This window comes from Aphidius gifuensis, linkage group LG5, assembly GCF_014905175.1.
Source record: "Aphidius gifuensis isolate YNYX2018 linkage group LG5, ASM1490517v1, whole genome shotgun sequence".
NCBI lineage: Eukaryota > Metazoa > Arthropoda > Insecta > Hymenoptera > Braconidae > Aphidius > Aphidius gifuensis.
In genome coordinates, this window is record NC_057792.1 from 6,890,674 (window position 1) to 6,943,562 (window position 52,889).

General features: G+C 26.0%; 9 protein-coding genes across 10 annotated transcripts; 3 read left to right on the forward strand and 6 right to left on the reverse strand.

Moving 5' to 3' along the window:
* Positions 1–2,939: 2,939 nt before the first annotated feature.
* Positions 2,940–9,898, reverse strand: LOC122856308 (fatty acid synthase-like). The gene is made up of 10 exons (XM_044158002.1): positions 9,763–9,898; positions 9,435–9,685; positions 9,126–9,360; positions 8,331–9,043; positions 7,988–8,267; positions 7,673–7,924; positions 6,647–7,576; positions 6,175–6,573; positions 4,073–6,084; positions 2,940–3,995 (listed from the first exon to the last, which is right to left on the reverse strand). The coding sequence occupies exons 1-10, from the start codon at positions 9,896–9,898 to the stop codon at positions 2,940–2,942; spliced, it is 6,264 nt and encodes a 2,087-aa protein (XP_044013937.1).
* A 3,881-nt stretch (positions 9,899–13,779) lies between these two features.
* On the reverse strand, positions 13,780–26,284 carry LOC122857408 (odorant receptor 47a-like). The gene is made up of 5 exons (XM_044159562.1): positions 26,021–26,284; positions 25,329–25,928; positions 14,409–14,516; positions 14,102–14,254; positions 13,780–13,839 (listed from the first exon to the last, which is right to left on the reverse strand). The coding sequence occupies exons 1-5, from the start codon at positions 26,282–26,284 to the stop codon at positions 13,780–13,782; spliced, it is 1,185 nt and encodes a 394-aa protein (XP_044015497.1).
* LOC122857399 lies at positions 16,859–21,514 on the reverse strand. Its single transcript, XM_044159552.1, has 10 exons — positions 21,253–21,514; positions 21,006–21,094; positions 20,057–20,922; positions 19,791–19,986; positions 19,292–19,673; positions 18,764–19,224; positions 18,546–18,699; positions 18,301–18,468; positions 17,985–18,220; positions 16,859–17,902 (listed from the first exon to the last, which is right to left on the reverse strand). The coding sequence occupies exons 2-7, from the start codon at positions 21,084–21,086 to the stop codon at positions 18,583–18,585; spliced, it is 2,103 nt and encodes a 700-aa protein (XP_044015487.1). The 5' UTR covers positions 21,087–21,094; positions 21,253–21,514; the 3' UTR covers positions 16,859–17,902; positions 17,985–18,220; positions 18,301–18,468; positions 18,546–18,582.
* A 2,922-nt stretch (positions 26,285–29,206) lies between the features above and the next one.
* On the forward strand, positions 29,207–31,268 carry LOC122857414 (derlin-2). The gene is made up of 6 exons (XM_044159570.1): positions 29,207–29,647; positions 29,736–29,801; positions 30,044–30,211; positions 30,327–30,449; positions 30,574–30,737; positions 30,805–31,268. The coding sequence occupies exons 1-6, from the start codon at positions 29,555–29,557 to the stop codon at positions 30,905–30,907; spliced, it is 717 nt and encodes a 238-aa protein (XP_044015505.1). The 5' UTR covers positions 29,207–29,554; the 3' UTR covers positions 30,908–31,268.
* A 1-nt stretch (position 31,269) lies between these two features.
* Positions 31,270–34,591, reverse strand: LOC122857411 (protein phosphatase PTC7 homolog). The gene is made up of 5 exons (XM_044159566.1): positions 33,854–34,591; positions 32,920–33,099; positions 32,544–32,742; positions 32,217–32,473; positions 31,270–32,091 (listed from the first exon to the last, which is right to left on the reverse strand). Exons 1-5 carry the CDS (start codon positions 34,077–34,079, stop codon positions 32,042–32,044), a joined length of 912 nt encoding a protein of 303 aa, XP_044015501.1. The 5' UTR covers positions 34,080–34,591; the 3' UTR covers positions 31,270–32,041.
* A 276-nt stretch (positions 34,592–34,867) lies between these two features.
* LOC122857413 (INO80 complex subunit E) lies at positions 34,868–36,181 on the forward strand. Its single transcript, XM_044159569.1, has 3 exons — positions 34,868–34,999; positions 35,158–35,379; positions 35,468–36,181. Exons 2-3 carry the CDS (start codon positions 35,236–35,238, stop codon positions 36,155–36,157), a joined length of 834 nt encoding a protein of 277 aa, XP_044015504.1. The 5' UTR covers positions 34,868–34,999; positions 35,158–35,235; the 3' UTR covers positions 36,158–36,181.
* A 221-nt stretch (positions 36,182–36,402) lies between these two features.
* Positions 36,403–39,025, forward strand: LOC122857401. 2 transcript variants are annotated; one of them, XM_044159553.1, is made up of 3 exons: positions 36,403–36,836; positions 37,070–37,760; positions 37,832–39,025. In XM_044159553.1, exons 1-3 carry the CDS (start codon positions 36,831–36,833, stop codon positions 38,974–38,976), a joined length of 1,842 nt encoding a protein of 613 aa, XP_044015488.1. In that variant the 5' UTR covers positions 36,403–36,830; the 3' UTR covers positions 38,977–39,025. The 2 variants fall into 2 exon arrangements, with proteins under 2 accessions (XP_044015488.1, XP_044015489.1); XM_044159554.1 differs by having other exon boundaries at positions 36,403–37,760.
* Positions 39,026–40,240: 1,215 nt separating this feature from the next.
* Positions 40,241–42,024, reverse strand: LOC122856309 (odorant receptor 9a-like; the record flags this gene model as incomplete). The annotated part of the gene is made up of 5 exons (XM_044158003.1): positions 40,241–40,568; positions 40,659–40,811; positions 40,920–41,027; positions 41,095–41,706; positions 41,779–42,024. Coding segments are annotated over 5 exons (1,188 nt in total), but the record flags the coding sequence as incomplete, so codon positions are not given.
* An 887-nt stretch (positions 42,025–42,911) lies between these two features.
* On the reverse strand, positions 42,912–45,179 carry LOC122857407 (odorant receptor 4-like). The gene is made up of 5 exons (XM_044159561.1): positions 44,919–45,179; positions 43,856–44,458; positions 43,677–43,784; positions 43,399–43,551; positions 42,912–42,979 (listed from the first exon to the last, which is right to left on the reverse strand). Exons 1-5 carry the CDS (start codon positions 45,177–45,179, stop codon positions 42,920–42,922), a joined length of 1,185 nt encoding a protein of 394 aa, XP_044015496.1. The 3' UTR covers positions 42,912–42,919.
* Positions 45,180–52,889: the final 7,710 nt, after the last annotated feature.

Below are 52,889 nucleotides of genomic sequence, written 5' to 3' on the forward strand. Positions count from 1 at the left end.
CTAGGGGTTTTTTTTTCTTTATTCCGTAAAAAAAAATAATAGGCAGAATTTTGAAGCTTTATCTCAACTCTAACCCGTGCCGCTGGAATATTGATTTTTGCATTTGAAATAACATTGCATTCTTGGGATTTTCAATTTTTTTTTTCTGGAGGTCGTAAAAAAAATCGGAAAAATATGAAATTTGCGGTGTTGAATTTGAGAATGAATGCACTTTAAACTAGAAATTCTCAAACTGCTGGATCGTATATTTTGTGCTTGCCCATAGACGTTATCCAGTGATATTTTCTGATTTCACACAAAATGACGGTTTTTTTCCATTAAAATGGTTTATACGAACAGTAATCACGTTTTTTCTATTAATTTAAAATAAACTACTCCTAATTATGGTAAAAGTAATATTCCGTAAAACATTCTACAGAAAAAATTTTTCCGTATTATTGAATGAATAAAATACATGTAATTTCAATTTTAAGAAATATAAATGGGCAAGGAATAGCAGTAGCTAAGAAAAAGATGTTGCTAAGAAATCGATGTTGCTGAAAACACAATTTTTTGGCTACAATAATTCTTTAGCTCCATCTTTTCCTTAGCTACTGCTTGTCCTTGGTATTTTTATTCATTTAATAAATAAAATACATGTGATTCATTATTTTAACAACAAAAATATCAAAAGAATAGCAGTAGCTAAGAAAAACATGTGTCTAAGAAATTAATGTTGCAACAAACATAATTATTTTGGCTACATTAATTCCTTAGCTCCATTTTTTCCCTAGCTCCTGCTTGTCCTTGAGATTTTCATATATTGAATAAATAAAATACATGTAATTTCATTTTTAAAAAATACAAATGTCAAAAGACAAGCAGTAGCTAAGGAAAAGATGTAGCTAAGGAATTACTTAAGCCAAGAAAAGTATGTTTGTACCATTATTAATTCCTTGGCCACAGTTTTTCCGTAGCTACCGCTTTTCTTTGGACATTTTTGTTTTTGAAATAATGAATTAAATGTTTTTTATTTATTGTATAAATGAAAAATCCGAGAACAAGTAAGTCCTTCCTTTCCTCAGCTTCTGCTTGTCCTTGAGATTTTTATTTATTTAATAAATAAAATACATGTGATTGATTATTTCAAAAACAAAAATGTCCGAAGAAAAGCGGTAGCTACAGAAAAGCTGTGGCCAAGGAATTAATAATGCTACAAACATACTTTTCTTGGCTTAAGTAATTCCTTAGCTACATCTTTTCCTTAGCTACTGCTTGTCTTTTGACATTTGTATTTTTTAAAAATACAATTACATGTATTTTATTTATTTAATATATGAAAATCTCAAGGACAAGTTTTAAGAAAAAATGAGCTAAGAAATAATGTAGCCAAAATAATTATATTTGTTGCAACATTAATTTCTTAGATTATGTTTTTCTTAGCTACTATTTCTGATATTTCCCTGGTGAAAATATTTCTCCGATTTTTCCGAATTTCTCCGTGATTACTCGAATTTCTCATGATTTGCTCCGAATTTTTCCGTGATTTCTCCGAATTTCTCCCAAATTGACCCATGCGGAGAAATGAGTGGAAAAATTTTCTCCTCGTCGTTGATTTCGGAAGAATTTGCCCGCGGTAAAATTATTTTTTCACATGTTTCTCCGCGTGTATTTTTTCGCGTAGAAATATTTCCGAATGTTCTCTTACCCAAGTTGATTCGGAGAAACGAAAGAAAAATTTCTCTTCTTCGTTGATTTTAGAAAAATTTCTCAGCAGTAAAATTTTCACGAGGAGAAATGGCGGACAAACTCTCCACCCTTTCTCTAACTTTCTCCACCATTTGTTTAATTTTTTTTTTAACTTTTTCAATTTTCAATTTTTCCAAAAAAAAATGACTAATTATTAATATTGTTACATAACGCAAAGCATAATGATGTTAATTTTTTTTGATAAAAATAAAAATTCGAAGACACTTTTTTCCAAAAAAGTTGATATACCTGAGGTACTTGGTCTACAAAACTCCCGTGATGGTTTCATCAAATTGATGAATGTGGGGAAATGAGTGGAAAAATTTCTCCTCGTTGCTGATTTTGAAAGAATTTCTCTGTGATAATTTTTTCCACGTTTCTCCGCGTACTTTTATCGCGGAAAAATATTTCGAACGTTTCTCCGCCCAATCGATTCGGAGAAAATTCGTAAAATTTCTCCGCGGTAAATTTTCTTTTTCACATGTTTCTCCGCGTATTCTCATCGTGGAAAATATTTCCGACGTTTCTTCACCCAAGTCATTTTGGAGAAAATTCGGAACAATATTTTCATACCATTCTTCGCTCATTTCTCCGCATGGGTCAATTTGGGAGAAATTCGGGTAATCACGGACAAATTCAGGTAAATGAGGAGAAATTCGGAGTAATCGCGGAAATTGAGGAGAAATCGTGGAGAAATATTTTCACCAGGGTTTTGCTGTTAAAATAATGGATCCAATTTTCTGTAGAATGTTTTACGGAATATTACTTTTACCATAATTTCAGTAGTTTATTTCAAATTAATAGAAAAACGTGATTACAGTTCGTATAAACCATTAATGAAAAAAACCGTCATTTTGTGTGAAATCAAAAAATCACTGGATAACGTCTATGGGCAGCGCAAAATCCAGCAGTTTGAAATTCTAGTTTAAAGTGCATTAATTCAAATTCAACGCAAATTTCACCGATTTTTTACGACCTCGAAAAAATTAAAAATCACAAGAATGCAATGTTATTTCAAATGCAAAAATCAATATTCCCGGCGGGAGAGTTGAGATAAATTTTGCGTTATATTTTTTCACGGATTGAAAAACCCACGGGCAAAATTTTTCGAAAAAATAACATATATATATATATATATATATATAAGTATATCATATAAACTTTGATATAAATGGAATTTTATCTCATCTTCCAAAACTCAATTATATCATTCATTCGAGTGTCATTTTCTTCTGATCATCTTGGAGCTTTTGCATATTTTCCAATTTTTCAAAATTGAGAGTCCAAATATCACGGGTATTAAGAATAATATTAAACTCTTGTTCAAGAGTTTTTTGAATTTCAAATACCAAAATTGAGTCCATTCCAAGCTGACTAAGTGGCACATGTTTATTAATCATTTTTAGATCTTTAAGACCAATTATTTTCATAACAGCATCAACTATATTTGATATAATATCTGATTTTTTGCTTCGTTTTTCCGGAATTATCATACTCAATACAACTGGTTGTGATTGCATTAAAAATTTATCAAGTGCATCTATACATGATGAAATTTTTTGTCTCAAAGTACCAGCAAATATAAAGTTATCATTATTTTTTTGTATATTTCCAAGTATACCAACATTATCAATAGCTCCCCATTGTATTGACAATGCTGGTAATCCATCGGTAATTCGTTTTTCGCAAATTTTTTCCATGATAGAATTTGTCATTCCATAACTTGTCATTCCTTGACGACCATAACTGGATGTTATTGAGGAAAAAACAACAAAATTTTCAAGATTTTGACACATTTTTCTTGATAATTTATCAAAATTTTTAGTACTCCAAGCTTTTGATTTAAAAGAATAATCAAAAGTTTCAGCTGTGTGATCACAAAAAAGCTTGTCATCAAGTTCTACAGCAAGATTAAAAATTCCACCAACTGGTGCAATGTTTAAAGAAATTGTTAAAATATCAACACAATCTGCTTCAATGTGAGCCAACTTTCCTGAAATTATTTCAACTTTTACACCATTTTTTTTCCAATAATTAATTTTCATTTGTTGATATCCATTTTTGATACCACTTCGTGAAGTTAGTATCAAATATTTTGCTCCACGAATGAATAACCAATCTGCAAGCTCAAGACCAAAACCACCAAGTCCACCATAAATAATATAACTGTAATTTGGATTACAGTAAAAACGTGGAATTACTGGTAAAGATATCAGTTGCTTGCTGTTTGATTCATCATTATTTTCATCTTGAATTTGAATAACAACCTGAAACAAAATAAAAAAGATAATAAATATAATGTAAAATAAGGATTTGTTTGGTTTTTTTTTTTTTTTTTCATTACCTTTTCAGTAACTTCATTATTATTCATCAAATGTTTAAATGCGAACTTCAATTGATCTCTGTTAAATAATATACTACTCAATGGTTTGACAATTCCTTCATTAACACCATTTTGTAATAAATCTCTCAATTTTAATAATATTTCATCATCATTATTATTTGTTTTGAGTACATCAATCAATGAAATAACTTGAAAGTGTATACTTTTTAATAAATCAAACTCAATAGTATTATTTATTTCATTATCAACGTCTTTGAGTTCCAAAAATTTACCTCCTTCTTTTAAACATTCGATTGAGATATTTTTATGATTATTATCAGAAACAAAATTTAAAACAACATTTACACCTTGTCCTTTGGTTATTTCAATAATCGTATTTTGAAAATTCATATCAATTAAATTTCCAATATGATCTTCTTTTATTTGTGGAAATTTATTGATAATAAAGTTTTTCATTTCTGATGATTTTACAGTTACAAATACTTCACATCCTTCATTGAGAGCCAATGTTATTGCTGCCTGACTAATAACATTAGTTGCTTGATGAATTAATACTTTATCACCTTTTTTTATTTTACCATAAATATATAAAGCAAGATATGATGTCACATAAGCAAATGGAACTGTTGCTGCATCTTGTAATGACCAATTATCAGGAATATTCCAAGTTAATATTGAATTATTACTTTCAATTAAATTTGTTAATGCATTTGTTTTAACAAGTCCCATTATACGTTTATTTTTCATTAAATCAATACCACTATATTCACATCCAAATATATAATCTTCATCAAGTCTTGAGCTTGTAATTGATTCTGGTTTAAGTTTTCCATTTGCCAGCATCACATCACGTTCATTAATTGAGCTAAAAATAACTTTAATCATGCTTGATGGTGATGTTAATGAATTTAATGTTTTTGGTCCTTGATGCCATTCGAAGCTATTCATGTCACCTTTTATTAATTGTCTAACATATGCATGATCATATTGATCATACGATTTTTGTGTATCAGGCAACATAAAATAACGATATGTGCCCCATACAGGTAAAGTTGAATTTGAATCAATGCGTAATACATTTAAAAATAAATCCAAACTCAATTGTTCTTGATAAAATGGATTATCAATATTAAAATCAGGTGCATTATCATCTTGTAAAATAAATCCACGTATAGCATGAGTTCCTGATTCACTTTGAAGGCATCTCATCAATCCAGATAAACCATTTTCAAACTGTTTGTCAGTAATTAATAAAATTCTTGAATTTATAGTACTCAATTTTAGGGCATTTTGTAATTTTTCAATCCATAAATATGTATTATCATTATTAACATGAATTATTGAATAATTTTTTTCACTCTCTATGCATTTTCTCAATAATAAAATTGTCAAATTTCCAATTGTTTTTTTGATAATTATCTTGAGACAATGTTTTTCAAGAGACTCTTTTAGTAGCTCTGGTTTTTGTAAATTAATTGTTTTTTCAATTGTAAGTAAAAAATTATTATCTTCAATTGATAAAATAAATTGTGAAACTGTAAAATCTATCATTGATGATAAAATATTTTGTCCAGCTGATATCAGTGCATTTGTTTTCAATGAAAATTGATTTGGTTCAATAACCGTAACTGGAATCGCAGAAGTATTATTATTGTCATAAGGATTCATCTTGGATACAGTCACAAATTCAACTTCAATTGTTGGAATTTCGCTAATAGCTTTCCAAATAATTGGAGTCAATAAATTTTCAATATCATCATTTGTTTGTACGAGTTCTAATATTTTACATTTCATTGTTGAATAATTTTCTACTGACAATTGTACTGACATTCTAATTGCATCCTCAAGATTAAGCTCATCTTTGTCATCTTGATGACAAACAAACTTATAACTTTGAATAATTGGTTTACATGTTATTCTTTTTCTTGCAATTGAATTTAATTTGATACCTTTAATTTCAATACCTCCAGACACTATAATGTCTAAGATATCATCATAAAATACTTGAAATTCTGTAAAATGAAAATTATTATTTTATTTAAACCTATAATGCCTCACCGTATTGAGTATTGATTAAAAATAAATATTTTATAATAATTTACCTTTTTTGTCATCATTTGGCATTGAATTTATTTGATCTAAATGCATCTTGGTATCAATAGTCAACTTTTTAATTGAAATTGGAACAAATAAATTTCTTGTTTCAAGACTTAATAGTTTAACTTGTATCATGTTTGCCAAAAATGTATCCCAATTATTGACCCATTCAATTGTACCACACAAGTTTTCAAACGAATAATTTTCAAGTCCCTGATAAAGGCCACTCAAGTTGTAACCCCTTAATCGTAATTCTTTATTAATTTCTTCCCTTGTTAAAGTATCAAATTTTTTATCATTTAAAGTAACAATTTTATTGTTTGATGAAACAATGGTGGTAGAGTAAACTTTACCAGTAGCAACTATTTCATCTTCTTCTTTAATAATTTTAAATTTTCCACTATCTGAAAAAAAAAAAAAAAAATGATACTTATATACACTATTATTTATTGAAAAAGAATCACCATTCTCTCTCACCTTTGTCGATGAAAATTGTAATTTTTATAGGTCTACTTTCAGGCAATATAATTGTTTTTAAAAATTTAATATCTTTAAATACAATAGACGTATCAAAAAATGATTTTCCTTGCATCATACACAAAGTTTGCCAAATAAAAACAAAATAAAAAGTTGTAGGCATGGAATTAATACCATCAACAACATGTCCAGTCATATATTTAAACTCTTGATCTTTCAAAGAAACTTCAATTGTTCGTTCTTGTGACATGATACTTTTTTCATTGTCAAATGAAACAACAAAATGATCATCAGCGTGTTGCCATTTTATTAATGGTGATAACATTGGTGTACCTCTTGATACTGGTAAAGAAACACTTGGATATAAATTTGATATTTTTGATTGTATACCAGCACAATATAGTTTTCCAATACAATCAAGAAATACTTGAATATTATCTTGACCTCGTTGAGCAAGTGACATGTTAATTACACTCGAATGAAGAGACGTACGTAAAACTGTCTGAAGAATACCATGTGGAGATATTTCAATGGTAATTGCATCATCAGGAATTAAAGCACATGTTTCTTCAAATAAAACTGGACTCGTAAAATTTTTAGTAAAATATTCAGCAGATGCTAGTTGTGCTGTTGGTGTAGACCATTCATTTTGATGAAAACAAGTACTTAGCCATTTGGAACTTCTTTGTTTTGGCTCAGGAATAATTTTTTTAAGATATTGTAATAATTTTAATGATGCTTCAGTAACATAACTACTATGATAAGCAATTTTACCACATTCAACTTCTCTGGCAAAAATATTCAAATCATTTAGCTCAGTAACAATTTTATTAATTGAAATTGCTGGACCTGATATTGTTGTACTTTTAGCTCCATTATGACAAGCAATTTCAACATCATTTGAACAATATTTTTTAGCATCTTGATGACCTAATTATTAACATCAAAAATAAATTAATATTACGCAAGTAAAAATTGTCTTTTCAAATGATTAATTATAATATTAATAATAATAATAATAATTACCTAATCCAATTACAGCCATTGAACCTTCAATTATCCTATTGTTAATTGATGCAATACCTCGATAATAAATTGCTAAAATCATTTGTTCAGCTGTTATTGTATTATCTGCATATGCACAACCCACCTCACCCATTGAATGACCAATAATTTTATCTGGTAAAATTTCCAATGATTTAAGTAAATCAACTAAACCAAGTTGAACAGCACCAATTCCAATAAATGCATTTAATATATTATTAAATTTTGATTTATCTGGATTATTGATAATATCATAAATATCAATATTCATTGGTTTTAAAATAGCATCACATTTACGTATTGCTTCAGCAAATATTGGAAAACAAAGGAATGCTTTTCCCATTGTTGGCCATTGAGATCCCATGCCCGAGAAAACAAACCAAACAGAACGTTTTTTTTGTGGTAAAATGTCAACTTTTCTTTTAATAACTTTTTCACAATTTGACTGGAGTGTTTTTTCTACTGAATTTATTGTATTCAAGATAGTATAGCCACCGTATAAATGACCATCAATACGATTAGCATGAATGTCATGAAGAAGTTTAATAAATTCAACATCAATTGGACGATTTTCAATCTAAAACAAACGAAAATGTAAGTATATTAATGGCATCTCAGTCGATGAAGGTATATAACTTACATCATCAAGTATATATTTAACAGCATATTCAGTTCTTCCAGATACCATAACAAGTCTTGGAAGATTATCATTTGGTAAAGCATTATTAATTTTTTCTTTATTATTTGATTTAATAAGACAATGAGCATTTGATCCACCAAATCCTAGACCACTTACACCTGCATAACCACCATTCCAATTTTCTGGTTCAGTAATAATTCTAATACGACCTTCTTCAATAGCTTTTAAGCCTTTTTTTGCTTTATTAAAATGTAAATTTGGTGGTATTTTAAGAGTCTCATTGGCAATTATAATTTTAACAATTGATACAATTCCACTTGCAGCTTCAGCATGTCCTAGATTTGTTTTTATTGAACCAACAATAAGTGGTTCTTTTCTATTACTACATAATCCAATATCAATAGCCATAATTTCTTCAGGATCACCAATTTTAGTGCCTGTTCCATGTGCTTCCATATATCCAACATCATTTGGTGATACTTTACATTCATCATACAATTCACGAATAAGATTACTGTGCATTAAACTTGAAGGTAATGTTATACCTTGTTCTTTATATCCATCACAATTTGTTTTGCAATTAACAACAGTGCCATAAACACGTTTTGCATTTTTTAATTTTTGTAAATAAATAATGCCAACTGCTTCAGCTCGAACAAAGCCATTTGCATCAGCATCATAAGTTCTACAATAACCATCAGGACTAAGAGCACCTAAAAAATAAAATCAATATATAATTATTACTATAAATATTTCTATTTGTATATCATTATTTTACCCAAATAAATAATTTACCTAAATTAGCATATTGAAATGATAAATTTGGATGAAGACATAAATTAGCAGCACCAACTAATGCTGCATCACACTGACCACTTTGAATTGATCTATATGCATTTTCAATAGCAACAATACTTGAACTACATGCTGAATCAATTGTATAACTTGGACCAGTTAGTCCAAGCCAATATGATAAACGATTTGCATACATAGCCTTGCTACAACCAGTTATTCCATATCCATTGTTAGCCTGTAATTTATAAAATAAATTATTATTACTATTTAATTATTATTTAATTATATTCTTATAATAATATTACAAACCCATTTTTTCTCATAGACACATATTTTTTCAGTTTCTGAAAAACATGCTCCAATAAAAACACCAGTTTTACTGCCTTTTATTGTAGATGGATTAATACCAGCATCAATAATTGCTTCGTATGCATGTTCCATCAACATTCTGCATATTGGATCCATTGCATTAGCCTGATTTGGATTTATGCCAAAAAATAATGCATCAAATTTATTGATGTTATTTATTTTTCCCATTCTTTTTGGCAGCCCAGGAATATCTAAATATAAATTTACAAATAATTATTTTTTTTTTCTTTATAAAATTAATTAACACAATATTTATTTAATAAATTACCATTTTTAAAGCGACGTGTATCTTCAGTCACCATGTCAATTTTATTGAAAAGATTTTTTTCAAGTTCTTTGACATTATCTGACTCTGGAAATCTTCCAGCAACTCCAGAGATGACAATATTTTCTTTAGAATTCATTGTTGGCTTGTTGAGTAATTGTGCAAACACTGACAATTAAACGGTTATATTTTTTTTTTGTGATACTAGACAGTCGGGCTTGTCTATTTATCTAACATTCAAAGCTCATAGACATTCATAAATTCTAATCATTGTTTTAGTTAAAAAATTAAAAAAACACATAAAATTGTTTTTCACAAAACTCATATTGATAAAAATAAAACAATTAAATTTTAATTATTTAACGACTTTTTTTTATTTCTTTGCCATACATATTTATAGCCTAAATGAATTTTATATTATTTAAGATTTTTTATTTTTTGAATCAATTATCATTTGAATAACCTTAATTAATTAATGTATTATATTTGAAAAAATATATTTCAGGGATATATCTCAATATTTTGAAAAATAAATTCAATGACAAATTACAGTGGTAATTTTTTTTTAATTTTTATTTATCGATTTATTTATTTTTTCAATAAAAAAGGTATTTTAAAAATAAATTTATAATTCATTAAGTGATGATTTTTAAAAAACAATAAAACTATTTTTATTGACTTGATAAAAAATTACGTGATGAACGTAAAAGAAAAAATAATTAAAGACGTCATAAATTTGAGAAAAATAAAACTTTTGTATTATTTAAATTTATGTAACGATTGCTCTCTCATTTTTCATTTATGCATTAAAAATTTTATTGTATACTTTTTTTAATTGAAATAATTATTTCTTTTTTCATTAATTATAATAATGATATATATTATCAATTTCATAAAATTCATTATCAAATAATTATTACAAACAAAATTTATTTTAAATCATGTTAATTTAAAATTGATTGAAATTTTTAGATAAATTTTACCGTTTATTTTTAATTTCATCAGTAAAAAGTGGCATGAAATTCCACATATAGTTAAAATCTAATTGTTTGTACAAATTTTGTGTACAAAGATAAAAAAAAAATTATTAATTCACTCTAATGTAATTAATTTTTGGATATAATAAATCCTTTTTTTTTTTTTTTTTTTTTTATTAAAAACATCATATGTATATGAATATATATTTTCTTCTACACCTTGTGCTTCTGTTTATTATCATGCGTATACTTTTACCACATTGTTTGCACTCAAAATTTTACATACACAACTAAGAGCTCAATACATTCGTTATAACCCTGACAATTACTGTCTCCCTCGGTCAATGTTATCGAGTCTCATTATTTTGCTATTTCTCAACATATATGATAATAGAATTCTTTATTTTATTTTATTTACATAATATACATTTGAGTTATTTACAATGTTTTTATGATGTTTTTTTTAAGCATATTACATTCATATTTTCTTCAAATTTTAAATATTTGTTAATCTAATTTTGTTCGTCTAATTAATTAGTTTAAAAAAAAAAACCACTATTTGATCAATAAAACAAAAAATATGTGACATACAAAAAATATGTGACATACAATTATTTTAAGACGGTTTGAATAATAAATTGACGGGAATACTCCATAATTTGAGGTATAGGAAAACGATTAATTTTTTCAATCTTTTTAATTTGAATATATCACCCAAAGTAAATAAGGATGATACAATTAATTAATTTCATCTTCAATTAATATATTGAAAATGTCATTCATTAAAAAAGTTCTGGTAATGTTTGTTGGGGCCAGGGCCCAGGGGCCAGCGTCTGACTATAAGGCCGTGTTGCATTTCATCAATATTGAATTAAAATAAATAGTTTATAATAGCAATGGAATTATTAGAAAACAATGTGATTTTGTTTTCAAATTCAATACATAACAAAAAATACCAAGAGGATATCGATATTTAGCATTGAGATTTTAATTTATAATTTAAAAATTCATATACTTACTATTTTAAAAACAATAAATATTCAAAGAAAAGTAGATAAAGATTTATAATTTTATTGGTATTATCTTTTTCGTTGACTTTATTATATATATTTTATATTTATAATATTTCAAAGAAAGGAAAAATAAATATGCTTATTTGTTTCTTCTTATAGTTTATTTATTTTGGCTAACTAAAATAATTCAGAATGAAAAATCAATACAAATATTATTTCATTGTTTTCAAAAATACATATAAGATTTATATTAAAATATAGTGTTTCACACTACGTATCCAAAGATACCACGATAATTTTACAAGGTTTGTAAGGCCTCATGTTTGATACAGGGCTATCAATATTATTGATAGCATCAAAGGTTATACTAATTAACTACTTTTTCAGTTTGTTGAAAATTGTCAAGTCCTAAAAAATGGGTGTATACCTAGTAAAAAATTAGTTTTAAATATGGTCAAAAATTAGTTCAAGAGAGGGTAGAAAGTATGTGTATATAGGTGGAGAGAATTTTAGACAGAAAATTGGGCCTTTTCCATACGCATAAAAGTACTATTAAATCGAAATAAACACATATATAAATGATTGTAGCCAATATATGATATACTTGGCAAAGATTATTATTGTGTTGCATCAGTCTTGTATTTATTTATTCAATTATATAAATTCATGGTAAATATTATTTTGGCTATTCATAAAATTCATGGCAAATCTGGTATTTTGGTAGTTCATCGAATTCATAAATTATACTGGCATATACTACTGTTCATAATTCATAAATTCATTGATTTAATGGCTTTATCGTAATTACAAATTCTATTGTGGCTAGTTATTAATTCGATGTTTGATTAATGCTAGTATCAATTCATGGCAAATTCATGGCTATTTCTACTGTTCATAAATTAATTCATGGCTGATTTAATGGCTGGTTCATCGATTATTTATTAATGCTACGTTCATGAATTAAAATTCATTGGTCATTATGGCTAGTTATAATTCATAAAATTCATGTTTTTATTATCATAAAATTCATTATTAATGTTTCATCAATTTTGGCAAATTCATGGCTGTAATAGTTCATCGAATTAATGGCAATTCATGTGATTTAATGTATGTTCATCAGCTTCATGGCAAATTAGTATTATGGCTAACTATCAGTAATTTTTGACAAAAAACAAGACATAGAAAATTGTATGGAGCTTTAAAATTAAATGATAAATAAATATATTTGTATTTGAATAATCATCTTAAAAGTCTACCAAGTTTAGAGTGAATAATTACTACAAGTGAACAAACTTCGAAATATATATATCAGTATGGCTCAGTTAGTTAAACTAGGTTTATGTAGGTTTAGTTTTCTCAGAGTTGAAGCAGGAAAATTTATTATAAAGAGTGTATAATCTATATATGAATTGAAAAAAATATTTTTTTATTATTATTTATAAAAAATTGATTTCAAGTAATGGGCCAATCTTGAAATGTTAATGAATCTAATTTTAATAGAATTTAAATGTTAATGGGACAATTTAAATTTAATAGAATAATGGCAGAATATTAGAATGTGTAACGAGGTTATGTGGCCCATAATGGCAGATTAATGGATGATGCATGTTGCATGTGTTAAGTCTCCTACACGGGTATGTGTAAACAAAAAATATAGATTTCATGACCGGAAAGTCCAAGACGTTTTCATGAATTTATTAAATATTTGTAAAATATTTGTTCGATTGTCGACAGATGTGAGATTTTCTATAATTCTTGACAAAAATAATTAAGAGAAGAAAATAAGAGAAACTTTAATTTATAGATGTCGTCTTGGTCTAGTTTTATAGTTTTTTGCCAGATGAAAAAATACGTGACATTTATTTATAAACTTTGAGGGTTCATTTTTTGAAGGAATAAAAAAAATATAAGTAAATTGTAGGCCCAGAAAAGACTCGACCGACCGCTGTGTGACGACTCGCAGAACATATAGTATTTTTATCAACGTCAATTTTTTAATGAGCACTTTAGTTAATTATTTATCACATAATTTAATCTTTTTCACTGATAGTCTGCATGAGAAAAAAATATGACACTGCCGTATTTGCAACCTGACAAAAAAATAAGAAAATATATAAATTTTAAATATTATATAGATGTTATAAAAATACATAATTTTATATATTTTTTTATTTTTTATAAATTAATTTCAATATGTATATAAAGAAATACAATATTATTCATTTTTTTACTTTTGAAATTTTATGTTTAAAAATAAATTGTAATTACAAATTTTTGTCATAAAACAAATCAAAATAATAACATGTTTGAATAATTATATGATTAATATAATAAATAGTCAAAATAAATTACCCCAGAAAATAAATCTGCTGTTACAGGTTTGACTCCACAAGCATTTAATAATATTGGTTTTTGATTCATCATCATTCTCACACAATATGCAACTTTTTTATTATCATGTTTATGCCATCTTGAAGCATAAACTGCTTCTCGAAATTCTTCACTCTAAAAGAATAAAATACAAATAAATTAAATAAGAAAAATATATAAGGGGAAATATAATACATGAGCTAAGGAAAAATATAAAAAAAATATTGAATTCAATTGCTCCATTTTGTTTTACTCTCTATTATTATATAATTATTTAATTTAAACTAACTGTTTCCTTCAGAAGTTCACCACACCATGCAAATATAAATACTTGTAACAATTTATAAGCAGTATATACAGCAGGCCAAGCAGCTTGTGATAATGTTATAGTTTCCATCTAAATATAATATTAAAAATTAGTAACGAACGCGTTCCTTGTTAAAAATTAAAAATTTTCTAAACTCTGGCGAACCGGATGACACACTAATATTTTGATTTTTACTTTTTTTATTTATAAACTGACAACACTTTTACCTCACTTTTAAATAATATCATTTACTATACTTATCAATTGTGCACGGAGAGAATTTTTTTGTGAAATTTACAGGGTAACCACGACAGTTGGGATCGAAGTGACATGCCTGGTAATTATTATTTGGTTTTTGTATAAAAAATACAAATTTGTTATTTTTATAAGAAAAACAATATCGTAATTTTTACAGGGGTTTCCTTATTTATTTACAGTGTGTCTAAATATAAATCTCTGGTGAATTGAGATTTTTTACATGGTCATTAGGAATATTTATCTAAATTGTAGTAATTTCTCTATAGTATGGATAATAAATATTAAGCGTATTTATTTCCAGCAGGTGATTGACAATTTATATCCGAAGAACCCGTATATTTCTACAAGGAACCATGTAAATTTTGTGTGTTTACTTGTTTATATGAAGTTCGATGAATAACATTTTTATTTTTACAGTGTTACCATGTAAAATTAAAACGATATAATTTTTTTTTTTTCAATAAATCTTACTCAGGTTCAATTCAATGATAACATATTTATTTTTACAGTGTTACCATGTAAATTAAAAAACTATGAGTTAATGTCTACAAAAAGAATAGAACTTGATGAATTAATTAGTGATCTGCTACTAATCCTTGGTATTTTACTTTATAAAACAAATAAAAAATATGCAATTTATTTTAATAAATAAAAATGTCCAAGGAAAAGCAGTAGCTAAGGAAAAGATGTAGCTAAGGAATTAATGTTGCCAAAGATATATGTTTTAAGGAAATATATTTGCTATATAAATATAATGGAAATATAATGTTGCTAATTTTTTGGCAACATTAATTCCTTAGCTACATCTTTTCCTTAGCTACTGCTTTTCCTTTGACATTTTTTATTTATTTTATAAATAAAATACATGTAAATTTATTTTTTAAAAATACGAATGTCCAAGGAAAAGCAGTAGCTAAGGAATTAATGTTGCCAAAAAATTATGTTTCAAGGGAATAATTCCTTAGTCACATTAATTCCTTAGCTACTGCTTTTCCTTGGACATTTGTATTTTTAAAAAATAAATTTACATGTATTTTATCTATTTAATAAATTAAAATGACCAAGGAAAAGCAGTAGCTAAGGAAAAGATGTAGCTAAGGAATTAATGTGACTAAGGAATTATTTCTTTGAAACATAATTTTTTGGCAACATTAATTCCTTAGCCACATTAATTCCTTAGCTACATCTTTTCCTTAGCTACTGCTTTTCCTTAGACATTTTTTATTTATTTTATAAATAAGATACATGTAAATTTATTTTTTAAAAATACAAATGTCCAAGGAAAAGCAGTAGCTAAGGAAAAGATGTAGCTAAGGAATTAATGTGACTAAGGAATTATTTCCTTGAAACATAATTTTTTGGCAACATTAATTCCTTAGCCACATTAATTCCTTAGCTACATCTTTTCCTTAGCTACTGCTTTTCCTTGGACATTTTTTATTTATTTTATAAATAAAATACATGTAAATTTATTTTTCAAAAATACAAATGTCCAAGGAAAAGCAGTAGCTAAGGAATTAATGTGACTAAGGAATTATTTCCTTGAAACATAATTTTTTGGCAACATTAATTCCTTAGCTACTGCTATTCCTTGGACATTTGTATTTTCGAAAAATAAATTTACATGTAATTTATTTATGGAGTAAATAAAAAATGTCCAAGGAAAAGCAGTAGCTAAGGAAAAGATGTAGCTAAGGAATTAATGTGACTAAGGATTTATTTCCTCAAAACATAATTTTTTAGCAACATTAATTCCTGGTTTACTGATTATTGCAAATACAAATTTTTTTAGTTAAAATATTTAAATCATATACCGTGTGCGGTGTACGCCGCATTAAAGATAAAACCGTGTGCGGTATGAACTGTATACAGATATTTAACTACGAATCGTAGCCTGGGCGGTGTACGTCATTGGATAATAAACCGTGTGCGACATGAACTGTATACGGTTTGATAAACAGAAAATACAAAATTTTTTAGTTTAAATATTTGACTGCATACGAATCATACCGTGTGCGGTGTACGTCATTGGATAGCAAGCCGTGTGCGGTATGAATGTACTACGCACACGGTATGATTCGTATGCGGTCAAATATTCAAACTAAAAAATCATACCATGTGCGGTGTATGTTCATACCGCACACGGCTTATTATCCAATGATCATGGAGGTGTATAAGGAGGGTAATCTCCTATGTTAAAGCATAGGCTGTTGGTGAAGCTCACGGAATGGAGCAAGTCAGTACCTTTTTTTGCCGATGGTGGCGCTTTTACTACAACAGTTCTATGGTCACATGGTATTTTTGTTTACATTTTTGGCACTCTCATAATACATGACAATGTGACACATCAAAGTATATGATCATTAAAAAATTAAAATTACCGGTGCTTACATTTAATTTTTTTTTATTTAGTTTGAATGAATCATTACATTATTTTTGCTGTCTAAAAATATTAACACCTACTATAATTTTGCTATTTTCGTATACATTTGAGTTTTGTCTCTATTTGATGATAAATAAATATCGTTGTAACGATGACGAAGTGTATTCATACGAAAAATTATAAAAAAGCTTAAAATTTGAGATCTCAGGTCATGTTTATCACAGCCAATTTTAGGAAATTTAGTATCTTCTATGGCATTAAAAATATGAGACAACAAATCAGTAGTTAAATTTTCTTCATACACAGTATGAATTATTAAGTTTTCAGCTGTAGCTATTATTTTATACAAATTATCACTTGGTTTTAGCAACTTTCCTCTGCTTTTCAATTCTATTAATTTATCTCTATCTGATGATATATCAGTGGTTAAATTTGAAATACAACTCTCACATTTTGTGAATTTTTTTATTCTCCTTGCAATATACCCAGAAACGTAAGATTTTACTTCATCGTTCGTATATGGTCGAGCATAATCATGATCAAATGGTTCAACGATCAAATTTTGTACATCATCGTCATCACCAATATATGTTGTTTGATTTTGTAAAATAGATTCAAGTTGTGAGATTACTTTTTGTTTTCCACTTGCTTCAGTCTTGGATTCAATATCTTCAGATTTAAGTAGAGTAATAAGCATTTTATCTGCATTAACATTTGATCCTTTAGGTGGTTTAATCAAGGAGTAAACACTCAACAACCTGAATGCTTGAGCAAAAGCAACAGGAGTAGGGTGACTATTATTTCCACATGCAGTACGAATAATTGAAAAAAATCTCTGGAAAATTAATAATATTTTATAGTGAAATTAAATCAAGTTTGATTTCTAACTACAAATTAAAATTTGTCAATTTTTATACCTCTAAAGCATCCTGGTTTAATCTACATGTCATTATGTATGATAAATTATCGCCTTCTAGATCAAATAAATATTTATGCAAGTCCAATGTTGCCCTGATCGTGACTTTAAGTCCTGTTAGAGTATAGAATTAGTAATGGACTTAAAAGTTTTTACATTATTCTTTTTATTATCAGTAATATCCTCAAGTACAATTTTTTCCCAAACATCCAAATAATTTAAAAAATTTTCAAGCTCCTGAAAACAAAAATTATCAAATGAAAAATTCTTAGTCAAATAAAATTAATTAAAATATATATTTTCCAAATTCTATTTACCTTGCGATCATCGGAATCCCATTTCAGACTTTCTCCTGGGGATTTCGAGTTCATAATCCTTATAACATTATTTATAATTTTAATAATTTCTATCGATGGATCTGCATCTTGTAAACCAGGTACTCCTTCAGTTTTAAATAACTCCATTCCTGCAGCAATACTAAAGAACTGTAAAAATTTGATATAAATAATTATTTTTTATCATTTCAAATTTCAGCAGATGATAAAAAACAAAATATACTCACTCTAAATGCTCTTCTAACATTCATTTTTCGGAATGGTTTAGGATGAATAACATTGTGTGTAAGACCTGGGCAAACTTTTTAAATTATATCCATCTGGATTATCTGCTTTTAGAACTTCATCCCAGTGTGTTAACTTGATAACTCCACTTGGACTCTAAAAAAAATTAAAACATCATTCACGACTGACAAATCATGTATAACCAACTTTGTTTACTTACTTTAAATATTTTTTTCTCAACAATTCTGTTTCTCAAATTTTTTATTAAATGAGGAAAATCAGAAATGAACCATAATTTTCTGTTCTCATCACATGGGTGTGAACAACAAACGTTTTCTTCATCAACATTGAATTTTGTCCACATAGCTCGATTCCAGGATGCTCCATCAGTTGTTACACCATCAACGAGAAGGCCAGCATCCTCAAGCTTTGTTATACATTCTAATGTTAATTCTTTTAAGGTATCAGATGGAGTTGCACCTTTCGAAAGAAAACATCCGAGTGTTTGCACCCAAGTACCACGAAAAGGCTGGAACATGAAAACCAGTGCATGATCACCTATTTGTCCTTTTTGGCTGGCTGGGGTATGATCTCCTAAACCAACAAATCCTAAGACATCTAGTGTTTTTTGATCAAATGTCACCATTTTACTCAAAGCAATTTCATCAACCAACAAAACACCTGGAATAAAATAATTTCAGTTATTAAAATAATTATTATTGATTGACATTTATTTTATAAAAATTACCTCTTCGTTCATATCTTGGTTTTGATAAATTTTTTTCTTTTAACCCATCAAAAATACTTTTTTTAAAACCAAATGAACTATCAAATGAACTGATATATTTATGAAGTGTTTGTCTCGAAGGTAAAGGTAATGTTTCATTGTTCCTTAAGCTATCATACAGGCCAGGTCCTTTTATTCTTAACAGCAAGCACTGATAAATCCATTTTATATCATACCTAATACCTTTTTTACCTTCACCAACTTTTTTAGCTGCCTGAAGACATGCCTTTATAAGTGTTTTTTGAGAATCTTTTACATTATGGATAGCATCTTCTAATTTTTGTTCTTCAACACTTGCACACTTTTTTCGTAGTTCATTAACATGCGTTTCAAGTGATTCAATCTAAACGGAAAATAATAACGTAAGGATGTTAATGAAAATAATTATAAATAATACTGAATAATTTTCATAATTCATGATAATAATATTAGCAACAATAATAATTTAATGGTACTTTACCTTTTGCTTAAATCGCTTCACCTTCTGTTGCAAGATCTTTTTTTTTAAGACTTTTTTTACTGTAGTAGTTGGTGGAGGTTTTCGCCATTTCTGTGATTCCATCTTTATATTGCATTTCATGCATCTCAAAGTTGGTCGACCTATACTCTGTCTGTTACATGAAGCAATGGCTTCACAAACTGTATCAGAAATAAATCTAAAACATAAAAAAAAATTTTATTCGTATACGGTAAAAAATTAATTATATTTAAATTAAATTTATTTACCTTGGAGAATTTTTTAAAGTGACACAAAGATTCCAATTATAAACTGTTGTTAAATAATCAACAACTTCTTTTATATTTTCAAAATTATGATGCAAATAATCTTCATGTACTTGAATAAACTCCATTAAAACTCGAGAACTTAAATTATTATATATTTCCACTCGACGCAATATATTGTCAATTGAAATCGATACAAAAATTACTTTTTTTTTATCAGGGGCTACAGTATGAGCCCAGTTGCAATTTCCAGGATATTTTATATTATTCAGGTTATTGAGTAGAGTATCAAAAGTAAATGGCACTTTACAAAAATTGTGTTCAGTTGGTAGTTCTTTAATTTCCATGTCTTCATGGTCTACAGTCTGAGTTGACGCATGTATCATATGTAATGATGATTTAGTTGGTACATGAACATTACATTGCATTGGTACATATAATTCATACTCATCTGATACATGAACATCAGAGTCATTTTGTTCATGAACATTACATTGCATTGGTACATAAAATTCATGCTCATCTGGTACATTAACACCAGGTTTAATTGATGCATGAACATAAGGATTAATTGGTGCATCAACGATAGATTCATTTGGTACTTCATCATTTGCTTTTATTGCCTCGTTATCACCCTTAAATATTGTATTATCTGAAGTTGAACAGACGTCTGAAGATATAGGGACAGCCTTAGGTTTCAATCGTTTTTTACTACGAGGATATATCCACGTTTCTGAAGGTAATTTTTGAGTAAACTGTGACATTATATCACTTGGATGAAAATGTTTTTCACAAACCAAACTTGATACACTCAGGGAATTCCTTAGCTTTGGGAGATTTGATTTCCAAGCATCAAAAAGTTTAGGATCCTTAAATTGTTAAGAAAATACAAATTAGTATGAAAAATAATATATATATAGGTATATAAATATATATTTCATTAAAATATTACCTTTGGTACAGAAAAAATAGAAATACCATTTTTATTTCCCTTTAATGTTTGACATTCGGAAACAATACATTTTTGTACCATTTTTCGTGCTAAAAAAAGGACACCAGTGATAATAAAATAATTTTAAATATCAGTTATAACTGTAATTAATAATATTCGAATATTTTTAAGATTAAAGCTACATAAACAAAAGGATTGACATATCCATACTTATATCTTATTATAAAAAAAATAAGAACTAACTTACTTTTAAATGCAGACTTATTGATAGTTTTATCAATTTATTATATTATGATCATAGTTTAAATCGTCACATTAATTAATAACAATTAATAAATAATTATCTTTTGACTTGTCACATTATCATGAAAAAATATAAACAAAAATACCATGTGACCATAGAACTGTTGTAGCAAAAGCGTCATCACCGGCAAAAAAACGTACTGACTTGCTCGTTTCTGTGAGCTTCAGTAAATTTCGAGAGATTACCCTCCTTATACACCTCCATGCCAATGATGTACACCGCACACGGTATGGGTTTGTGTTTCAAGCAAATTATGTTTCAAGCAAATATATTTCCTTAAAACATATTTCTTACAAAAAAACATAATTTATAATTATCGGAGAAAAAAAAAATTATCTCAGAATAAAAAAAAATAAAATAGAAATTAATTAATAAAAAATAAATAAATAAAATAAAAAAATAGAATTTTATTTTTTTCTTTAATTCAAATTTGGTTTATAATCATCAGGGTCGCAAAGTTCGGTCAATTTTCGGGGCGCTTTCATTTTGTGAGTATACCGGTGTAAATAAAACAAATGATATAGTACCAATACGTCAAATGGGTATGTTTGTACGTACGGGTACTGTACTCGTTTGTTTATTTTGAAAATATGGAGGTTGTTGTTGTTAGGTTAAAAATCAGACCGTACACAGTCTACTAAAATTGTAGATACAAATTTTAAAAATTTAAATAATTAACCACATAAAAATTGCATCGTATACGGTGTACGTCATTGGAAATTAAACCGTGTGCGGTATATGAACTGTATACGGTTTACTGATTATTGCAAATACAAATTTTTTTAGTTTAAATATTTGACTGCATACGAATCATACCGTGTGCGGTGTACATCATTGGATTATAAACCGTGTGCGGTATGAACGTACACCGCACACGGTATAATTTTTTAGTTTGAATATTTGACCGCATACGAATTAATGTTGCCAAAAAATCTGTTTCAAGGAAATAATTCCTTAGTCACATTAATTCCTTAGCTACTGCTTTTCCTTGGACATTTGTATTTTTAAAAAATAAATTTACATGTATTTTATTTATAAAATAAATAAAAAATGTCCAAGGAAAAGCAGTAGCTAAGGAAAAGATGTAGCTAAGGAATTAATGTGGCTAAGGAATTAAATTATGTTTCAAAGAAATAATTCCTTAGTCACATTAATTCCTTAGCTACATCTTTTCCTTAGCTACTGCTTTTCCTTGGTCATTTTAATTTATTAAATAGATAAAATACATGTAAATTTATTTTTCAAAAATACAAATGTCAAGCAATAAAAAATAATGCTAAGAAATAATATATTACAAAAATATTATATATTATTTTCTATTTTTTTTTGAGGTTAGATTTTTATAGTAATCATAGGTTACCAAAAAATTATGTTTCAAGCAAATAATTCCTTAGTCACATTAATTCCTTAGCTACTGCTTTTCCTTAGCTACTGCTTTTCCTTAGACATTTTTTATTTATTTTATAAATAAGATACATGTAAATTTATTTTTTAAAAATACAAATGTCCAAGGAAAGCAGTAGCTAGAAAAGCAACTAAGGAATTAATGTGACTAAGGTATTTGCTAACACATTACAAAATAACATAAAATAGAAAATAATATAAAAACTATCGATAAAAATATATTTAATCACTCTTTATATTAAGAAAAAATAATTATTTTATTTTATTTGGGAAACGGTAAATTCAGATTCTTGGCACCCAGCGGTGAGGGACCTAGGGGAATTCAGTTCCGTGGTACCCCATGGTTACCCCCTGGGCCATTGTTTTCCGACCGTTTATATACATTAGAATGTGTACCTGGTCACATCTGGTGGAACTGAATTCACCGTTTCCCGCGGTGAGGGTCACGGCTTATCTCAGTTTATGCTATTCTACTGTTCTCAGGTAGATTCAGTTTTAACTTTCTAGTGGTCATGGAGACCAGTATGGACGATAAAATACGATTTACCAAAGTTATTAGGTGCGTTCTTTCGCTAGCGGGAGCCTGCGGGTATCCCCACCTCTAACGATCCCTCTCTACTTTTTTTCCCTTTTTTTTTCTGATTTGCGTGGAATTGGAAGCGCAATAACGAAATTTCACGCAAGTTAGAAAAAGAAAGGGAAAAAGAGAAAGGATCGCTAGAGTGAGGATACCAGGCACAATCGAACACGCACCTATAAATATTTTCATCGCGGATTTTCTGACGGATTTCCACCTCCACTAAATGTCCCTTCTTTTTTCACCCCTTCTTTGAGCCTTCGAGCATAACTAGTTAAGAAGAGGAGCTCAAACACTTAAAGAAGGGGTAAAAAAAAGAAGGGACATCTAGTGGAGGTGGAAATCCGCCAGAAAATCCGCCATGAAAGAATACACCTAGTATTTAGCCAAGGGAATAAGCTTTCCCCCACTCTTCCTTAAAAACATTTGATGCCGTGTCCCCTTCTCTAAAACTAACTTTGGTAAATTTCACTCTAAGTCACGTCCCTCACCGCGGGGGCCGCGGCACTGAATTCGGATATTCCCTTCCTAGTTTTGGCTAGTTTTGCCAAGTCAAATAAAAGTAAAAAAAGGGACTTAGAATAATTTTTACTTTTTAATTAATAATAAGCTAGATTTTTTCCCTAGCTAGATTTTTTACTTAGCCACATCTTTTTCTTATCTAGATTTTTTTACTTATAGCTATAGCTACATCTTTTACTTAGCTTTAATTATAGCCAAACACACAATATCTACATAATTTTACCAGCTTAATTTTTTCTTTAGCCACATCTTTTTCTTAGCTAGATTTTTTACTTAGCTACATCTTTTACTTAGCTTTAATTATAGCCAAACTCACAATATCTACATAATTTTACCAGCTCAATTTTTCCTTCAGTCGCATCTTTTCCTTAGCTAGATTTTTTACTTAGCTACATCTTTTTCTTAGCTTTAATTATAGCCAAACACATAACATCTACATAATTTTACCAGCCTAATTTCCTACTTAGCTAGATTGTTTACTTATAGCTGTAATTGTAGCCAAACAATCAATATCTAGCTCATTTTTAAAAAATAATGGACTTAGAAAAAAAAATTAAATTTTACAAAAAAAAACTAAGTCCCTTTAAAAAAAAAAAACTTAAATATATCTACATTATTTTACTTAGCGGTAATTTATTGTAGCCACACAATCACTACATTATTTCACTAATGGAGTTAAAAAAAAGAAACTCAGTTTAGCCTTAGATGTAGCAAAGTAAAAAATCTAGCTAAGTAAAATAATGCAGCTATTGATTGTTCGGCTACAATTACAGTGAAGTAAAAAATTTTGCTGGTAAAATAATGTAGATATTGATTGTGTGGCTATAAGTACAGCTAAGTAAAAATTCAGCTTAGTAAAATAATGTAGATATCTAAGTTTTTTTTTTTCAAAGGGACTTAGCTTTTTTAGTAAAATTTATTTTTTTTTCTAAGGCCATTATTTTGAACTTGGCAAAACTAGACGTAACTAGTCGAAAAATAAAAATGACAACGGACGGTCATGGAGACCAGTATGGACGATAAGTCACGTCCCTCACCGCGGCACTGCATTCGAATATTCCCCGTAAAAGCTATTATACAAAATATATCATATAGGATAAATAAATAAATATATCATTTAACAATTAATTTATTGTTTTCACATATTTATACTTTTATCACAAATGTTGGATAAATTTAAAATAAATTAATTAGTCATCGTATTATAATGACTCAATAATAGTTATTCAAATTTAATTTTTTTTAATATATATTGTCTTTCAAATATTGTTTATCAAATCAAATTTAATAAACAATATTTAATAATTATTAAATTTAATATTAAATCAAATTTAAATTAAATTAAAATATTGTTTATTATTTCAATTAATTATTAAATATTATTATTAATAAATTTTAGACAAATTTTTAGATATTTTATCTACAAGTTTTTTTTTCATTTCCGTTTATAATATCATATTCAAATATCATATAATATTTAGTTATGTTATTTAAATATATAAGTAAGGTAGCTTACCTTACTGAATGTAAAGATATTTGAACAGAGTATAAGTGAAGTTGATACAGCTATAATTAATATTACTGGTCCATTCAATACACCCAAATATTGACAAACATCATTTAATTCTTGATGTCTACAAACAAATTCTTTCATTTTTTCAATATCTATACCATTAAATTGACGAATTTCATAATTAAGAGCACGATAATGTGCCATTATTATTGCTGTTGAATATGCAAATAAATTATCAACACTAATACCAATTGATACAACATACCAACTACATGCTGTATCAATAAAATAATGCATCATATAAATTGGTCCTCCTGGTGGTATTTTCCAAAAATATATTGTTGGATATGGACGTATATATGTTATATTATGTCCCCGTATAACTTGTGATAACATAATTAATGCTGGCTTTGAAAACATAACCAGTACAAGTGCAAAACCTAAAGTATATATAAACAAATATATTCTTGATACGTAATACAGCATTGGTTGTATCATTGTATCCCATATTTCCTGTGATGCTGACATATTTCTATCCATCATTCCAGATAAATGTTTTTTTATTAATGCCATTTCTTTGTCATACCATATACAACATGTTCCCTATATTATTATTAAATAATTTCAATTTTTTGACATCTCAAAAACACCATGGGTCGCATGTATAGAATAATATATGAAAAATTAAAATTTACCTTTGTTATAACAGTCATTAAACTTAGAGCAACACCAGCACCACCCAACACGATAGATAAATTCTTACGATGATGTATTATTAAAATAATCATACCCATAAAATTAAATGTAAATACAAATATAACAAACCACCATAAACATCGATATAATTTATGTGGATTTTCAACCGGATAAACACCAGCATATAACAATATTTGTCTTATTTGTAATTCACATTTCTCAACTTTTCTTCTTTGTTCAAGACGTATTTGTTTTAACGACATTTTTAAAAAAATATAATTTGATTTTTTTAAATGATGAAATAAATTTTATAGACAAGTGACTTAAACAAGTATATTTTATCAAGTGAATGATGGAAAAAAAAAAATATTCTTATTTATGTAATTTTAAATTTATCATTTATTTTACTTTTTTATTATGAATTTTCTTTTTATGAAAAATAAAGTTTGTAAAGTTAAATGATATATTGCATTTTTCAGTAGGAGGAGTTACATTGAAAGAGGGCGGAATTAATAAAAAGGATGATACGTTAAAAAATATTAACTTTTACGTTAACAATAATCAATATCCAACTGATAACATGTTTTGTTTATGTAATTTTATATTCATCGTTTATTTTATTTTTTTTATTATGAATTTTCTTTTTATGAAAAATAAAGTTTGTAAAGTTTAATGATATAAAATTTGTCAGTAGGAGGAGTTACATTAAACAGGGCAAAATTAATAATAGGAGGATATTTTAAAAAATATTTAATTTAATTTTACCTTTTTTTTGTTTCTAACTTTTAGATTAACAATAATCAATATTCAACTGATAACATATTATTAATTCCACCTTTGTTAAATGTAACTCCTCCTATACTGACCAGTGCAAACTTTATTTTCCATAAAAAGAAAATTTATGATAAAAAATTTAAAATAAACGATGAATTTAAAATTACATAAATGAAATGTAAATTTTCTTGTCAATAATATAAAACAAGAATATTTTTTTTATTTCATAATTCAATATATAATTTTAAAAGTATACGTAAATTATTTTTTTTTTTTACCAAATCCAAATTTATCATTCACTTGATAAAATATTTTTTTTTTTCAAGACACTTGTGTATAAAATTTATTTGTGGTTGTTTGTTACATTTAATTTTATTGGTATGATTATTTAAATAATACATCATCGTAAGAATTCAAGTATGGTGTTCAGTGGTGCTAGTGTTCTGTGTTACTCTGAGTTTATAATGACTTTATTCGCAGCTTCTTCTTTAACGACGATAATAATTATTAGTTTTTTTGGTCTTTTTTTTTGTGTTTTGTATTGGTACTTCAAAAGGTTTATTGCAAGTAATATTATGTTTTTAAATTATGTTCATTACAGGCAGATGATGATAATAACTGAGTATACATGATAGTGGTGATAATACTGCAGTTGAATTATGATAGTAAGTATCTGACATTTGTTGAATATTATAGTTTTTAAGTTTTAGCTAGATTAATTTGTTTGTTTGTTAAATTAGTGGGTAAGTTTGCCCTGGTGAAAATAATCTGGCAGATTTTGCCTCGTGAATTTATAAATTTTAAGTTTTTTTTAATAAATTGATTTTTTTAAATTATTGCATTTGATTATAAAAAATCCGGAGATGAAATTTTTCAGTCATTTTAGCATCGTAAAAAACGCTTTACCAATATAGCTGACAGTATTAAAACGAGTTATTCTCCACACAAAATGACTTCGAAAAAAAATCAACAAGCATCGAAAAAAACGCTTCAGTCATTTTTTTTAAGCCTCAAAATGACTATCTATCAGTCAAATATCTGAACAGTGATTTTATTATTCATCAGATGAATAATCTAAAAACTCGTAGAATGTTCAAAAGTATTTTAATTATTAAATTATATTTTTCAAATGCACTGTTGTATTATGAATCAACTGAATGTTAAAAAATATTATTTTGAAAAATTCGTTTTTCCGCGTGTCTCTTATTTCTACGTGGTAAATGGTAATTGGTATCGAACAGTGATGGGTAAATGGTCGATTTTTGAGGTTTCATACACTTACAGTAAGATACTGTAAGATACTGTAAGAAACTGTAAGATACCTCTGACGCCATTTTGAACATTCTTGATGACTGTCGACTGCTGTCGACTCGACAATTAGTTCTTATTGCTCGATATATATTGGTACATGTAATTTATTTGTTATATAAATATATATATAATATCAAGGAAAACCAGTTTGAAGGAATTAATGTTGCTTGAAACATAATTTTTTGGCAACATTAATTTCTTAGCTCCATCCTTTCCTTAGCTACTGCTTTTCCTCGGACATTTTCTATTCATTAAATAAATAATATACATGTCATTTTATTTTTAAAAATGGAAATGTCAAGAAAAGCAGTAGCTAAGGGAAAGATGTAGCTAAGGAATTAATGTTGCTTAAAAAAGATTTCTGGCACAATTCCTTAGCTCCATCTTTTATCGCTTACTACTATTTTTCCTTGGGATTTTTATTTATTTATATTTATATTTAAAAAATAAAATGCATGTAATTTTATTTATTAAATAAATTAAAATGTCCAAGGAAAAGCAGTAGCTAAGAAAAAGATGTAGCTAAGAAATTAATGTTGCCAAAAAATTATGTTTTAAGGAATTAATGTTGCTTTAATTTTAAATAACTAATTTTATAAATAAATAGAAATCCCAAGGAAAAATAGTAGCTAAGGAAAAGATGGAGCTAAGGAATTACAGTTGCCAAAGAAATTCTTTTTTAAGCAACATTAATTCCTTAGCTACATCTTTCATAACTATATTTTGGAATTTTTATTTATTTAATAAATGAATTACATGTATTTATCGAATAAAAAAAAATTGTAGCACGAAAGTTCCACTTTTATTCGTAGAAGGCGCTGGGAACGCAATGTAAGATACCTCGATGTATGAAACCGATGATGTAAGATACGGTATCTTACATGGTATCTTACACATGTAAGATACCGAGGTATCTTACCTACCCAACACTGACTGGTATCGAACAAGATGTGCTTTTTTAAAAAAAAAAAAATTTGCCTATAGGGATATTTTAATAACAAATATATATCTAGGGATATTTCGTGTTTGGTTTTGTCCTTCTCTCCCTTCTCTCTGCTTCTCTCTCTCTGTTTTGTCGCTATCGAAAAAAAAAAAAATCACTAAGTTATCACAAAATAAAAAAAAAAACAATTATAGTAAATAAGTATAAATAAATAAGTACTTATTGAAATTTTTATTTAGTGACAAATTTCAGATCCTACGTGTTAACGTGGCATAAAAATAAAATAGATAAATTATTTTTTAAATGATGTGGACAAAAGTACAAATAAGATAACGCATTAACGCGTGGCTAAATGTGTGAAGTTGTGTGATAGTATATTGACACTAATTGTTTATAAAAACAATTGAAATAATTAATATACAATCCATTTGATTTTTTTTTTTTCTCTTTATAATTAATTTTGTTGTTATTGTTGTTTATCTTATTGAAAATACAAAGTACTACAATGGCATTTAGACCACTTAGACAAGAATATTTGCAAATGCCTGTTGTCACACGAGCTTATACAACTGCTTGTGTATTAACAACAATTGCTGTGGTATGTTTTTATTATCTCAATTTATAATCATTTGTTTTGATATATAATCATTGTGATTTATATTTTATTTTTTGTATTTTTATTACAGCAATTGGATCTTGTTTCGCCTTTTCAACTCTATTTCAATCCAATTGTCATTGTTCAACAATACCAGGTGAGAAAAAACAAAACAACTTATGACATGGCAATATTGATAAAATAAAAAAAAAATAAACATATGTTAATGAATATGGTAAAAAAAAATTTTAACAGTTTTTATTTATTGAAAATAAGTTGTTTATATTTTGGAGTAATTTTTTTTTTCGTTAGAATTAAATAAATATAATTAAATTAGTAAAAAAAGAGTTAGATAAATAAAATTAATAATAATAATTTTTATTTTTTACCAATAAACAGATATGGAGACTCGTAACAACATTTTTATATTTTGGAACATTTGGTTTCAACTTTTTTTTCAACATAATTTTTACATACAAATATTGTAGAATGTTGGAAGAAGGAAGTTTCCGTGGTAAAACTGCTGATTTTGTTATGATGTTTATATTTGGAGCAGTATGTATGGTTGTATCCTTTTTGTTGCTGTACAAAAAAAAATTAATATATATTTAAATTTTAACTATAAGATATTTTAATTAAAAAAAATAATCATGATTTTTCTTGACATAAATTTTTATAATAGTTTTTTGCATTTTTTGTAAATTTATTATTTTTGGGTCATGCACTGACTCTCATGTTGGTTTATGTTTGGTCAAGAAGAACACCATTTGTCAGAATGAATTTCTTTGGTTTATTAAATTTCAACGTGAGTATCAATTAACTATTAATTAATGATTGATATTTTTATTGTGGCATATTTCTGATGCCAATGATTCTATTTTTCTTGTTAATATTTATTTATTATTATGTTACTTTTTTTATTTTTCTAGGCACCATTATTACCATGGGTTCTTCTTGGTTTTTCTGTACTTATTGGCAATGTAATATGGGTAGATTTAATTGGAATGGCTGTTGGTCATATGTATTATTTTGCTGAAGATGTTTTTCCAAATCAAAGAGGAGGTTTTCGTATCATCAAAACACCAAATATCCTGTAAATATAATTTAAAACAATAATTTCTATTGTATATATTTTCAATTTTTATTTTTTCGTTTTTCAGTAAAAAACTTTTTGATGAGCATCCTGAGGATCCAAATTATGCTCCATTGCCAGAAGATAGACCTGGTGGCTTTGCTTGGGGTCGAGGTGCTGATGCACAATAATTTAATATTACAGCCAAAAAATTATTTAAAAATTTATATATATAAAATAAATGTCGAGTAATTCATTTTCGTTAAAAAAAAAAATATATAGAAATACTGTGATTTTAATTAAACTCACTTGATTGTCTTCGAAACTTTTTTTTTTTGTTTTTTATATCTTTAAATTATTATTTTGGCTCTTGCCAGTATCAAATCAATCTCAACGTGAATAATTTATATAAATTTTTTGTGTCGTTTATTTGTAAGAAAAAAAAAAAAAAACGTGCTTGTACATATTTATAAATAGTTAAAATGTATGATGAGTAAATGGTACAATGTTTTTATGATAATAAAAAAAAATAATAACGGGAGAAAAAAAATAGTATTTTTTATTTTTTTTTTTAAATAATTATTTTATTTAAATTTCATTTATTCGTCTGGTACAAATATTGCAATCAGACATTGTCAACAATTTTTTTTTTTATTCTTAATTATTTTTCAGAATAACATTTGTGGTTTTTTATTTTTCTTTAATAATTTAATTTACATTATTAATGAATTTTGGTATTTACTTTGATTTTTAAATTTAATAATTATTCATAGTCCATTTAACTTTTACCGTTATGTGAACTTTTTAATTTTCTCTTCTTTACTTTTTCATTTTATTATCTGAGTCTCATTAGAACGAACAAGTCTATCTTTATCTTCTAATTTTGTTAAATTTTCTATAATTTATATATAGAAAAATGAAAGTCTAACATTTTTTAAATCTGTGTAGTTAAAAAAAAATTTTATACACAAATTTTTTCTTTCTTTCATAAACTTGGATATTGCTTTTTTTTTTGTTATAGAAAAAAAAAAAAAAATCAAATAAAAGTTAAATACAGAAGAAAGAAAAACATTTCATTTCTAAAAAAAAAAAAATAATAATTTCTATCTAAATAATTGAGTAATTTTTCAAAGCTAAATAAAGTAATTGTTTGAATTTTTAATTGACTAATTTTTTTAATCAAAAGTAAACAAACAATTAAAAAATTTAAATATGGAAAATACATGAAATGAACTATAATACAATGACTGAAATAATTGTTGTGACGAGGAAAAAAGATAAAAAAAAAAATATTTATATATAAATAATTTACAGATGAAAATTATTTAAATTGCCACAGTCGCTAATAGCACCGTAATATCATCTGGCTTCCCACCTAGAATTTAAAAAAAAACTACATGAATGACTATTAAATTATAGTTTTATTAGTTAACTAACGATAGAAATAATTTGTGAATTAATTAAGTAATTAAAAGTATTTCTATTAACATATAAACTTACCAATGGCATCAATACCATTTTGTCTAGCACTTTGTGCAAATGGTGACATAAAAGCTTCATCAAATGCTAAACTACGTGCCATCCATGCAATTGTATTAGCAACACCTTGTATTTTTTTTGGATCTTTTTCACCTTCAACTTTTTGCATTTCTGTGACTAGTAATTGATCTGGTACATTATCAAATACACCATCTGTTGCAAGAAGAATAACATCACCATCTTCAACACCAAAACTTGATGTATCAGCAGATTCTGGACTATAAAAATAAATAAATAAATAATTATTAACTAATCAATATTATAATAATAATTTTACTTGATACATACCTATCACTTAAAACTAAACCAGAGTGTCCTGGTGGTGGTAATGACAATTGAAATGGTGTATTAAAATAATGCTGTTGTTCTGATGAACGATGAACAACTTCACCTTTTCTAACAATTACAAAACCACTATCACCAATATTTGCAGCATAAATACTACTTGTTTCTTTATTTAAAATAATAACACATGCAGTACTGCTACCTAAAATAAATAACAACAACATTTTTTAGTTAAATATAATATTTTTTTTCGATTTTAAATATTTTTGTTATGTAATAATAATAACATAAATGCTGACAGTTAATTTGGATAAATGCCAATTTAATCACAAGACTGACATAGTAAAATTAAGTTGAAAAAAATAAATGTTATATTTACCTAAAATTGGTTGTTTATTTTCTAATAATTCATAATAACTTTTAGCTAATAGACCAGCTGGTTCTGATGGTACAAATCTGCCCATTGTGACTAGACGTTCACATGTTCTCATAAGAAAACTTGAAAATTCACCAGGATCAATTCCATAATGTCGCCAGCCACCTACACCATCAGCAACACCTGAAAAATAAAATACATAACAATATGAAATATTATTGAACCAAAGAAACAATAAAATCAAAATGTATTATTTTAATTTTTAAATAAATCAAAGTTAAAAATAAAATGTTGAAAAATTTTGGCATGTGATTTTTTTTATATTACATAATAAAAATTACTATGAGAGAAATCTTCATGACAAAAATTATATATTGATATTTTTGTCTGGTTAATTTATTGCTCAATATGAGACCCATGACCTTTGAAAATTGTAAACCATAAAATATATCTAAAAATAATTATTTATTATTTTTTAAATGTTGTTTTTCTCTTAGGGTTTTGTATGAACGAAAGACAAAAAAAAAATTATGGCATTAATCCAACAACTGTTACTCCCACTCTGAATGAACAATAATAAAAAAAAAAAAAAACTCTGTCTCAAGTGTATCAAAGTTCATTTTGCAAAATAAATATACATACTAACATGCAATAGTTAAATAAATAAATAAAAAAAATTTCTAAATTATACTTATTTAAATAACAATAACAATTTTTCTTTGAAAATATGATAAATATTTACATTGAAATGTTAATCAAAGTTCATGTATCAAGTTGATTAACAAATGTAATTTTTTGTTTTTTGTCTTTTAATTGTAATAAAATATAAATAAATTGACATGATAAAATTATTTATAATAATATAAATTGACATGATTTTTTATTGTTAAAAAATATAAAAAAATTAATAAGATAAATAATTATTTAATTAACAAACCAATGACTTCAACAGATTTAAATTTTGCATTGAACCATGCATCATCACCAAATTGTCCTTTTTTTATTTTTTCATGACCAAAATTTTTTGGAAAACCACAAACAGCTGATACAAGTGATGCTTCACGTGATTTAACAAAACCAGGATCAGCACAAGCTGAATAATTTGCTATTCCATTCCAAATAGTACGTGTTAGTAATCTACCAGTCCAATAAATTGACTGCATCCTTTATTTATTATTTAATTTTTAACAATTAAATAGATAATTTATATTTTTAAAAAAATTAAATAACCAGTTTGATTAATATCATTTTACAACAAATAACTTGTTATTAACAGCAAAAAAAAAAATTTTTTATTATTTAATAATAAAGAATTTAGTAAATAATTTATTTTATTTTTTTTTTAACACAATTAAATTTCACAAATTATAATTAATCATCACTTTCTGGACCATCATTTTTTATTTTTCAATTGTCGTAGATTATTGTATTTTTTTTTTTTTTTTTATCAAGTTCTCATGTTGTAAAATGCTAATGCGTAAATTTTATATAAAATAATTTTTTAATTTTCATGTGACACTTTTATTAAACTGTTTTTATTTTTTTGTCAAAAACCAGCTACAACTAATATTAATTGTCTAAAAAATTATCTAAACTCATGACATACATCAGAAAAACACACTGGAATATTTAATAACTTCTCTCTCAGTCTCTCCCTTCTTTTTTCATTAATTTTGATTAGAAAAAAAGAGAGGGAGTCATCACATGTGGAAATTTTTTTTTTTTTTTCTACACTACTAGTAGCGCCACTATCGAAATTATATAACATGTTTCTAATAATTAAATATTTAATAAACAATTAAAGTAAATAAATTAAAAACAGTCATTAATTTATTATAAATTAATAAATTATCTAATTATTGGAATAATAGTTATTAAATTATAAATAATTTACGTGCTTTTCTTTTTAAACTATGGCGGCCATTTTGTTGATATTAATTGTGTAAAGTTAACTGTATTATCGATAAGAAGAAACAAACAATATGGAAGCCACTCGCAAAATAAAATTTATTTATTCTAAAAATAATCAATCAAACATAATACAATTATTTTTGACATACGATTTATAACAATTATTTAATAAGTAAGTTATAAAATTAAAAATAACAATAAATAAATTAAAATTAAAACTTAATTTAATACAATAATTAATGTGACAGTTATTTTTGTTTATGTTGTCACTGTCTTCTACTTAAAAATATAACCTTAAAATTTTTTTTTTTACAATTGTTTTTATTGTAGGTTTATGGCAGTATACAGTATATTTTGTTTATAATAAAAACACAATAAATAATTGATTATTTCAAAGATACATGATCAATGTTAGACGAATGGTATTGTCGTTCAATAGCAAATAACAATGCAGATATGGAAGACGATGAGGATGACAGCCCTGATGAAGAAATGCCAAATTACAAAGATCAATATCGTAATTTAAAAAGAAAGCTTAAATTTTTAATTTATGTAAGTTATAAAAATAAATAAATAAATTTAGTTAAGTGTCAAATATTTTTAACAATGAAAGTATATTTAAAATTCATTTTTTTTTTAGGAAAATGAATGTTTTCAAGAAGCATTACGTTCAACACAACGAAAATTATTAAAAGTAAATCGTGATAAAAGTTTTTTACTTGATCGTTTATTACAATATGAAAAAGTTGATAATTCATTTAGTGAAAGTGATGTTACTGAATCATCAGAGGATGAAAATCCACGTATTGAACCAGTGAAAAAGAAAAAATTAGATAATACATTAAATCATAATAATATGAATAATAGTACATCACAAATTGTATCAACAATGCCAATAACTCCAACAACAACAGCAATAACATCAACACCACAATTACCACCACCACCAACAACAACAACAACGACAGCAATAACAACTGCAATAATACCAACAATAAAACCAATAAGTACAAGTAAAAAGAAAAAAATAACAACACCAAAACAACCAAAAGTACAAAATATTAATCCACCAATACAAACAAATAATATTAGTTCAATGGTAACAATGATGTCTGATGGTCATATGACACCTGAAGAAGTTGAAAGACATTTAGAATCACGACAAACATATCTGGAACTTGTACCAGAAAAAGCACCACCAACAGTACCAACTGAAATGTTTAGTAATGATCCATCTCTTGATAGTGAATCAAATGATATTGGAGAACTTGAAGCATCACCAAGTCATTTAGGTGATGATTGTTTGAGTGTTGACATGATGGCTGAATAATAAGAAATTCATATATTTTTTTTTTTTTTTTTTTTTTTTTTATGTAACCAATGATCAAATCATCATAATTTAGATTTAAAAAAAAAAAAAAAAAAGAATTATTAGTTTATCGAATTTTTTGAAAAAAATTAAGTAAATTCCTTCAGATATTTAATTAATTGTATGTAATAATAAATTGTAAGTAATACGAATAAATTTATAATTATAGGTAATATTGAATATATATATACAAAAAAAAAAAAAAAGCTTTTACTATATTTTTAATTTTTTTATTATTAGACAAAAATATTGAAATGTGTTTATGGAAAAACCTACAAATTGCATTCGACATGTGGAGAGAAAAAAAAAAAAAAAAATGATAAATTGCAAAAAACATTAGCAAAAGTTAATTAGAAGGAATTTAAAAAATGTCAATTTAATAATTTTTTTAACAATGAAAATTTATTTTTATTAACAGTAGAAATAAAAAATATGCTATTTTCATATTTATATAAAGAGATTTTGTTTTTTTTTTAATTTAGAACAGTCAGTTGTCAATGAAGGGGTGTTGTTGAATAATTACCACAGGTTTCTTTATTGGTGTAATCTAGAAAATGGAGATTTTTGTAAATGTATGCATCATAAAGTTCCTTTGTAATTTCGCTGATTTACACAAGCAGAGGACATATCATAGATGCAGGTATTTATACCTTCTTTTTTAGTTTTGTTTTAACATTGAAGTACTATATATTATTGCGTGTACTTGAAGAATATCAATATTTATATAATAACTGTATACTGTGATTACACAAATACCAAGTTTACTGGGTCATCCTTTATGTTAACTAATAAAAAAAAACTAGAACAAAGGTGTACACTGCATTTATATCCTTAGCATGTGAGTAAAGGACATAAATGGCCTCATCGTTATAGGTGACATATCACTATGAGAACAACGTCAGTTGTCTGTCGAAGCTGAAAAGGAAAATACACTTTATCGACATGTCATTGAAATTACAAATACTGCAGATACTTGTGCCCATAATTTTTGTATCATTGATTTCTGCAAATTTAATTTTTGACAATGTACAAGAGTCAATTGATTTACAAGTGCGTTTTCATGCTACCATTGATACAATTAATTTCTGTTTTTTTGATGAGCCAAAATATGGAATAGTTTTGGTTGGTGATTCCAAGGATATTGACATTCAGTTGCTGATGGATTATGGGCCAGTGATTGAACTTGACAAGTCAGTAGTTGACGAATCAGATAATAATTACAAATTGCAAATTTTCATCGTGACAATTGACCTTGATCTTGAAGCTAATATTAAACGTTTGAAGAAATCATCATGGTGGAATCATGATGGGTTTTATATAATTATCGATAATGGTCTCTCAAAAAGTCAAAAGTGCAAAGATGCTGGAGATGTTTTGCAGATAGCTTGGAAGATGGATATTTTGCGGGTAATATTTATTTGTACTGATGGCACAAATGGTCAAGTGATGTTTTACACATTTAATCCATTTACAAGTCGTTCACTCATTTCTTGGGAAAGAGTCAAACACATCAACAATGAATCTACTGACCCATGGACACTCTACCGTCAACGGTACATTCCAAGTAAGTAACAAATCTTGAACTCAAAAATGTAAAATCTGTATTTAAATAATCATGTGGATACCTTCTTTTAGACTCATTAAAATGTACAACCATTGATCATGATAAAACTCTGCATTTGGATGGTTATGGAGGAGTATCAGCAGCTTTTAGTGGCGTTTATAACGACAGAAATCATGAAAAATTAATTAGATTCTTGTATGAACAGCTAAATGTTACATTGTCATATTTAACAATGAACGATTCTTTAGGTCTCGAGGTTGAAGGAACATCGACTACTCTTCTTGGCAACCTGTTAGCGAATAAATCGCTAGACATGAGACTACGATTCAAAGGAATGGTTTACACAAAGGAAATTGTCTTTTCAAGCATAGCTTTTCAGAGCTCGTATACGTTAATTAGTAAAAATCACGGTAAAAAAAGCATGTTTGATCAAATTTACGAATTGTTTGGTTGGCGATTGATTTTAATTATGGCATTTTTTTCCATAACGACTATTATAATGTTTAAAATATCAATGAGTATGGACATTGATCTTGCAATTTTAGAAATTATTAGAATGTGGGGAAATGCTAGTTTCTTAAAAAAACCAACAGATTTACCATCAAGAATTTATTTATTTGGTATCCTTTTATTAGCGCTCATTTTGTGCTCAGTTTTTCAAGGTAAAATTCTTGGTTTTCAATTGAATCCAAATCCAGAAAAAAACATAGACACCGTAAATGATTTACTTGTGGAATTTAAAAATTACAAAATTTATGGATCCAAAATTGTTATTAATTTTTTGGATGAAGAGTTAATTAAACGGTCTATTTCTGTGAAAAGTATCAAATCTTGTGTAAAATATGTTGTCAATGATTCATCAAGTGTTTGTGCTGGTGGTTGGTTAAAATTGCAGAATGAGGCATTAAAGTATTCAGACTTGTATGTAGCAAAAGCACCATTTGTAAAATTGTATGGAGCTTTACCAATGCGAAAAAACTGGCCACTTGCAAATCGTGTCAATACAATTTTAACTCAATATTTTGAACATCAACCATTCAAATTTAGCTTTTTATACCTCAGAAAAGATCACGATGGATTCTCCGATGATCCAAAACCACTCAAGCGTCAGCATTTTGATTTTGCGTTTAAGTTTTTGATATTAGGATTGGGCATTGCTTTTGTTATTTTTATTATTGAATTGTTTCAATATAAAAATACAAGATTATTTATTTAAAAAAGAATCTGAAATTTAAATTAAAAGTATGAAACTATAAGAGACATACAAGTACAATACAATATTAATTGAATATATATATATTCAAAAATAATTATGTTTAAATAGTAAAAATTATTTTTACAGTTTAGAAATTTTTTAAAATTTAAATATAATATTTTTGGAACATTGCTCGTCACAGCATCAATTAAAGCATCATTAATAAACAATTTAAATATTAATTACAAAATATATTTTATGAATATCCTGATAATTGAATTTTAATTTGTAATTTTATCTGATGGTTGGAATTTTATTTACTACCATTTGTCTGCAAAATATTTATACTATATATAACATTAAATGTATGATAATAATAATGAAGAAACATTTATCTTCTCCAATAATATACTATGATTTTATATAACATAAACTTTTTACTTATAAGTTATTACTAACTTAATAACTTCTTACTATTTATATTTATTTGAATATTGATAATTTATAACAAACAAAATGCAGCTGAACATTCAAATAAATAATTTATATCCAATAAATTAATTGTCCATTATCTGTTGAATTCCATGGATATTTTACTGACATTGCAGGCGTCAATACTATTTTGTATTATTATCATTATGTACTAGTTGTATATTAACATTAAAATTATTGGTTTAAATGCATAGAGAGATTTATTTCCAACGGACATGATAATAGAAATAATAACAGATAGAATTTATAAATGAAAAAAAAAAATTCTACAAAAAAATATTTATCATTTTATTTATGTCGATGCAATGGAAAAACTTTATCAACTTATTTACGATAATTATTTCGATTATTTTTTTTTATCATAATTACAATAAGTTTTTTTTATTTTTTTTATTTCATTTATAATATTATATTTATGTTTTCTTATTAATAATCATTCCATTTAATTTTTTATTACAAATAATAATCATAAGTTAAGTGTATAATATTTATTTATACCCAAGGTTTAAAATATATTTGGAAGCAACGAAAGTCGCAAAATTATTTACAGTCAACTTGCATATTTATATTTAAAATTTTTTAAATCTAATACTGTACAAAAGATCAATACACTTATTTGATGATACTATGAAAAGTGTTAATAATGAGAATCATTTTATTAACTGTAGTTTTTGTTGAATATATCAATCGTACTTGGTTTGTTGATGATGTGATTACAAACAATAGGAAAAAAAAAAAAAAAAAATAGAGACTAAATGATGATAAACAAACAGGTAATTTACAAATATTATTATATTATCTCGTATTTTTTTAAAACTGCAGTTTTATCAATGTAGGGGTTAAATTGTTATCAAACATTGTGTAACAGTAATGTGATTGTTTTACTTTTAATCCAATGAAGTTATGCAAGGCTTAAATTGATACCATCAATAAAAAAAAAATTGCCTTAATTGACAATAAAGTTTTATATTTTTACGGCAGTTGAAATTAGGTATGGAAAACATTAATTTTCTACATATAATAGTCTCATAGAGTTTCATATGATATAGGTATTATTTTTTTTCCAGTTTCTCAGTGATTTTTTGTAATATCAAAAAATAAGACAGAGTTTTATTGAGAACCTGTAGTTATAAAAATACATAAATTAATTTAATTTTAGTTGATATTTTTGATTATATAATAATATTATAAATATTTAATTTTAATATTACCATGACAAACATGTCGATTGATACAGAAAAATATTTACATGCAATTATTACTATTGGTTTTTGTGTTAAAAGTATGAGAATTGATGTCTGAAAACTTTTACGATTTTTTCCAACCCAATTCGATTGATAAACGGCGTCCAAGAAATTTTCACTCTGCAAAAAAATGTTAAACAATATTAAATTATTGTATAAAAAAAAATAATTTATGCTTATGTTATTCTACAGAATTGATAATTATTCCCAGGAAAAAAAAAAACTTACTTCTGAAGTTAACGCAGAACCAGACGATGCGTACATATAAGTTTGCAATAACTTTGATCCACTGTAACCTGTAAACAGTAAGACTTCTCCAACAGTTACTTTTTCCAACTGAAACCCAATATTATCATTAATTAAAAAATCATAAAATTAAAATAAATAAATATAGTTAATTTACCTCAGCCATTTGAAATATCAAAGCACAAATAACTAGCGCACTTGATATTATCATCCACAATATAATTGGTCCATAAATTTTTTGTAAAATATCACGACATTTAATTAAATCTCCATATTTAATAACACACTCACGTATAATTTTATTATTTTGATTAATATTTTCCTCATGAAAATTTAATTGACATGACATGACACGAAGATGTCCAGACATTTGAAAAACATAAAATAAAAATAATGAATCAACACTACATGTTACAACAAACAAACAAACTGCAGCTGAACATTCGAATAAATAGGTAATCCAATAAATTAATTGTCCATTATCTGTTGAATTCCATGGATATTTTGCTGGCATTGCAGGCGTTAATAGTATTGTATCATTATCATTATGTACTAGTTGTATCAATATTGAAATTATTGGTCTGAATGCACATGTTAGTATACTTAAAAAAACAAGAATTGAAAATGTTATCGACAAACGACGAACATCACTTAATCCAGTGAGTACTATGTTTTTTAAATTTTTATTATTAAGATAATCATTATAATAATTAGCAAGAGTTTTATGTAATACCATTGCATCTTTACGATTCCAAGCAAAACAAATTATCTGTAATAAAAAAATTATTATTTAACAATATCATTGGATAATTAATAATATATAGTATAATTTTTTTTTTACCTTTAATGATGTTGTGTAAAAACTTGTTGCCAAACTTAATCCTTTTGTCATGACAGCAATATTTTTTATATTAACTATTGTAAAATTTGTAATAACTATGGCTGAACATAGTGCTATTGAAAGTGCAATGAGTGGTTTAATACTGTAAAATAAAGTTGGATTTTTAACTGGCCATAGTCCAGCTAGGAGCATTAATTTTTTTATCATTCCAGAAAAAGCTACGTAAGCTTTTAATTTTTTTTTTTCATCCATAATGATATTTTTGATGGTAGAAGAAATAAAAAGTTGTATATTACTACCTTTAAAGAATTATTTTACATGTACAATATTAATTATGTTTACAAATATTTTATCTGTTGAATAGCTAGAAAAAAAAAAAAAACAACGTAACAAATAAAATTAACAAATAAATAATTAGAAAATTTTTTAATATTTCTAGTGAATTAATAAAAATAAAATATTTTGTCTGTAGAAATATTTTAAATTAATCTGATTAATTATTTGTTGAGTATCTTCATTTTTTAAAAAAAAACAAAAAGCATTTAAAAATTAAAATCATAAAAAAAATAAAAACTGTCATTATTGTCAAATTTTTTTTTTTTGTATTTTGTCACAAACCTTTAGATCTAGAAATATAATACTCTTTCTGAGCAACTGCTTAATTAATTTAAATATTATTTCATTTTTAGATGAAATAATTATTTCTTATTTTTGTGTGACAAATTGCTTCAAGATCAATCAATTTTGTGACTTGACTTGATTAACTTTTAACTTGTGATAAACACGTTTATATTCAATCTATTATTTAATCCTTCAATAATCACAAAAATTTCTTTCTTCACGTTAAAACATTATTTGTTTATGTTATAGTATTTTTTTCTCAATCAAAACAGCCCATCGTCAAGCAACGATTTTTTATAATACAGAAATGAATTTCTTGTTTTCAAAAAAAAATTTTTCTCAGTACAGATAATTGACTCTTGAACATCAATTGATATGCGTATAATGAATTGCAGTATATATTTTTTATTAATGAAATGATATTTAATAGGTCATATAATACTCATCAATTCATTTTTCTTTAAATTTATTGGATATTTATTTATTAAATTGACATTTGAATAAATTTGATTCGCGTGTCCTAAGATTTTTCATTGATCGTTTGTAATAAGAAAAAATATGAAAGTGTTGTATTAACGAGCTAGTAAAATAAAAAAGTAAATTATTATTATTATTATGATTTGAATTAATATTTTAACAAGTAAAAATTAATTTTAATTAATTTCCCTGGTAGAAATAATATCTCCGGATTTCCTACGCGATTGAGACTTTCGGAGATATTAATCCAGAGTTTTTTCGGATTTTCTCCGGATTTTTTTGGAAAAAAATTCCTTTTTTATTTTTCGTATGTAAACTCTTATTTCTGGTTTTTTTGAACTTGATTTTTCTATTTTTTTTTTGTTGGTTTGTTCAAGCGAAAATTCCGGAGATAATATGAAAATAGTCTGGAGATTACTCCGTAAATATCTTCGGAAGTCTCAATTTCGTAGAAATCCGGAGAGATTTTTTCCACCAGCGTTATAATATATTTTTAAAAAAATAATAAATATTAATACATACACCAGAAAAGAGTTCAGCTGTTATTGGTTTTATTTGACAAGCTGTTAAAACAATTGGCCTTTGAAACATCATCATTCTAATTGAATGCGATACAAGTTTATTTTTTGCATCTGTCCATGCTGAGGAATAAACTGCTTCACGAAATGCTTCACTCTATTAACAATAATGTATAAAATTAATAATAAAAAAAAAAAATTTATTATTTCAAAAATTATTAAAGCTGTATTAATAATTTTTTATATTTGAAAAAAAAATAAATAAATAATTAAACAACTAACTTCCATTTTTATTAATTCACCACCCCATGCATAAATAAATATTTGTACTAATTTATAAGATGTGTAAACTAAAGGCCAACTTATTTTACCAATTGTTATAACATCCATCTAAAAATTAATATTATTTTATAACTTATCAATGAATGAAATTTTTTTATCGTACAAATATATAATAATACCTGACTTATTTGAAATATTGTTGTACAAAGCATCACAGCAGTTGACAAAGTAACGACAAATATAAATGGTCCAGCTAATTCACCAAGTAATTCAGCAAGAACATTTAAATCTTGATGTCTTTTATGAAAATGTTTAATTTTTGATAATGTAAATTCTTCAAAAGGTAAATTTCTAATTTCATAATTAAGTATACGAAAATGTCCACAAATTTTTGATATTGTAAAAGAATACCAATTGTCTCCCATGACACCAATAGATACGACAAACCAACTGGCAAGTAATTCAACAAAAAAATGTGCAAGCCATATCCAACTACCAGGTGTTACTGTCCAAAAATAACGAGTTGGATAAAATCTTGCATATGTCATATTGCCTTTTAAATAAGATATTAGCATTGCAAGTGTTGGTCTTGTCCACATTACAACAACCAGTGAAAATCCACTACAAGATATTTTTGGATACAGTACTCCAGTAAAATATGACATTGGTTGAACTAATATCTTCCAAATTTCATCTTTTACATTCATTTGATCATTCGTCATGTCTAATAACATCTTGTTAATTATAACCATATTATTACCATAGTACTTGAAGCACATTACCTTTTTTTAAAAAATATTAAAACTATTTTTATTGTCAAAATTACTGTACAAGTAATCATCTTAAACAATAAATTTTTCAATATATATTGCAATCTAATTTAAAAACCAAAATATCTACTAGCAATTAAAAAATAAATTATAATTAAAAATTTATACCAAAGATGTATTATCAATTATCTCGTTAATAATATACAATAATAAATTGAATAAATAAATGAAATATTAATAAATATTTAATATAAATAAATATTTTATCAATATTTGGTTATTACTCATTACAATATGATAATTAATTAGTTAATTTTTAAATATAAATTGATGTTAAATTTATCAAAAATATATGATAAAAGTAAATTTAAAAAATTAATTTAATTTTAAATTTTTTTTTCGAATACTTTTGATGAAAAATTTATGTTCAAGATAGTTTTGCTGTAATATTAATTTATTTATTAAAAAATACCTTTAATGCAACACAAAATAGACTCAATCCAATACCAAAACCAGTCAGCATTACAGTGAGATTATGACGATGATGAATAATAAATCCAATTATTCCAATAATATTAAAGATAAATAATATTACAACCATGTACCAACGACAATATTTAAATTTTCTTTCTGATTTTTCATAAGGCCATATGCCTGCCAAGCTAAGAACTATTCTTACGTGAACACCACATCTATCAATTTTTTTAATTAATTTTTTTCTTTCTTGTTCCATATCTTTGATTCTACAAGGGGTACATAAGTACTTCTTAGTTTACAGAATATTACAATGATTTTCAAATGTTTTCACACAGTTTAAATTTCATAAAACTTATCATGAATGTGTTCATTGCTTTCTCAAATGGATTGATTGAAATAAGATAAATGTATGACATTTTGATGATTCCATGAACCATAATTTTGTCATAAGTTTTTCTTCAAGTTTTAATTTTCATATCCATGTACAATAATGACAATGGTTTTTAAATGTTTTCAAACAGTTTAAATTTCATAAAACTTCATAAAATCTGTTTATTGCTTTGTCAAATGGACTGATTGAAATGAGACAAATGTATGACACTTTGATTATTTGATAAACCATAATTTTGTCATAAGTTTTTCTTCGAGTATTAATTTTCATACACATGTGCATTTTTTTTTTTACCTCTGTACTGGTAAAAAAAAAAATATTGCAGTCGTAGTTGCTTGTCGTCATTGATGAATAGTATAGTAAAATCAGTAAAAAAAAATACATATTTTCACTTATTAATCTATCTACGATCATAGTATATTTTTATCTTATGTAATATCAAACTCAAACCCAAACTCAAACTCAATTGACGATATTTAATTAAGTTATTATATTAATTAACTTTTATATATACTCGAAAAAAATATAAAAAAAATTGAGTATAATTTAATTAATGTCGTACGTCTATTTTGAGAAATGGAGAAATAGATTTTTTTTGAACAATGACCATGTTGGTGAAAAAAAAAATTATTTAAAAAACAAAAAATTAATCTATTTGCAGTTGAATTATTATTATTATTATTATTTATTATCTTTTGTCAGTGAAAAAAGTTTAAGAAAAAATCAAACTTAAATGCACATAAATAAAAAATAAAAACTATATATCCAATGATGTATTTAAAAAAAGTATAATTACTTTTAACTAAAATTAATTGAATATAATAAATTAAAAATAATTTTCTAATTGTAAAAATACTTGTTAGGAAAGATGTCAAAAACTCAACGACAATAAAGTGACAAGGAATATTTTAAAATATTATATTCACTTGTTATTTTAATATGCACGAAAATTTTAAAATCGATCAAATATAAATTTAGCCAATTATTATAATGCTTTTTAAGTATTCTCAAATAATGACATGTATAAAGCTCTAAAAAATTTTTCAGGGTAATTTCATCCATAAACGTCGTACGACTCATAAATACATAAGTAGTTAAATATATAAATACATAAATACTTATGTAAACTGTTTGAAATTTTTTTTTTTTTGAGTATATTATTATATTAAATTATTGTAAATTTACAATAATTGAATTGTATTTCAGTTGTTCGAAAAAAAAAAAGAATAAAACACTTTTAAATCGTGATTGTGCATGATTATATTCGTACGATTTGTGCTGTAGATAGTAAAAATTTTTCGACATTCATAATTATTACCTATTTATCACTTAAATTGAAAAAAAAATAATAATAAATCACACTGGCTATCAAATACATTTATTAATATATTTAAAAAAATTAATATTAATAATACACCAGAAAATAGTTGAACCATTTGAGAAATAACTTTTTATGTGAACATTACTTTTAAAATTAAATATCAAGTTATAATTTATAAATAAATTTATTTAAAATGTTATTGAAGATTTTTTAGCTTATTCACTTGGTGATGGTTATTATCAAAATTGGATTTGTGTAGAAATAAGTCTTAGTTTTTCTTATTCCGATGGATTGGGAATAAAAATTGAACGAATAAATAAGTTTCAGGTTAATTTTAATATTAATAAAATCATCTTGACAATAATAAATTTGATCAGGATGTTTTTTTGCATTCAAATTTAAACTAACTTAAATTTAATGAGAATAGCATAAAGTAACCTTAACTGCACATCCTGAAGAAAGGCAACCTGATCAATTTTTGATAAAAAAATTATCAAGTTGAATGTTCTAAAATTTATCATTTTTAATTTACAAAAATATATATTTTTTGTGGTTTTGAATAAAAAAACAAATTGTAAATTACAATATTAAATTATTTATTTTGTACTGGAATATTTAACTTTTATAAAAAAAATTTTTTTCAAAAAAGAACAGATTTTTTTATATGAATTTAGTTGACGTAAATTCATTAATAAATATAATCAAACTAAATAATTTGTCTATAGTTGATATAATATTTATTTAAAAATAAGCATTTTTTTTTTTTTTCATTTTTAGATTATGTACAAGCTCGCCACAAGCTCGTATCCAGTTGGTCTATGCTATCATGATGTGGTCACATAACATGCCTTTGTATATCTTCAAGTAATCCCAGCCTAAAAAAAAAAAAAACGAAAAATGTGAAAATGATCTTCGTTAGTTTAGAGTATAGAAAAAATTTTGAACATGGAAAAACAAAAAAATGACAACCTGTAATGGTAAGGTCATAAGACTCATAACAAAGCATTGATTGAAATTATTTTGATTCATTGCATTTTTTCTTTCACTTTTATTAGTGTAAAAAAAAAGAAATCACGAAAAAAAAAAAATACGTATTTCTAAAAGATACTAAAGTTTACCCTTAACCGCCAGCTCAACCCCTTTGTTTCCAGCAAATTGTCGAGCAATTGAGGGTTTGGATGTAATAACACGTTGAACGCTATAACAATCTTCGAGTGCTCAACGTCGCTCAGTGCATCCAAACCCTCAATTATCTTATATGGTGAATAAAAATTCTGGAAACCAAATTATTTTTTTGTTTGAAGCTTGTAACCAAGGAAAATACAAACGATAAATCAATTTTAAGTATAAAATCATCAGTTCGTCTCCAACTTTCATAAGCTTCACTTCGTATTTTTTTTTTTATTTCTTCCAACAAAACAAAATAAAGTGTTGAATGATGTCTTTTGTATATATACTGTATTAAAATAATTTAGTTGCTTTAAACAACTAGAAATAGTTAGTCGAAAGCTTGGCAATTAGTCATTTATTTTAGCTAAAATTCACACAGTTGAAAGTACAATGAACTAGTGAAATAGTATACTGTTTTTTAATAGAATCCAAGGTATATACATATATGCATGTCAATTAAATTTTTATTCAATCAAATATCTAAGAATGAAAAAAAAAATCAAAAAGATTAAAAATTACTTTTTATTTTTATAAAAATTTAATTGTTTATTAAATAAAATTTTTTTCAAATTTTGTTTCAGAATTGACGTAAAATGACTTTTCTCCACCATTTTTTCAAAATTTCTCCAACATCGCCGCCATTTCTCTACCTAAAAATAATTTCTTTATTTTTCAACAATTACTTTTTCGTTGTAGCTTTTTAAGTACCTTAGGTATATCAACTTTTTGGAAAAAAAGTGTCTTTAAATTTTTATTTTTTTCAAAAGAAATAAACATCAATATGCTTTGCGTTATGTAACAATTAATAATTAGTAGACTTTTTAAAGGAAAAATTGAAAATTGAAATAGTTGGAAAAAAGTCAGATAAACGGTGGAGAAAAGTTGGAGAAATGGGGGAAAATAGTTGGAAAAAGCTGGATAAAGGGTGGAGAAAAGTTGGAAAAAAGTTGGAGAAATGGTACAGAAGAGTTGGAAAAGTTTGGATAAAGGTTGGAGAAAAGTTGGAAAAAAGATGGAGTAAATTTTAGGTTGGAAAAATTTGTCCGCCATTTCTCCAACCGCGGGTCATTTTCGTAAAAAAGTGGAAAAAGTTGGAGAAATATTTCTACCAGAGATGAAGGTAGGAATTTTTTGAATTACATCTTTATCTTTTTGTTTTTTACTATTTCCCAAGTGGAAAAAATATATTTATTGGAATATGAAATATATTTATTTTATATTTAGAAAAAATTTAGAAAAGATTTAGAAAAAATATAAACTAAATTTAAAATATATACAGTTTTGAACATACGAAAATTAAATTTGAAAAAAGTTTACAAAAAATAAAAAAAAAATTTAGAAAAAGTTTAATTTTAGTATGTCCAAACTTGAACATATTCTAAATTTAATTTATATTTGTTCTAAATCTTTTCTAAATTTTTTCTAAATTTACTTTTAGTATGTCCAAAACTGTATATCCATTAAATTTAATTTATATTTCCATTAAATATAAATTAAATATATTTTTTCCACTTGGGTTATTCATTCCCTTGACTATACGCGTCAATCAATAATCTGTTCAAATATTAAAAAAATGAAGAGGAGGTTGTGATATAGATTGAATTAATTAATACAGATAAGCATTAATTCTATTTTGATGAAATTATTTTAATCTTGTTGTTTTATCGAGTACAAAAAAAGTATTTATAAGGTGGTATGATAATTCAATGATATTTTTTGTTTAAGCATTAGAACAACAATTAGACTAATGATGAATAAATTTACTTTCTCATAGTCAATAAAACACCAATAAATATATCAAATTTAACAACAGGTACACCAGTCATTACAGTATATAAGAGTGATGATCCACTTGATCGTGCTGATATAGCCAAGTCGAATGTTGCAAATGCTTATATTGGTAAATACATTGATTTTGGTAAACAAGGTGTTGTTTAAAAAAATCAACTATTTAAAGTTGATGATAAATTTATGATATAACCAAGATAAGCTGTTGAATGTTGTTTAGATATAATACCATTACAAACTGATAATATATGGTCTAAACAATCGATTAAAAAACTGAAAAAATACTTGATTTTTAAAATTAGAGTGTTCATTTGTTAAAGAAAATTCTAACAACATATTTGTTGTGTCAATGGTTAATTGTAAATTATTTCATAAGATCAAATAATAACACCAGCAATAACATCAACAAATGATTATGCTTTACTTGATGATAAATGACTACAACGAAAAGTTGTTTTATACAGTACAGAAAAACTGTTTGAGATTAATTATATTTGTTTGATGTACACTGCCAGGTAGAAATTCAGCCTCGAATCGACATCGATCGAGGCTAATTTCCGAGCTATACGCTTGGATCGACGTCGGCAGCGAGCTCTATTCGATGTCGGAATGTTACGCTATTCGACGTCGAAACGAGGCTAAAACGAGATTAAAACGGGGTAAAAAAAAAAGACAGAAAAACCTAAAAATTGTCATTATTTTATTAATTTAAAATAGTCTTATTATAAGTTATGAAAAAATCGATAATTATTATTAATTTAATAACAAAATAAATAGATTTCAAGATATTTTCCTATTCAGTCTCAGCGTAACCACTTTTTAGCCTTTTTAAGCTCGATTCGACGTCGAAACGAGACTAAAACGAGACTAGAACAAGGTAGAGAAAAAAAAAAATTTAACAACACCTAAAATTGTAATTATTTTTTAAATTTATTATTACTCGGCGTAACCGCTTTTTAGCCTTGATTCGACGTCGAAACGAGACTGAAACGTCGCTTAAGGTGGGGCCACAAACTTGCGCTAATTCATACTGCGCATCTTATATATGTTAACTTTTTAACTCATTTATTACACCAATCTTATTTCTTAATAAATTAAAGTACCAAGGAAAAGCAGAACCTAAAAAAATAATGTTGCATATCACATAATTCTTTTGGCTACATTAATTTCTTAGCTACATCTTTTCTTCAGCAACTGCTTTATCTTGGACATTTTATTTTTTCAAAGTAAATTACATGTAATATATTTATAAAATAAATAATGTCAAAAAAAAAGCAGTATAGCTAAGGAATTAATGTTGCCAAAGAATTATGTTTTAGAGAATTGATGTTGCTTGAAACATAATTTTTTAGCAACCTTAATTCCTTAGCTACATATTTTTCTTGAGATTTTCATTTATCTTATAAATAAAATGCAGGTAAATTTATTTTTATGAACAATAAAAATGTCCAAGGAAAAGCAGTAGCTGAGGAAAAGATGTTGCTAAGGAATTGAAATTGTCAAAATATTATGCCTTGAGAAATAGATGTTGCTTAAAACATAATATTTTGGCTAACTTAATTCCTTAGCTACATCTTTTCCGTAACCACTGCTTTTCCTTACATATTCATTGTTGAAAAATTAATTTACATGCAGTTTATTTATAAAATAAATGAAAATCCCAAGGAAAAGCAGTAGCTAAGGAATTAAGGTTGCCAAAAAATTATGTTTTAAAGGAATGATGCGCTTAAAACATAATTTTTTGGCAACCTTAATTCCTTAGCTACATCTTTCCCTTAGCTAATCTATTCCTTGGGATTTTTATTTATTTTATAAATAAAATACATGTTAATTCATTTTTAAACGATAAATATGTTCAAGGAAAAGCAGTAGCTAAGGAAGTAAGGTTGCCAAAAAATTATGTTTTAAGCAACAATAACTCTTTAAAATATAAATTTTTCGGCAACCTAATTCCTTAGCTACATCTTTACCTTAGCTACTGCTTTTTCGTGAACATAATATTATTTATTGTTAAAAAATAAAATTACATGTATTTTATTTATTTTATCAATTAAATACAGGTAAATTTTTATTTGAACAATAAAAATGTCCAGGGAAAAGCAGTGGCTAAGGAAAAGATGTAGCTAAGGAATTAAGGTTGCCAAAAAATTATGTTTTAAAGAATTAATGTTGTTTTTTGGCAACCCTAATTGATTAGCTACTACTTTTCTTGAGGATTTTCATTCATTTTATAAATAAAATACAAGTAAATTTATTTTTTAACAATAAATATGTTCAAGGAAAAGCAGTAGCTGAGGAAAAGATGTAGCTAAAGAATTGAGGTTGCCCAAATATTATGTCGGAAGGAATTAATGTTGCTTAAAACATAATTTTTTGGCAGCCTTAATTGCTTACCTACACTTTTTTCTTAGCTACTGCTTTTCCTTAGGATTTTCATTTATTTTATAAATAAAATACAGGTAAATTTATTTTTCAACAATGAAAATGTCCGAGGAAAAGCAGACTTTTCCTTAACCACTGCTTTTCCCTAGACATTTTTATTGTTCAAATATAAATTTACCTGTATTTAATTTATAAAAAAAATAAAAATCCCAAGGAATAGAGTAGCTATGAGAAAGATGTAGCTGAGGAATTAAGGTTGCCAAAAAAGTTTAAGCAACATTAATTCCTTGAGACATAATATTTTGGCAAGTACCTCAATTCCTTAGCTACATCTTTTCCTTAGCTACTGCTTTTTTTGGACATTATTATTAATTTTATAAATATATTACGTCATTTACTTTACTTTGAAAAATAAAAATGTCCAAGATAAAGCAGTTGCTGAAGAAATGATGTAGCTAAGAAATTAATGTAGCCAAAAGAATTATGGGATATGCAACATTATTTTTTTAGGTACTGCCCTGGTGAAAATATTTCTCCGCATTTACTTCGAATTTCTCTGCGATTAATCCGAATTTCTCCCAAATTGACCCATAATGTAAAGAAAAATATCAAATTTTTTTTCCGAATTTTCTCCGAATCAACTTGGGTGGAGAAACGTTCGGAAATATTTTTCCACGATGACAATACGCGGAGAAACATGCGAAAAAATAATTTCACCGTGGAGAAATTTTTTACGAATTTTCTCCGAATCGACTTGGGTGGAGAAACGTTCGAAAATATTTCTTCGCGATAAAAAGACGCGGAAAAGCGGAAAGTACCTCGGTATATCAACTTTTTTGGAAGAAAGTGTCTTCAAATTTCGTTTTTTTTCAAAAAAAATAAACATCATTATGCTTTGCGTTATGTAACAATTA

Coding starts and splice junctions, on each gene's coding strand:
- LOC122856308 (XM_044158002.1), bottom strand. CDS start 9,898: ATGAATTCTAAAGAAAATATTGTCATCTCTGGAGTTGCTGGAAGATTT. Junction 9,044..9,125: donor ATTTCAATATGCTAATTTAG/GTAAATTATTTA, acceptor TTTATTTTTTAG/GTGCTCTTAGTCCTGATGGT. Junction 6,574..6,646: donor TACAATTTTCATCGACAAAG/GTGAGAGAGAAT, acceptor TTTTTTTTTCAG/ATAGTGGAAAATTTAAAATT.
- LOC122857399 (XM_044159552.1), bottom strand. CDS start 21,086: ATGGTACAAAAATGTATTGTTTCCGAATGTCAAACATTAAAGGGAAAT. Junction 20,923..21,005: donor CTATTTTTTCTGTACCAAAG/GTAATATTTTAA, acceptor TAACAATTTAAG/GATCCTAAACTTTTTGATGC. Junction 18,700..18,763: donor TTGAGAAAAAAATATTTAAA/GTAAGTAAACAA, acceptor AATTTTTTTTAG/AGTCCAAGTGGAGTTATCAA.
- LOC122857408 (XM_044159562.1), bottom strand. CDS start 26,284: ATGTCGTTAAAACAAATACGTCTTGAACAAAGAAGAAAAGTTGAGAAA. Junction 25,929..26,020: donor TAATGACTGTTATAACAAAG/GTAAATTTTAAT, acceptor ATAATAATATAG/GGAACATGTTGTATATGGTA. Junction 14,255..14,408: donor GTGAACTTCTGAAGGAAACA/GTTAGTTTAAAT, acceptor TTATTCTTTTAG/AGTGAAGAATTTCGAGAAGC.
- LOC122857414 (XM_044159570.1), top strand. CDS start 29,555: ATGGCATTTAGACCACTTAGACAAGAATATTTGCAAATGCCTGTTGTC. Junction 30,450..30,573: donor TTGGTTTATTAAATTTCAAC/GTGAGTATCAAT, acceptor TTATTTTTCTAG/GCACCATTATTACCATGGGT. Junction 30,738..30,804: donor ATCAAAACACCAAATATCCT/GTAAATATAATT, acceptor TTCGTTTTTCAG/TAAAAAACTTTTTGATGAGC.
- LOC122857411 (XM_044159566.1), bottom strand. CDS start 34,079: ATGCAGTCAATTTATTGGACTGGTAGATTACTAACACGTACTATTTGG. Junction 33,100..33,853: donor TAAATCTGTTGAAGTCATTG/GTTTGTTAATTA, acceptor TTTATTTTTCAG/GTGTTGCTGATGGTGTAGGT. Junction 32,092..32,216: donor AAATGGTATTGATGCCATTG/GTAAGTTTATAT, acceptor TTTAAATTCTAG/GTGGGAAGCCAGATGATATT.
- LOC122857413 (XM_044159569.1), top strand. CDS start 35,236: ATGTTAGACGAATGGTATTGTCGTTCAATAGCAAATAACAATGCAGAT. Junction 35,380..35,467: donor AGCTTAAATTTTTAATTTAT/GTAAGTTATAAA, acceptor TTTTTTTTTTAG/GAAAATGAATGTTTTCAAGA.
- LOC122857401 (XM_044159553.1), top strand. Junction 37,761..37,831: donor CCGTCAACGGTACATTCCAA/GTAAGTAACAAA, acceptor ACCTTCTTTTAG/ACTCATTAAAATGTACAACC.
- LOC122857407 (XM_044159561.1), bottom strand. CDS start 45,179: ATGGAACAAGAAAGAAAAAAATTAATTAAAAAAATTGATAGATGTGGT. Junction 43,552..43,676: donor GTGAATTAATAAAAATGGAA/GTTAGTTGTTTA, acceptor TATTGTTAATAG/AGTGAAGCATTTCGTGAAGC. Junction 42,980..43,398: donor CAGCTGAACTCTTTTCTGGT/GTATGTATTAAT, acceptor TTATTTTACTAG/CTCGTTAATACAACACTTTC.